Source organism: Scatophagus argus, chromosome 1 (genome assembly GCF_020382885.2).
Source record: "Scatophagus argus isolate fScaArg1 chromosome 1, fScaArg1.pri, whole genome shotgun sequence".
Taxonomy (NCBI): domain Eukaryota; kingdom Metazoa; phylum Chordata; class Actinopteri; family Scatophagidae; genus Scatophagus; species Scatophagus argus.
The window spans coordinates 20,412,983-20,485,071 of record NC_058493.1 but is presented as its reverse complement, the minus strand read 5'-3'; the positions used below and the strand labels follow the sequence as shown (position 1 = coordinate 20,485,071).

The window sequence follows — 72,089 nt, the reverse complement described above, 5'->3', positions numbered from 1 at the left end:
CACACACGAGGACAACACCTATCCAGTCATTCCTAACAAAATAGAAATGCATAAGTCACCCCCATTACCTCCTCTACTCTTCTGATGTACCTGAAAGGGACGGCCTAACTAATATCCATAAGTGGTTGAGCTGTTGGTGGATTTAAACTTTGATCTCAAAGCCAACCATATGTTTCAAAATTGGAATAAGCTAGACAGTCAAGGCAACACATTAATCAAAGAATAAAGTGCAGTATGAGGTGACCTACTTCCCAATGATTGTCTTTTTGTTTTTCACATTTTGGTTCACACTGCATTAAATTCTAAACACTTTGGCTACATATTTTAATGCTGTGTGTATTAATTAGCCATAATAAACAATGGTATTTCATGTTTTTAATACTACTTGCTGAAATCGTATATTGATAAGGCAATCTCAAAATCAACACACTGAAGCTTGTGATACTTTTTTATTCCTTTCATCCTTGTAGCGTGTGCTGTATAGATTGTAAATGGGGCTTTACATATAGATTTCAGAGCCCGTTTTGACATGCCTATGGCAAGCTTCACCACAACTACAACTGTTGGATCCATCTCCCCTTCTCTCTTTCCGTCTGTGTCTCTCTGCCTCTCTCTCTCTCTCTTCCCCTCTCAGCTGCTATTATTTATTCAGTTTGTTTGGCGCGACTCAGTAGCCGCGGCAGCCCCGGCCTGGCAGACCTATCGAACTGTGGCATAATAGATGTAATACATCAATGCGTTTGAGCTGAGAGCCTTTAATTAGGCCTTCCTGCTCGTTTCATCAATTCCCCTCTGCCCTCCTGGGATTTGGGGGAGGGGTGGGGGGTGATACAGAGAGGCCTCCTGCATTGCATGTGAATCACTACACCTCCACCTCCCCAGCCCTTGCCTCTGCCTCCTCAGTAGGCTCTTTGTCCCTGAAAAACGGCAGCCCCTAGCCTCCTGTCCTCTTCCTTACCCTGCCCACTGCCACTCATGTCTGCGAGGTCAGACAGCATCAAATGCTAATCCTCACCTGAAGGTCAATAATTAAAAGCATGTCGCCCTTCAGGATTTGGAAAGAAGTGGCTTTCTTTCAGAATGCAGCATGGATGTCGGATATTGAATGAATGATTCTGAGAATGTGTGTGTGTGTGTGTGAGTGAGTGTTTGTGTTGTGTGTCCAGCCATGACCTTGCTCCCCAGGTGCTGTTGAAACATGTCATGTTAAATAAACGCCAAGCAGGACCCAGTGGTGACCAGCGGCACAACTGCGAACACAGACCAATCTCCTGCTGATTTTGCCATTTTCTGTTTACCATTCCTAGCCGTTCGCATTTCACATGAATCATAGCAACAACATCTGACATTTACCACAAGTTAAAATATGACCACACCAGACCACATAACTGAGTGCCACCAGCACTGGAGGCAGAGGCTGATCTAAGTAAGCATAAAGCAAGGGTGACTGCTTGACCGCCTTCATTGCTGCATGCCAGACCACTGATTGCATTCACACATACTGTATACATCATAGATTACTTTGATCCAGATGAACAAAACTACTGATTGGGAAGCAATCCTGAATTCAAATGTGACTATTTTTCATGACTTTCAAGAACACAGGTTATTCAGACAGACATTACTTCAGGCATTCAGCGGTGTGTGTATATGTGTGTGTGTGTGTGTGAGTGTGTGTGTGTAAATCCTTACATTTATGCAAGGAAAATCTGTATGTAGCACTACGTTCATGCATTTCTTCAGGGTGTATTGAGTTTTTTATCTCAACAAAAACCAACAGGGGGATTAAGTTAAAGCCAAACCAAGGCTAATGCCCCTCAAAATTACCTCCACTTTAACTAAAGATTTAGTTGCTATCCATGTGCTTTAGGTAGCTTTAAAGGGCTGCACCAGCATATGTTTACAGCCAGATATTTTGTCCACAATAAGGTGAACAGAGAAAAAAACTTGCACTGGCTGATGATGGCGAATACCACTCACAGGAATGTGTTAGAAGAACTCGCTAGTACCCTCAGAGATGAAAAGCAAGAAATTGCAAAGAAGCAGTTTTGTATTTTGGTGACCATCCTTGAGCCAGTGGAAATACGCAGTCCAATAGAACAATGCTGTACTGGTTTTCGGCAAACAGTTCCAAACAAACAACCAGCACACAGCTATATATATCACAAAGCACACTTCCTCACTGTAATACAGAATTTGAAAGTAAAAGGTAAAGTGCTGCCTGTTCCCTGAACCAGAGTAATCAATAAGTGTAAGCTTTTATAAAACCATTTTCAAAAGATGTATTGAAAAAGCATCTCATGCAGCAGATCAGTTTAAAAATAAAATGGCATTTCATAAAGTCACTGTTATGCTAGGGAAGTTCTGTATTTATGAAGAACAATCCACTGTAAATACTCATGCACTCTATATTACCAGACTGGGTATGTATATATACTGGATATTTCATGAAAACATATATATTGTGAAGCAACTCATTTTAGTTTATAAAGCTTATTTATTGAATTTAGTTTTGTACTGGAACTGAAGGCCAAATTGTTGTAGTTCTGAAAGGCATATTCAAAAGAGGAGAAGCCTTGGAGGAGGACATCACTGGAACTCATCACATAGTGCTGACCTGGCTGCTTGTTAGATGAAAGGACAAGGCCTCTACTCTGGTATTTATTCTTGCTCCATGGTCATAACGTTTCTAATGTGAAAATAATAACAATGTGATGTGAACTATGAGACAGCATTGAACAACACACTAATGCAACAGTTTAGCCCAGTTCGATGTGAGCTCTTTACAGCATAGTATGCAAGATTTTAGGAAAATTTACTTGGCGTGTGCATCATTTCATTGTCCATCATTTTTGCTTGAATAACATAATACGTACACAAGTATGTATTCATTACTGGTATCAGTTTATAAATATAGTATAAATATTGTATAAAACCATCACTAAATGATAAACTGTCCACAGTCGACTAATTCCACACAAGCTAATCCCTTCAGTCTTTTGCTAATATATCCATTACATGAGTGATGCTCCCATAAGCCAGCCCTAGTCAGTAAATAATTCTGGTTAATTAAAGACAAGACATCCATCTTTGCCTTGGCTTTGTGAGCAGACTCTGCAAAAGGCATGTTCTATTAATAAAACAGTGGTTCTCACCACTGTTGATGTATTTTCAAACCTGTTAATTAGACTGTACTTTTCAAATGGATATTTGGCTAACAGCTCATACAACTAATTATTCATTTCAAAAGGGGAAATGACACTTTATTTCCATGATGGCACACCCATCAGGAGGCACAGCCACAGGGGGTGGCTGTGTACAACTGACACACTGGAGTTAACTATTATTGTTGTTGTTAATGTCAGTATACTGTTTTTGCCAGGGGAACTTGGTAGTTAATGATCAGTTGAACAAAGCCCAAAAGCTAAATTTTAGTAAACACTAAAAAACTTAATTAGCAGCATGTCAGTTTATGCCCTAAAATATTGGTAAGTCTTAAGGTCCTTTTAAATACATATGTGATTGAATTGCTTTTGCACTTTTCCTCCCATTTATTTACCATTTTAAAAGACACAAGACATCTGTTGATATTTGAGACAGGGCTTGTTAGCAGATACTTGACCTTTTCTGATTTCCTATATCTTTGTTCCAAATTTCAATTTAGTTTTTGGAATAATTGAAAATTATACCCAAGAGGAAGCAGCCAGTATTTTGATTGTCTATTAAATATCTAATTAATTTAATATGCAACAAAATGTTGTTACTTCGATCAGCATTAGTTCTGTCCCAGTATACCAGGACCAAATTTAAACTGTCCCCAGGGCATTACTACAAATATGATTATACTGCACTGTTGAAATAATTAATTGAGAAAAAACACATTAAGTCTCTCTGTGTCTCTCAGCAACAAATAAACACATCTATCTATCTATCTATCTATCTATTTAATACATCAGCCTGTTTTCACCTACAATAACAGGAGCATGAGCATTTTTATTTCTGAGCTAACAAAAAGGTTTCCAGAGAATCTGCCTGACACCCTTACCTACCACAGGAGCCACTACATCATGAATATTCAGTTTCAGAACACTCCTTAAATGTCCACAGCAATGTGAAACAAAATGCATTTTATTCTAAAACAATCTCTCTGTGTGACAGCAATCAGCAATCAGCAGTTTGAAAATGCCAATATGTCTAAAAATTAGAAGCCATTTGCTCACACTGACGATACTCTCCACAGGGAACATGGTGCTAATGGAAGCTCGGGAAGGGAACCTTTGCAGTACAGTAGTTATGCAAAAGTCACCTTAGACAAGAAAATTAGTTCTCTTTGCCTTTCAGCCAGCCTGTAAACTAACACTTAAATGTTATCTGCATCCTCTTATTTTCACAGACTTAATTTGAAGAAAAATTGGAGAAAGGCTAGATTTGCAAGCCAACATGTTCTTGCAGGTAGAAAAGCTGATATGTTTTGACTGAAGCTGTGCTGAAATCATAGCTTGGTAAAATGGTTGTAACCATGGAGTCAACAATGGATTAAGTCTGGCACTCCTCCCCCTACTGCACCCCAGTCTAAAGTAATTTAAAAATCACTTATGCTTGAAACGTTTTACTTATTGACCATTTTTAACAATGTCTAGTGGTTTACTGAATTACATTGCTCTTTCTTCTTTATTTTGCTTGCTTCACATAATGACAGAGATTAGGGATAAAGAAAGTACAACCATAACTGATATGATATAAATAGAAAAGTAAGCACTGCTATATAAACCAAGCTCAAATGCTGTGGCCAAGTTTTAGCAATTTACTAATGTACATATTTATTTATTTATTCTGTTTTAGTTTTCACCCAATTAAACTTGGGCAGCAGGAGAACTATTACTCAACATAAACTGCAGATCTTAATCTAACCTCATTTCACCTGCAGCTCTTTTTTTTTGGCCTCTGAACAAACGTGACATGGAAAAGACTGATCAAAATTCAGGTGGTGTATTTCTCAGTCCATTTGTTATACTTCACCATCTCTAGCTATGGCAGTTTTTTGTGAATGTAAGGCACTGAATGGCTGCTATTTGTTAAACAAAGCTGAACTGTAGATATAAACTGATATTTTGTTAAAGAACAGAAAAATGAAGAAAGTTCCCCTCTTGATGTGAATGTGCCACAGTTCCCATATGACTCTTGTCAAATGAATCACAATTATTCTGACTTACAAAGAAGACGAAATAATAAGAAAATATTGTAAACTATTCATGAAAAAGAACTTCTACTCTGAAGTACTTATATCACAGCAGCTACAAATATGGGTCATATTAGTTTGAGTGACAGTTATCAGAATTTGCCAACTCCTTTTATGTGTCCATCATATTCATGTTGGCTAGTTTCAGTTTCTTCCTCTCTGTATTTGCCATTTGGTGGTGAAACTTTTAGATCACCCTTGAATACTTCTGCAAACCTTTTGCAGCAGTTGCTACTATTGTGTTGACGTAGATAATCTAACACCGGTGTTCCCTCACGGCCGACAAACGATGCTAATTGGCATTCAACCTGATATGACACCTTTGTAGGAGAGGTGTTTTCATTATTCGGCCTACCTCTTCACATTATCAAGCAATTAATACTACTGCTGTTTTGTTACACAGCAATCACACGATGTCTGATCACATTTCTGTCATTATTCTACAATACTTGCGCATAGTGAACATTCAGTAACAACAGCAAAAATATTCGGTACACCTTATAATATAATGTGATCAAATACAATAAAATGTTGGCCATAAGAAATGCTGCTTCAGCTCTGAGCACATTTTGAGCTATACTGAAGTAATGTTTATTACGGGACTACTCTTTTGGATTGTGTTGTTTTTTGTGCACCCATTATGTTTCCAACAGCTCACATCCTGAGGATGAGCAGTATACTTCACCATGGCAACAAAAATGTGTCTGTCTATTTAACACAATAAAAAAAAAGGGGGGGACTAAAAGACTTGCAGCCTCTTTCCTAATGAGCCTTGTAAGACCTCACGCTGTTTGATGTCTAGGACTGTTTCATCTAGCTCAGACGCTGTCTCCATTGCCCCCTAACCCTCTATGTCCATGAAGGGGACTGGCAGGCTGGCACCCCTCTCCCCTGCATCTGCCACCCACCAGGCCTGACCATGTTCTCCACTTCATTTACCTTATGCTTCACTCCACTGCCAGACCAAGGCCAGAGGCCAAAACATAGACAGATATGCACCTGCAAGGAGCATCCCTTGGGATTAAAACAGGCAGTTAATTTTGTTTGCGTTTTGACAGGGTGTTTTTAATTTTACCTGCCAGCATAGGTTTGTTCAGGCGCTCTCTCTGGACCTCTGTCTAGTGTGACCTATCATAGCCATATGGTCACAGTTCCCACAGCTCACTACTGATGCATCTGCTGGTACCAAAGGAGTCATTTAATCTGTGTTGGTGTGTACTGAAAATACAATATTGTCTCCCATTCCCAGTGTGCCCCCATTAAATGTGATTTCACATATGTAAGAGATGAAATAGCGATTTTTGCTAACGACTATTGTTTTGTTTTACTTTGGGTGTTTCTGGCATGCTCTCAGAGGTTGCTTCTTTTCATGTATTTGATCACCAAGTTAAATCTGCGGCAATGAAAACTACTGATGGATTTTGTGGTGTAGTTCTAGATCTGAGGACTTTACACATCTTGGAGGCTATTGCAGTCACATCCTACTTCACGTGTTTTTAAATTCATCACAGCTACCAGTTCTCTACCAAGCCGTCTTACTTTTTAATCACATTATCACACATATGTTGTCAGGCAGCAAAGTGACAACACATGAACTGATGTAATCAGTTCGTTGTTACAGGCGTTAACAGGAAATATCTAACGTATTAATAGTATAATGTGAGACTTGAATGTTATGTGGGAGGGATACTGGCCCCGGACACAGAGAAGTCTTGAAACTGGCTTAAATGTATAACCCAACATTATGACTGAAGCTCTGAAGCAGGGGTTACTCTAAATAAATGTGCCAGTTTTAAACTGTAGATAAGGACAATGAGACACAGAGATTTCACCTTGCGTTAATTGTGTAACCAAAGCGTGCGGAAAAAAAAGGCAAATTAGCTTCTCAGTCAGAATGAGGCAAATTTAATTTCAAATGTTTATGAAGGTCACATGCTCAAGACGTCCAAATTAACTATGCGATTATGAGAAGGGTACCAGAAATAACCAGGGTGAAGCTTCCTGCGGGACTGAGGAGGCAGCTGCACTGGGGACGGAGACGGACGTCTTGTGACTAAAACTAAACAGAAAGATTTGGATGATGTCACGAATAAGAGTGAGAGGCGGAGGAAGACAGTGATAAAGACTACGCATGAGTGTGTGTGTGTGTGTGTGTGAGAGAGAGAGAGAGAGAGTGCTAAGTAATCTCTTCTGGAAAGAGTTTAATAATGTTCTGTAGCTGAATAAAACTCTGTATTCATGATATCAGGAGCAATCAGTGCATTTCTTTTTCTCTTCCACAAAGTGCAAGCAGCCAACAATTGTGAGCCCAATAACATTAATGTGTGATAATTAAAACACAAAAGCAAGATCTAAATTATGAACTATCAGTTTCACTTCATCATATGACATTGTACCAGTAAGTGTCCTTGGTATAAGTAGGTTAATACCCTCCAAGTTTGTACCTTCTTTAATTGTAGGGGATGACATGCAACATGAAGCTTGTCTGGTATCATTTTTACTTATTTTCTATACCAGGACACGTTAGAGTGTACAATTGCATTTACAACATGACTTCTTACCACAACTGAAACAACAGGCTGTGTTGAAACTGGTTTAATTGGTATTTTCTGTTTGTATCGGATAAACAGAGGAGACCAACTAGGGAGCAAAGCGAAGCAATTGACCTCGCTAATGTTAAATTAGTAAACACAATAATTAGACTGCAAAATTCCCAGGGCTAACATAAATCATAAGATCTAGTAATGCACTTGTTCTAGCTCTCTGTTTTATCTCTGTTTCTCTGAGAAACCCAAGCATTTCTCACTGCTCCTGATCTGAGCTCCACTAGGGGGAGCCGTTTAAAATAACCAAACATTAAAACTAAAATATCCACTTAATTGGCCTTTAGATGCCTGCCTAACTATAACATATATGTTCAACAGATATTCAACTATTTCCATTAGGTTGTTGCAGGACTGCTCTCACAGATTAATTCTGGTATCATCAGTCGGTGTCCTTATATTTGTAAAGTGATAAAAAAATACCAGTGTAGGACATATTTTCTGCATTCTTAATGCTGCTTCTGAAATTCTTGTAACAAATAAAAAGAGGAAAACAGAAGAGAAGAAGAATTCGGACAGAGCATAATGCTGCCATTGCTTTCCTGCTGTGTTTAAGTTGAAAAGACGGCACATGAAGTTCAGTGCACTTTTCCTTGACTCCTGGGGTGTCAGTTCACTTTACAAAGAAAGTGGATCACAGTGAGAGCAAGGCAACGTCAGTACCCACAAGTAATACCACTAGCTATCCCAACGTTAAACTTTCAGTCTAACTTACAACCCCACTCAGTCGTGGATCAGCGGTTAGGGTGTCGGACCCGTAACCGGTGGATCGCTGGTTCGATTCCCCGTCCCGGTGTCCATGCCTGAGGTACCCTTGAGCAAGGTACCTAACCCCCACTGCTCCCCGGGCGCTGCACGCGGTCGCCCACTGCCCCGGGTTTGCTGTGTGTGTGTGCACGTCACTTGGGTGGGTTAAATGCAGAGAACAAATTTCGTTGGAGTGAGTTCCCTCCAATGACAAAATATGTCACTTTCATCATCTTTCTTTCACTTAAAATTAGTTGGGACACTATGTGAACTCTGAATTAAAACAAATGTTTACAGTGTAAATAAATTTAAAGTTCACACTGACCCTTTCTTGTAAATATATTTTGTAAATATACAATCATTTATAAATTGACTAATTGGTTAATCAATTAATTAACAGGTAAGTAAGGGGCGAGGTTCACTACCTTGTGGAAAACTGCATGGGAAAAACAGCATTTGTTAACACATCTACAATTCATAATATCATCATCAAAAGACACGGAAAAACTGAAGAAAAGTTGTCACTGTAACTATATAGATGATATAACGTATGGCAAAAATCAAATAACAACACCGACAACCACTACAAACTCCTTTGCATCTAAGCTAAATTAACGCAAAATCAAAAGTGTGCTGCTATCAGAGTCGTGTGGGTTTCTCATGAATCGGGGTTGCAAAATGCTAATCCAACTCCTTTTAAAAAAAACACGGTTTCATTTGATCGATACTTTACAGTCATGAATCTGTCTGGCAGGTATTTTATATTTTAAATGAGGGATTGACATGTCTGAGCGCACAAGTCTGTTTTTTTCTGTCCCATTGCAAATTGTGCTCGAGGCATACACAAGCTCCAAGTCTTCAAGAATTAATTTTGTGAGTTTTGATTGTAAATAGGGAGAGCGAGGAAAGACTCCAGGCTATAAAAATACCCTGACAAAGTTAAAGATGTCTTAAAATCATATCACAGTAGCATCTTTAGCAAATACCCTGCAAAATCACCCATGAAATGGTATTCTTCCTCTCACTACGGAAGAGCATCCTCATCTTGGCATAGGGCATAAACTATGCACGACATCAAACACATTTCATTTCGCACTCAGCATAAAAATGGGCTTTCCACCTATCACATCATTACTCTCTGTAAATCTGCACTGACAACTCAAAAACACATAAACATGTGCCCACACACACACACTAGCTTCCCTCTCACCTGCTCACACACAGGAGCATGCCTACTGTACCAAAACCCAGCTCCAGTACACCTCACTGACTTCCCTACTGACTCAGGATGCTCAACAAATCACTCTGTGGTTTCTGTGTTCAGTAACAGTAAGAAGCAATACAAAATACCCTTCAAAATACACAGTATGTTATCTTTAACCTCTGCACATCTAACAATTAAACTGTTTTGAATTATAATATAATGTATCAATCTCATATTTTGCTCCCGATATATCAACCAGCTCCATTAAATGCAGTATTAAATGTGGTTCTGCCATTGTTTTTCCTCAGCATATTGGGCAATTTTATACACAGCCTCTTATCCCACTTCATCAGTGTCATGGATGAATGTTAAGCCCTGTGTGTGTCTGTGTGAGTGAAGTACAATAGCCAGTAAAAATAACATAAAAATAAAAATAAATAAAATTTTCAAAGCTTATTGTCACAGCACAAGTACTGCTGGTAAAATAATTTCCACAAACCCTTCTGGCTGTACCTGCTACTTACAGGCCACTGCACAAGATAAATGTATTGGGTGCCACCAACAGAAAGAGAGTTTTATGCCCTATCTGAAACCAGGTGAACTTGACTCACTTTGTGCAGTCGTTCCACTTGCCCTCTGCAATGCTTCTTGCACTGGCCGCAAATGACGACCTTTGACCTTGATATTACCTTAAAGCACTTACTTACATAACTGCACAGGATTTTTTTGTTCTCCAACAAAGTCTTAATAACAATCATCACTTATGGCCTTGATGCCCTGGCATGTCGCCTTTGTACCCTCAAAATATTGCCCAACTGCACTGCAGGCCAAAACGTCTTGCCCCTAAACTTATTAAATTCCAGGTCTGTGATCAGAAAAGGTGCCACACCAGAAAAACCCTTTGCTACCAGGTCAATAACAGGAACATGAAGTCAAGTGATATACTCCATAAGGAAATTAACATAGGCTGCAGTGAGTGTTCTCCCCCTGTTAGATTCCCATCACTCGTTATTTCTATCACTCAACATAAGTCATAAATTTTCATTTCTTTACTAAAATGCAGCAGGTGTGTGCATGCTCTGTGTTTGTCACAGGAAAAAGAATCACAGTATCACTACTCGCCGCGAAAACTGAAGGGCTCAGTTTGTTTTGGTAAAGATGACTGCAGCAGATAAAGACGACTATTCCTCGCCGCCAGAGCCTCCACAGCCAAATCAAATCACACACATTCTGTGAAGCTAATATTCAGTAGTGTAACTGACTGGGTGTCTTTGTCCCAAGTCATGCACAAGTTTATCGCTTGTGCATCTTTCATGCAATTCAACCGGAATGTGACCCTCTGCTGCAGCTCAACAAGAACATAAAGTCAGGAGAGACACTGAGAGGGAACTTCAAATGTGTATTTATCTACATTTCAATAACCTGAATATCCACATGAAGTTGTGCTTCCCTGTTGCAAATTCTGAAATCTTACAACACTTGAATGAACAAAAAAAGCTTTAATCTGTTGTGCCTCAGTATATCTAGCCTGATAACTTGTTACCTGATTTTTAAAAGCTCAAATATGTAAAAGGTGGATTGGCTCCTGATGACTTAGCACAAGCAGTGACACAGCATGAAAAAAAAATGTAGTTCCAATAAAATCTGAAGCATTGCAAATTGATAAACGGTGACAGTGAGAGTTATATAAGCTGCTGTGGCAGAGCTGAGTCAGCTAATGTGATTCGCAGAGCCTGACCCAGTCGCTTAGAGAACGCACCTTTCTTGACGTGGAATAACAAAAATTTGCATGAAATCCAAGTGGGTGCAGGAGGGAATGAGATTCGTGACAGAGAGGCACACAACAACACCGAGAGACTGTGAGGGATGCTCACTCGCCAGCCTCACACTGGACCTCCGCCAATCATCCAGTATGAATTCACCTATAGCCTAACGTCATTCTTTAGAGCTATAATTTACATTGGTATGTAATGAAGGCTCACTGTTTCCACCTACATTTCTAAAGGTATATTCATCACTTATCATCCTCAGTCTCTCTATGTGTTGCGATGTTAACACTCCAACCAGGTGAGAGGCTGAGGAAATAGTGTGCACGAATTGAAAGCTGTCAAGGGCACCTCTGGCACTGAGTGTTGTGATGGATAAACAACTATACAAACATAAAGTTCTCCCTCCAGGTCACGTATGATTCATAGCCCTCATAGAACCGACAGATGACTTTAAACTAGACATCCTCTGTGGCTTCAGAGAGCTTTAGCTGTGGCACTTTGCTGCCTTTCAAGAGGCAGGATACATAAAGTCAACTGGGCCACTTTGATTTGTGTGTTTGTACTTTTAGCGTTTGCTGTAACCAGGTGAAAAAAATTATAAATATAAAGATATAAACAGTAAAACTTTTGGCAACATTCTCTCACCTGTGCTGTTTACAGTCTGTTTACACCCTTTACACTGAATACTTTGGCCCTTGCTGCAAGAGCAGTGTTGTTTCTGAAAGGTCAGGTCAGTTCACATTTTTTTCTTAACCAGAAAAAGGGGCGCCGACAGTTAATGAATGCTAATTCACATGGGAAAAGAAAAGATCTGTATAGGCCACTGGAGTTCACTGCCCTTAAAATCCGTATTTGTGTTACATTTGTGTTAGGGTTTAGCAGTAGGAGGAGTAATGGTGGTGGAAATCTGGATAATTGATTTCTGGTTTCTTCTCTTTGGTAGAGGTGCGCCTGCTTTATTTTCAGCTTATTTTGAATGTATTTTGATCATGCTGTCAGTCTGTCTTTTTCATAGTTACACTCCACACTTTTAATTGGATCTATTCAAAGTATAATTTTATACAGTGTTTTGAAAGCCATTTATTCCTGTCATCCATTATTTATCTTGTTTTGTTTTTCTTGAAACAAAAAAATAGGGAGAAAAACTAAAGGAGCAATTTTGGCATAAAAGAAGACACCAGAAATATCAATTCCTCTAACTTCACAAATGTATGCAAAACCACCAAAACCTTCAACCAAAAAAGTTTAAACTCAAAATACTCAATTTAAACCTGCAATTAAACTAATTAAAAAGTCTTGCAATGCTTGAACTAATAACAGAGAAGTGAAGTAGCTATCGTCTATATGTAGGACAGCATTGTATCAAATGTACATCACAGAATCCAGACTGACTGCCACTGAGAACGTTACTTTTGTTTTACTGTACAGTGCAACACTGAACAATTAACATGCATGTCACGCTCTATTTCATTGTACAAACTGTGGCTCATAAAAAATTATCCAAGAACCACTTCCCAGTGTCAGCAGAGACTCCTTCATTTCCCTTTCTCTGTTCCTCTCACTGTTTTAGTGTCCTACATGTGTGTGACAGAACTGTAACAGAGACCCTGGGAGCAGTTGAATGGGGCTGTGTGAACATGTGTCAGAGGAATCTCTAATGGGAACACCATGCTCCTAATATAAAGTCCATCTGTAGCCTGCACAATGAATAACAACAGGTCTTTGCAATATTGACTCCTCCCCACTCTACCATTTTAATGATTATACCTTTGTCCTTTGTGGGTGTATGTGGGTGGGGGGGGGCTGCAAAGCACAAGTCTGGCTTCTCCTGTCACATCAGCGCTTTATTATTCATTAGGATCTCTTTCTTTTCTCTGCCTAAAAGGACCTTGATAAGCTATGTTTATTCATACGCTAACCTTTTTAAATATTTCCAAGAGCTCTCCAACAAAGACCTACCTGGCATACCTAATACCTAATCTTTGTTTCATTATTCAGTCCTCATGCCAGCACTTCGTACTTAAGATGCAATTCATGGATTGTGCCTCCACACTTCTTCGTCTTTCTATTTCCCTATCTCTCTATATATCTATGTCCCCGTCCCTCACTTGCACTATGATTTCATTATTTAAGGTTTTGGTGCAGGCATTTTTTCTCTTTTTTATTATACTGTATTAGTTCTTTCTTCTTTCCTTACCCCCACCCTCCAGTCTGTCTACTTTTACATTGGTTTTCTCTCATTCAGGAGTCCTTGCCTTTGCAGACTGATCCCTCGGGGCAGCCTACTGATTAGTGCAGTCATCTTCCCTCCCTCTCTCCACCCCCAGCTCACCTGCCCCCAATTGTATTTTTATTATTATATTTTTTTACGTATTTTAATTATTTATTGTAGTGAGGTTATTGTCACAGTGTATGCTGCTCTATAAAAGAAAACAAGGTAAATAGCATCTATGTAGACCACTGCAATACAGGTAGTGAACCTATGGGAATCTTACTGTTGGATATCATTTGAAAACACTGAAATAATTACTACAGTAATGGTGGTCATTTAAAAGAATAAATTTATGTTTTTGGAAAATAGCTCATTTAACATGTTATGTTTATTCATTTTCTTGACAAGTGGCAGATGAAAAGATAGGAAGGTTTATGTGCCAAACTTGGTGTGGTGCAGTAATTTCCTGGAGTCTGTCATTTGTCTGGCAACCTTACAGTGAAGAGAAAGACTGCAGTAAGTTACTGCACCTGGCCAATAAACAGTGTTTACACCAAGGATTTATGATAAAACACATAACAGATTAAAACACATACAAATTAAACAAACAAGATAAAGTGTAAATACAATGTTCAATATTTCCTTGTAACATCTCAAACTCAATCTCATGGCTATGGAAAATTTAGCAATCCAAGGAATAACACATCTTTCATAGGACACGGACCGAAAATGCAGTTTTAAAAGACAGACACAGAAAATGTTACATGAAAAACAAAATTCTGTGAAAAATAAAATCAATAAAAATAAGAATTATATGTATATTATTCAGACTTTTGCATAGCCTTGACTGTAAAAATAATACATGTTTGCATACATTCCTCAGCAATAAAATCTGAAGAAATTCAGTGTGAGTTTAACATTTAACATCTCATTTAAGCTACCTGTCTAAGTTCCATTGAGCCTTAAACTCCTTTTTCTCCTTTTCTACAGGTTCAGTACTGTTAGCACATAAAATCATGTTCCTGTCCAGCTCCATTTGTCTTGTGTAAGTGGCTTAGCAAACCTTAATCTGTTCCTCTATTATACCTACACCGCTTGGATAGATACAGTAGTTAGCAGTAGCAGACATGTTCCTTTTTCTCTGTGCCCACATCTGCCTGTCTGCCAGCCACCCATGATACTTGGCAAGATTTCACTGGCTACAGTGAGCGCTGAGGCAGCACCAGTGGCGCTGCCGGCACAATGCTAAGATATGGGCCAGCTGTAAGGCCAGATTCTGGTGTATAAACACAGGCGCTCATCCCAGTTAACACAGGTAATTTCCAAGGTTTCTAGAGCAGGAAAGTTGTAGCACAAGTATGGCTCATAGCCAAGAGTAGAAATATACTGTACATAACCAATAAATGCTCAACAATTACTACAAACCTGTGCTTTTTGTTACTGCTGTTACAACTGATTCATGCCTGAAGCACTATAATGTTTTGTGCAATTACAAGTGTTTATGCCCTAAAACCCAAAGAATTCCCTGATGCATTCATGTTATTTGTAACCTGACACCTGCCATAGATACTTTTTAACTGGTTAGCTTCAAACAGACCTTCAGAGCTTCCACAAATAAGAAACTGAAGCAATGGAAGGGAAAAAAAAACCTTGAATGTTTACACCTTTGAAGGTTTAACTGAAGGACAGATTTTTGAATGACTGCTATTTTATTCCTGTTGTCTTTCTTATGAACACCAAGTACACACAAAGTACTGCAAAAAAGCTTTGACCTCATTAGCAGCTTGTTTGATTGAAAAGGATCACAAGCAGCACCACTGCAAAATAGTGGAACATGATTGAGAACAGGCAGAGGCTGAGGCAGAGAAATATCTGTTCTAGCTGACAGCTATTGAGCGCATCAGGAAATGTTTATTAGTGAAATTAATTACTAATTTAGCAGCTGTGCCAGTTTCCAATTACTCTGTCTGAGTTACTTTATTTTCCATTTCTACTTCCCTGTGTACTCTTGCACACTGTCAGCCTCATGGTTCTGTCAATCTCTATATAGATCTGCCTGTTTGTTTTCCCCTCTCGCTCCCATTCTTCCTTCAGATGAACTGTCACATCCCCTCCTCTGAGCATCAATCCACTCTTCGCAATCTGCCCCAAAGTCAGTGATGCCAAATCCATGACGGCCTCACTCAATCCACGTTTTCCACCCAATGGAATTTGAGGACACATAAACCAAATCTTGCTTGGATATGCACATTCCCACTCAGACTCATCAATCAGGCCTCATGGGAGCTGTCGCGCTCCAGATTGGTTTTTAGCTTTCCAGTGAATTGATTGAGAAAAAGAAACTTAAAGTAATGTGTTTGCCAATAAGTCGCCACACTGGCTCGATCTGAAATGGCATTAGGCATCCTGACTGCCGCTACCTACGATTACTAAGGTTTTTTATGCTATTTTGGAGCACTCCCATCCTCTCTATTGGCCACACAAACTATCCAACTATGTTAAAGTACCCTTGGATATTACCTGCTACCTACCGTGAGAAATAGGAGTTTGTGTGAAGCAGGAAAATGAGTGAATGTGAGGGTAAGCAAGAGGGGGGGTGGGAGAATGAGTGGAGAGAGTGAGTGCTCAGCAGCGAGGGTAGAAATCTGAAGGGGAAAGAAGAAGGAGCTGCAATTCAAATGCTGCAATCTGACAGATAATTTATTGAGTTTCTGCAGCTTGGTAAAGAGTTTCTGATAAATGGAGCAAGTCACACTGAACTGTTATCAAAAAATGAGAAGGGGGGTCATACCAACTGAGAAAATATATAGCAAAAATCTGAACTATCCATCCATTCCTATACACCCTTATGCTTGATGGTTGCATGGGGCGGAGCTAAAGCCAATCCCAGCTGTGGGATACAGCCTGGACAGGTCACTAATCATTCAGTCAATTTGTTATGTAATGATGACCAGTTTTGAAGAGGTGGGAGAGCATCGTCTCTTCATCTTGCGTTTGAAACACCTGTAATTGAGGATTTGATGACACTCTTGATTTCACTCTTTAAAATGCTGCATTGTTCTTTTGTACAACTTATAAACCAAAACAAAATACTGAACTGAATGTGAAGAAAAGTAGAGAATGTTCACCATAATCACAAAGTATTTCAGATATTGGATCGGACTGTTTAAAGTTACATGCAGGATAAGCAAACCCCATATATCTGCTGCTGCATTCGCACTAATAAACAGAATATTTAGGTCACTGTGATTGAGAGGAAACTTCAGTCTCTAAAATATTAAACAGAATTAGTTCAGTTGAGAACCTCAAAACATACTTGAATGTTCTACAAACAAGGTTACATCGACTAAAACTTATTTTTAATGACTTAACAATAAAAAGCAAGATGTTCTCAAACTGGAAACACAAAGAGTCTTCTTTCTTTCTTGTGGAACACAGATTGAGACCTCTGAGCCTAAATAAGTAAATTATTAAATAAGTATTTAGAAATTCTAATTGAATGCTGCCTTTTTAATGTCACATACTTAACATATTGCTCGCAAATTTAGCCTGAATACGGAGTCTCATTTTAAGAACATGTAGTGTTTTTACTTTTTGACTAAAGCAGAAATCACTGTAGTGATGTTTACATGTTTCCCCAGTTTACACATATCCTGTCCTGGTCCTCTGTCTGCATGCACACTTACTTTTTTTTTAGTTGTTTGTTTGTAGGCTTATATACCCCCAACTATGATTTTGCACCCTAAAAAACTGACTGTATTGATACAATGTGTTTTACACGATGCAAGTCAAAGCCGATTTCGACAAAAACAGCTTCCATGCGGACTTCCATCTTTGAAATGGTTTAAAGCAGGAAATGCTGGTCTCTATTGACTCAGAGTTTAGGCTTATGAAGAAGAATCAATTGGCAGGTTCAATAAGGAGCTGTCTGTGCTTTGTCTAGTTAATATTTAAATAGGTTTGGTCTGGGAGTTGGCTGATTTGCTATTGAACTACTTCTGCACGCCATTTCATGTCACTGTACAAGTATTTTGGTTTGACACCACTTGCTTCTGAAAAAGACATTTAAGGTTGAGCAATTTTAATATGCATTGATTTCTATTTTCTAATATCCACCTTTAATAAACACTGAAGTATTTTAAAATCCATAAATTAATTTGCCCAGGCTACTGAACATAACAGTGCATCATTTTTTCATGCTAATATCTACTGTCTTCCCGACAGAAATGAAAAACCTGCTAAAACTTTAACCTTCAAGGTCCAAAGCCTAATTAGCTATACCCATGGACGCTCCACTTATTTTTAATTTGCTATTGATGTTTTAAACCACACAGTAATTGACATGGAATACAGCTGAATACAATAATGCGTAAAAGTTCTTTGCACTAGACAGAAAAGCCTAGAAGAACACTGAATCCCTTTATTGAGTCTCCACTGCAGGAACATGACATTTTGAACCTGGTTTCAGCTCAGACAGTTTTTGATTTAGCAAACCACAGATCCTGCACTGCAACAGCAAGATTAGAGCAGAATGTCATCTGCTGTTGGATTCTTCTGTGAATGCCAAATATTAAAAAAAAAAAAATCTACCACGTGGTTCATTATTATCAGATTGCCTGACGGCTCTTTGTCACATTGCGTCCTCTGAGATTCTGTTGCTGACATGCTGGAAATATGTGCATGAAAGACCTGTTTTAAGTACGGCGCTGTTATAGTGCTCCGAACCTTCTGTCTGTCTGCTCGCATCGCCTCTGTGCCTGGTGAATTACAGGTGCAGCATGTGTTAAAGCAAAATAATGAACACAATGAGACAGATCACCCCACCCCCAGCCCAGTGAAAATGCATAATGTGCTGTAAGGTCAATTACTGCATTAGCAAATGGATATTACGCCAGCAGCCTGATGGTTTGATATGGGTGATAGTAAGGTTATATAACAGCAAATAAAACAGTGATTTGCAAAAGTGATTGCTTGCTTCGTAAACACTTTCGATGGCCAAAGCACACAGAGACGAGTTCCCTGATTGCTTATTGATCATGAATGAGTACCTCAGTGAGAGGAGATCCACTCAAGGTTACGAAGGTCAGTCAAACAGCTCGCCAGACCTGCCACAAATCTGTCATTAATGCGTTGACATGTTCATCAGTAACAGGTGAGTTATTGATTCATTGTAACTCATTTTTTACCTCTACCTATGCATTTTTTACTTATTGTATGTAAATATTATTGCTGTTCTTAAATAGTTAAGCTAAAATCAAATGATTAGCTCAGAGGGCTCGCTTGTTGTGGTGAACCCACAGAGAATGGTCTTCCTAATCCGCTTTTCCTCTCACCTCCACACAGAACTTTTGGCATCTTTCAGCTCATTGCTTGTTCATTCGGCAGCCAGGAATGTTACGGTTTTGATACTGATTCGTTGTCAACCCTCTAATCAGTGTCGTTTTCGGGTGGCAGCAGGCAGCTGCTTTAAGTTTGGTGTAATCACTTGCTCGCTGTTCGGTTCAGTTGACATCATTTGAGGACCCAGAACTTGCCTTGTTGAATATTTGTTACTGATTTTTTTTTTTGTGCAGATTTTCATTCATTTAATTTCTATTCACGTATAGTTTATTAAGATCCATTTAACAGAAAATAAGGGAAAGCGGCAATGTGGTAATAAGGTCTTCGAAGTTTTTATTTTAAGATAAATCTGAACATGGTTGAGATACTGAATTAATTAGAAAGATACACACATACGGAGAGAGAATTTGAAAGACACAGCATGTCTTCTGAGTTGGGGTTCAGAATAGACAGACGTGTTCACGTCATGAGGCTTTTCATGAGAATTAGGGGAGACATTTGGCAGTCCTGTGTTATAATCTATAGGTTCTTAGTGGAAAGGGGGATCAGTGGAGGATTGTAAACCATATTTCAAAGGAACTGGGCAAGATAAAAACTCCTCAACATTCCTTTACTCCCTTCTGTTCCCCAGCTGTGAGTATCAATCATGCTCTAATATTCCCAGCATGTCTTCAGGGTCTCTCTGCTCAGGCCCTAGAGCCCAGCTTATGGCATCCTTCAGATCTTTCTCTCTTTCATGTGAACGCACACTCTAACATTTCCGAACAGCATGAAGATTGAGGTTTGTCTTTGGTTTCTTCTGTGCGTGATGAAAATGTTCCACAGTGGTCAGTGGTCAAATGAACTGAAGGGGGCACAAGGCCTTCAGTTTAAGAAATGTATCTAGGATAAAGTGGACCATCTGAACCCACCTTTTCTCTGAAAAGTACAGCGTGGAGAAGCACTTTGAAACCTCAAGAGAACAAATGTATTTCATGATTTGATGGCTTATTTTATCCTGTTCATCAGCCTGCATGGCACCAGGCTTTAAAGACACAGCTTCTCCTTTATATGTATTTTTACAAAGCAACTATGGTATATGATAATACTGTGAGCTAACCATTTGACTGGATTCTCTTCTTTAAGCATCTGCAGTGGGCCTTTTTGTCGATGTCCCAGTATGGTTTTTTTTGTGCTTCAACTTCAAGCAGCACTCGTTTCTTTTCAAATTTTTCAGTGCAACTATACAAAATATTCTCCATTTAAAGTTCTGAGGTGTTGTGATTCTAATTTGACCGTTATCCAGCTCAATCACAGGAAGCTGGTCTTGATAGATGGCAGGTGATCTTGAAAGTGCAGGACTTTGGTACAAAGACATTTTGGATTGCATCCTGAATCCCACTTGTCTGGGGATTTAGGCAACAAAAGCACTTTAGTTGAGGTGAGAAGGAGATTGCTATTTCTGTTAAATAAAGTATTCACAAGCAAGTATGAGTAAACAGTATGCATGAGTAAACACTCGTAATTGAAGTAAACACTTTTAGCTTTTTAACCAAGACTATGATCTTTTCCTTAACTTAAACAACTGTTTGGAGTGCCTAAACATGACCAGGTATTTAATTACACTGCAGTTGCTATGAGTACCTCTCATATTACAAAACTGGATATGTTGTCAGTGAGCACAAGCTGACTTTATCTGTTTTTACCAGCTAGCATTGCTGCGTTGTTATCAAAAATCCTATATCTGCTCAATGTTGCATTATGGGTCACCCTGTAGTGGTATCACGTCTTTTTTTAACCATTATGTGTTTCCTTAATATTTTCTCCAGTATAAGAAAATGTGGAAAAGTAAAGAACTTCAAAGCTTGAAAAATACTAACAAGGAGCTTCTCTGCTTAATGAAGTAATGGCTGTCTTATCATAAGATCAAAAAATGTAGCGCATCTTCAAAGAACAGAACGTAACTGATGTGTGCAGAAAAAAAACAACATTTCAGTGAACCATCAGTTTTATGTTCTCTGAAGATGTGCCACATTTTTTGATCTTTTGACAAAGTGTGCCAGTACTTCATTAAGTTGTGTTTTCTGTATGTGATAGCAAAGAAGCTATATTGTTGGCATACAGTATTTACTTTGAAGGTGTCAAGTTGCCATACTTGAAAACAATGAGAAGAACTCCCACACTGCTGAAATATTTATTTAATTTCAACTTTTCGGTTTGTCTGAACTTCATGAGGTATGTGCCAAATATGCCTAGAGGATTTCCTCTCTTTATTTTTAAGTTGCATATTCCTCTGATGCACCCGCCACACATTCAGTGGTGTAAGGATTTTTTTAAAAGTTGCCATACTTGACATTGCCAATGTTTGGTATTCACTAACAAACTCACTGAAGTGGAAACAGACGACATTCTCCCTTTTAGCTTTACAAGTGGTATTGTTGTTGGTGCTGCTGATCGTTTTCAGTTTTCCTCAGGGAAGCAACTACCAACAAAACAGGACAAAAATGGGAGTTTATTCATTAATTCAGACTTTAATAGAGACACACAAGCAGACAGAAATGTTGCCAGCTGGATCACCTGTCGGCTTTCATTTTTCTGTGAGATTTCGTGCCCTGTGGCGGACGAAATTGCATCATGGAAGCAAAATTTAAAGAGAGACAAACTAAATACAGATGGTGTCATTATTCTATAGTCATTACATTGTGCAATCAACATTTATTTTGTAATAATATATTAAATCAAAAATATATCTATTGCCAGTTTAAATAAATCACACGGATAGACCGATACTGACACCTCTTACGATTAAGGTAATTAATGTTTTATTAAGGTGGATTAGTCTCAGGGGGAAAGTCAGTTGTGGACCAGTAGCCTTGACATACTCAGTGTATGAGCTAGGTAATCAGTGCATACATTTTAAAAATCTTCCTTTTTTTTAACTCGAGTTTGAGGATTTCACCAATAAAGTGTTTCTAAAACCAGTCCCTATGACATGAACATAAACAACATACGGTATTACATTACAACTTCATTGTCTTCCAGGACTCCTATGATCTAAGCTTAGTAGTTTGCTATTTTTAAGTTGTTTTAAAGGTAGGAAACATAAGGACATAAATCTTTCAACACCGCAGGCTAGCAAGCATAAAAAAAAATTAAACAACATTAAGATGTGTGAGCGAAATTTGCTGCATCAGCTCCCTGCCTTTGTTTGTCTGTACGTTTAAATATCAGCTACCTTGCTCAGTTGCATGTTGTGTTCACGCCCCTCACTTTGTTGGAGCTGCATGGCCACCAGAGGAGGTGCAAGTTGACAAATGAGGGAGGAAGACACAGCGTGAGGTCATGGCGAGGTAGCGCGCTACCTCTCGCTGGGTAAATAAATAAGCCATGGTGCTGTCAGCAGAGCAGAATATTCATCACAATAATAGCCACCTTGGGGTTGGTTAAATGTTCCAAGGAAACATCAAGGTCAGTCCACATGCCCTAATAACATAACAAACTTCAGAAAAAGCATGATTTGCATCTCCATGTGCTGAAAAACACTTGAGAAGCAATGGAGACTTAGGGAGAAAACATTTTGGTGAAAAATTACATCACTTGTATAATTAATATCCTTTATCAATAGCATCTCCTTGAACTTTCAATCGCTGTATTAAGTAAGTGTGTGTTCATCTGAACAACAATTTTACACAGCAGGTCAAAGCAATAAATCCACAGCAAAGGTGTCATTAAAATTATTGATCTCATCTACACAACACATTTCCTGGAATTGCATCTTACATAATTACAACAAAGAAGGACTCTCAAGAGAATCTGAAGTCTTGTGGTAACATCTTTCTATCAGAGATTCATATTGCTCTTGCCACACAACCTGCTATGATTCAAAGGAACATGTAAAATGTCTCCCTTGTGCCATGTTTTTTGTGTCCTTGGCTGCCCTACTCTTTGAACAGCCTAGAGAGACACCTCAGGCACAGAGGTGGAGGATACTCACTTAGATTATTTAGGGTACTTTGCACTTGAAACACAGTTATACTACTAATGGGATATTACTCACCCAAAGCACTGCATTGATAATGTTGTGTAACACTGAATAATGGATATTTCTATACATTATGTGATTACATTTCTCTGCAGTTTGTATTCAGTTTGCAGGGAGTGTTCAACATATTCTCATTCCAGCTCATAATAAAGCAGCTCTCTGTCACACACTCGTGCATCACGTCCAGACAGGCAAAGAAGCTGCTGGCATCTGAGGTCGACACCCAAAGCCTTATCACATGCTTAAAATGTAATGCCAGTTTGGTTAAGATGGTTAGGTTTACAAAAAGATTGAACTGTTGGTGTGAACTGTTAATGGTGCAAAACATGTGGGATGTTTCAAAAGTCATGAAACAGAAGCAGTGCAATCAGTGGGGCAAAATCCCTCATCCCTCAAAGAGGTACTCTCTGTTCAAATTCAAAATCTAAAATACCGTGATTCAACATCAAGGTGGTTTGTCCATGTGGAAAAATAATTCAAGCAATTCATCACAGGTAGAATTAAGTTGAATTTTAAAGATGGAAAGGCAATGGAGGCCCCGAGTTACAGCAGCAAGGGCAGTTATTAATACATCAAGAAATTAGCATGGCTCCATAGTGTTGTGAATGAAAGTAATTGCATTGGACCTCTTTCCCACCTTGCCTCTCTGTTAAATTTTATAGAAATGGAAATTCCATCATGACCTTTTAACCTTGTACATTATTCAGGTGAATGGTATACCCGCTATTTCTCTCACAATATAGCCCAGGGCCCGGGTTTTTAGCATGTGTTGAAACTTCTGCAAGGCTCAGGAGAGTCGAGCTGGGGATTTATTACCCTTCACACACCCTTTTGGCTTCTTGAAAAATACCTCCCTTTGGATTAAATGTTAAAGACTAAGGCGCTCACATTTTGTAAGGAAACTAAATTAACCTACGTACCCTAAAGCTCTCTTCCTCTGCCTCACACTAAAAGCCAAAAAGTGCATAAAGCATAATGTTAATGTCAATGATACACATGGCAAGCAGAGGCGCTGTGAAACCACCCACACAAACACACCAGTGCTTTATACATGAGGCTGTGTAACTGTATGCATACACTTTGCATAATAAATGTGTTGTACATTATACTGTATAGCTTTCACTTCTAGAAGTAATGCCATATAACTAGTATTCATGCTGTAGGTACATGTGCATCAATGTAGCACCATTTCCCTTCTCTGATTTTCCTTTTATTGAAGTCCCTGAGCATCTATAATACAATGTCATTGTTATTCAGTTAACCTCTTGCACCTGTATACATGCAACATCTTATACTATGCGACAGCTCGGTCTGATTTTAAAAGTGGCATGCTCTTCAGTGAAGTACCATAGTGCCACTCATAAGGCTTCAGTAATGAATTCTTCTTTAAGTATGAAGTCAAGGAGCTGCTGTTCATTGCCTCTTACAGAATGTCTACCAGGCTCAGTTTTACATAACATGTTTTGTCTGGTTATCGTGTATGCTCCTCTATCAACTGCTAGGCGTTAAAGGTATGTTGTAGAGCTTTCTAGGAAACAAACAAAGGCATGTTTATGTTTTCTCATCAAAAAAATTCTCTTTGTGATAAAATAGCAAGGATTGTTTCAATATTTATAAGCATGAATTGTTTACTTCTATTCGCTAGCTTGCAAAAAAAAAAGAAAAAAAAAGGTGTTTTGTACATTGCTGCTACCAACAGTTCAAAACCAGAGCAGCACAAAACCAACAGGAATGACACACTCTAAAAGACATTGGTACAAGTGGTCAAATACTGAACAGATTATCTTTTTTTTTTTTTTAACTTTTCACTTCTCCTGTATTTAAAGGCAATCTAAGCAGCTACATTATCACTTAATCATCTGATAGATTGATGTTGTTCCTTTTTCCTTCAGTAATGTCTATTTGAAAACAGCATAATTCACACAACAAATAATTATTAGTATTTCACATCCACTAAATGGACAAAAGTATTGAGACATGATTACACCAACAGAAACTTGAAACTGTTTCAAGTCAAGTGAAACTGTCATAGCATTCTAAATACATAGACCTTAATATGGAGTCCACCCCCACCCCCACCCCACCCAATCATTTCCCCCTCATTTGAATTTGCTTTTCAGTCCGGAAAAGCGTAAGTGACCCGAGATCATTACTGAAACACAACAGGGTTCTACATATTTTGGCAACCTGTTTTTCTTTGCTCCTTCTGCAGTCTACTGGATGTCAGTCCACAGTATGTTCATCTGGTATTCTGTGATCTAATTCCAGCAGCACTCATCTGAGACAAATTTCTATTTTGAAGTTTTAAGAATAGCTTAAAAACAAAAGTGACATGCCTATAAATTCCAGCTTGTTATGGGCATTATTGTGCACTTGACACTGAACCTTGCAGGAGCCCGCCCCTGTTGAAATTTGAACAGATTTTGATGCTGTGCATCCAGTTTCTTTTAGCAGCACTGGTGATTTCTGATATTGGCCCAGATATGTTTTTCTCTGCCTTTTCAGTTGTTAGACTGGTTGAACTATTTTGCAGTGTTTTGTTCTCCATCTACAAAACAACTTTTTTGCAAACCCTTTAAAGAAAATGCAGTAACATCTGTTTTTTCGAATAGGACTTTCTACAACCTAAAAAACTGAAAGACCAATCAAAAACTGTGGCACTTCCAACAATAACGTTCCTTTATGTGAAAACATTACACTGATCTCAATAGGTCAGTGCAGGTTTGCCTATACGCTCCAGTGTGCTGATCAATCAATAACACAGACACTGCCAAAGTCTCATTTTTCAGAAATTTCAGGGTGTTTTTTGTGTGATTCACTTCAACAGCATGGCAGCAAATTTGTATGTTTTATTTTGATCAGAAACGGTTTATTTGTGTTCATGTCCAAGTACAAAGTGTTTCTTATTCAGGAAACAAGTGCGATTAATGTAAAACATCAAAGCAAAAGCAGCAAGCAGTTGGAAAATTGGGGGTGAGAAACCTGATAATGTTTGCAACCACAGTGGGGTGTGATTTTAACAACGCTCTGTTCACGGCCACTGAGGCTCATGTCTGGAGTTTTGCCAGGGGTGACTGACGGCTTTAAGGGAAAGATGGAAAGAATAATATGTCACTCATAGCACAGACTACAGCAGTGTAACTTGATGGGCAGATAAAACATTTCTACAGTCTATCAGGCCACCACCAAAATGCAACTTTTTCAAATATTGTACGCTTGTATCCAGCTCTGATGTTCTATCAAAACTACATTGTTGATGGCTTAAATAAATCAATAAAACATCTCACGCATGTTTTCCACTGTGTTTTATTGTGGTTTTCTCTCTTTGGTTACTCAACAAAGGCAGTTTGGGGAGCAGCTATATTTACCATATCTTTCATGTTTTGAAGTTATTGGTACACAAGCCTAGGGACAAACAAAAAGCAATCCCATTTTTCATTCAGACAAGAACTTCTTGCTTGGCTTTGGCTTTATGAAATCCCCTCTGTGCTCCATTGCATTCAGTGTCTTAAACGTCTTAAGTTTACAGAAAGCAGACGGACATCCTGAACCTAATAATTGACTTTAATAATAAGCTAGAAGCCTTGTTTGTTCATTTATTGATGGAGAATATGAATACACTAGAGATATGTTCTGCTCAGACAGGGACCCACGCTTCTGTAAATATTATTATATTGTATTAAATATTGTGCGAAGTGGAAAAAGTCGACTGCTTCCCAGACTGATACCTTTTGGCCCAGTTTGCTGACTTCACTTTTTTTGTCACACTAACCCCATTTCCCTGTCAAAGTAACAGCTCTTTGTTATCTATGCTATCTATTGCTGTCTTGTAAAGTCATTATAAATTTTTGTTTTTCTGAAGTAGGTGTGTGAAGCGAGGGGGATGTCTAGACTAAGGTAGCCTTGTCTTTAACTTTACAGAGTAGATGCTGTGATCCACACCTGTACCGACGCACCCAGGTATGAATTTTCACATAAAGCATTATTTTAATTTGGCTCATTTAACACACTGGCAGTATAACAAAAGCATATTTCACATTTGAGCTTTAAATTCACACATAACTAGACTACACATGCTCCATCACAATCATATAGAGGATGCAGTTCTGACTTGTTATTTTAATAAATAAATATGCAGGTCTGGTCCTGTTTCCAAAGGGGAATGCAACCTATTCATTAATTTATCTGTTAATTAATTTGTTTGTTTGTTGTTTATCTGTCTGGGCCTGTGAAAAAATTGCAGGGCTAAAACAAATATGTGAAGAGTGTTCTGTGGGGAAAATGAGAGTAAATTCACAGATTTAATCGTATCAGTCTGTTCCTTTTAAGTACGTTGTAGAGAGCTTCACATACTGTGAATCTATGCTGCAAAGTTAACACTACATGGAAATGATTAGAAGGCAGTGTATCTAACATGTATATCAAGTATTTCCTGCATTGAAAACGAAAATCAGAAATAAGCAGGTTGGTCCATATGTGTGAATGTGTAACGTAATAATACAACTGTCAAAGATCTAAGAAACATTGGGCTAAACTCTGGCATTATTGCATCTTGTAAATTTTAGCAATTCGGTTAATCCAGTACGAATTGAAAAGGCTGTAACAGAGCTAATGCTGGCTTGGTTGCCTGACATCTGTCTCTCAGGAACAAGAGAGTGAGAGGTGTGGGTGCGATGTTGGTGCAATGAGGAGAATAGGATGAAATTTCCCTGTTGAAAGCAGGTAAAATCTGATCATGGAACACAAAGTGTGTGAGTGATGCTTTTAAATAAATCCCTATGCTGTAAAGCTGTTCCTTGAGTGCTGACTGTGTGTGAGCGCTTAAAACTATTGGATCTGGATTACCATACATGATATAGGATGAGATGTTTTCATCTCAAGTGTAGGAGTGCGCTACTGGCAGTGATACTGTATGTATTACCATGCCAGACAGAATTGCTGGGGGCGAATGGGCCAGGGATGCAGAAATGACAGGAAGTGAGCGATGTCAGGTTGCTGCTTACCTGTTGAATCTCAATGCATGATACGCAATGAGATGATTTGGTCTCAAGTGGGCACACAGCTGCAATCTGCTTTTCAGCTTTTAGCAGAGACATTCAGATCATTACCTTGAAACCAGCAAAGCAGACAACTGAATAATTATCTAATTCATCGGGAGGCAGTGCATTTAACAAGAAAAGCCAAAAATATCTGCATTTTAAGCGCATAAAAGGAAAGAAATGTCTATAGCAAGAGTGACAGCTGCATGAGGCTGCAATGTTTGTTACATACTAAGAGCAGAATTTTTGACTGAATGGGAAGAAATGGAATGATAAAAACTGGTGATCTGCAGTCCTGTGCAGCAAAAATTAGTGCGAGGGTGATATGAGGTGAAGCCACTGATTTCAGAACCAAAATGGTTTATAATTTGTCAGGCTAAACTCAAAATACCAGAATTTAAGCCATACTTTGTCACCTTCAGCAGCACTTAGCCATGCTTTGATCTGAATGCCAACATTGGCAAGCTAACAGACATGCTAGCAACCGCATCTTCATATGAAGCATGTCAGTGTCCTAACAGCGTAATTTTTGACCTCCCTGATGATGGAACAATGAAGGAAAAGGATGTATTGAATGTTTTCCTCAGTGAATAAATCATGCTGTACAGAGGGAATGAAATATCATAAAAAAATAACACGTTTACATGCCCACACTTCAAAGTTAGCATTTTGATTTATTCAGTGAATAAATCATGGCATACAAGAGGAGTGAAATAACGTAATATTAGCAAGTTTACATGCCCACACTTGAAAGTTGGTGTTTTGATGTTTATCGAGTATCATTTAACATGTCAGCACATCAGAAAAGGATTAGCATTTACGGAGGCAGCAAGGCGAGCTTTCACTTTTTTTATTTAAAGAAAGAATTGGGGTGTTTATCATTAACAACAGGCACCTATAGCTCAGTTAAAAGTTAAAACACAAAAACTTAATAATAAATGAAGTACCAAAAATAAACATCAGCAGAAAATCTGAGAAAGAGAAGAAGGTAGGAAGGAGGAAGGTAGTCCTGCCACAAAGAGAAAAAGATTAAATGAACATCTGCATTGCCTTTCTGAGATGAAAAACACTCCACAATGTGAGTGGACTCAGAAGAAATGCAGCTGTGGCTCCTTTTCTTTTAACTCTAAGCTCTGGCACTGTTTAGTCAGCTAAGTCTAGGCAGAAAATCTGTCTGTTTCCATTGAGCCAGTGACAGCATATTACAGTATTACCATTAGATTAAACAAGAGCTACGATATTATTAGATGCTTCTGTTTAGTCTAATGCAGTGTAACATGGTTTAAATCCTTCCGTGTAAAGCTGATAACATTTCAGTTTATATTGACCATGTGTCTCATTAAGATCTCACCAAATGAAGTTGATAAGGGTGATCTAATCAGGACTCTTAGGGCCAATCACCATTTGTAAGAAGTAGCTAGTAGCTGATCACTGATTACATGTGTCTTTGCTTTAATATTATTTCTAGTTGTTACTACTAGAATAATAAAACACCAATAAAATGTTTAGGAAATAAATAATTGTGTTCCTTTTTATTTGCCTCAAAGAAATGAACAAAATGAAAATGTATATATAAACTGTACAAAACAGAAATAAGAAAACATAAATAGGATACAGAATATTGTATTTCAAATTTATTTAAAAAAAAAAAAAAAAATCTGTTCGCTCAGTCTTTTTGTGCAATGAACTCACTACTCCTCCTTTGGTTACTTTCACCCCTGACAGAAGTTTGGTAAATTATACAATGATAGTGTCTGTAGTGTCTGTAACCCCAAACTCAAAGTACTTTTACCTCCAAACTGTACACAGCTGAAGTACTTCATTACTTAGACTGTAAACGTATTGGGCTCTCACATTAAACTGCAGTTCGCTGTTTAATGCTTCATGTTTGTCTGAACAGAAACTCACAGTCCTGTTGTGTGTTTAGCCCAGCTGTAAGCCATTAGCTCTGTTAACTGTTAGCTCCCTCAACCAAGCACACTACTGTTCAGCGGATGCTAACAGCTAACAGCTAACTAGCTCTCCTCCTGATGATTTCAGAACAGATTTGCCTGACCCTCTTGGTTTACCAAACTCTTAAGTATCTGTGTTTTTGTTGTTTTTTTGTGTGTGTGTGTGGTTGCTGAGCCATGTACCTTTCTCCACACTTGGCATTTCCTGACTGGTTTATTAAGTTTGAGGTAAAAATAACATTTTATTTGCTTTTTTTTAAAAATCAGATCACAAATACAATTTAAAGTTACAAAGGCACTGCTTTAAACTTAACCTACCCATGTGCGGGAGATTTTGTATGTGGTACACAATCAGGTATACACACCTATCAAAGACCATAATGATATACAATGCACCTATGATAAAACCATACACCCCAAAAACAAATAAGAAGTAAATAATGTTATTCAAATATGCCAGCATGCAGAGTAGTTTCTTCACTAACTCAGAGACCGTCGGAAATACCACACACACAACTGAACAAACAAAATAAACAAATGAAGACAAATGAATGACCACAGGTCTTGGTGAGGGTTCAATTGAGCAGTAATAACATCTCAATTTGCTCTTTCTATGAGGGTACACAGGTTTCAGTGAAGAGCTTCAATCAGCATGACACGCAGTGCGAGGGTGGAAGGCGGACAATGCTAATTACACAACAAGGAGCAAAAGAAACAATAGGGTTTTTGTTTTGTATTATTATTCTCTAAAAGAAATACTATGAGCAACCAGTTAGAGCAATGTCAATCAGAGACAGGTGGCAGACAGCTATAGAGAACAAATGTAGCATTCACATGTTGTGGCATTCATGTCAGTTCACCCAGATACATTTCACAAAGTAGTTGTGTCTAGCCTCCATGTGTTGCTTTAGGAAGGAAGCGACATAACGATACTGACGTGTAAGTTGTGTTTTTAATTCTATGGTCACCAGGACGTAGTTACGGCAAAGACACATCAAGGCTGAGTTTAACAAAAGTCAGTTTTTTGAAGCTTTACGTAAGAAACAAAAAAATAATTCAGCTTTACATTCAGCTCAAGCTTTAATTGATACTTGAATATGACTGTTCCTTATACTTTAATAAAGGTGAACCTTTAATCTGCGGACAGTCACGTACACAATATATGTAACCTGTGTATATAATTATAATACAAATTGATGATAGTCTGTTAGCATATCTTCATCTAATATGGTTACAGAGCTGGTTTGCAGACAAATTAAATCATTGTGGAGAGTAACTACATCTTAGAAGATAAGTGCTGATTACACCCACACTGATGTTTGACAGGGAGGTTAGAGTTAGAGACAACTCCGCTGGCAGGGTTTTATCACTTCAACTTATTGATATTCAGCAAGAGTACGGTTGTTTTCTTAGTATTGTTGTTTTTCCCGATTCAGAGTTGACAGTGGTTAAACTACAAAGGAAAAAAACAGAAATGTGTTGTATATTAAATGAATCAGAAGATGGCAGGCGGAATAAGATCCATCTTTTAAAATCACATCAAATTCCGGCTATCAAAATTTAAAACGAAAATTATCCTCTAATATTTAACTAATGAGTACCACAGTTTAAGAATCAATTATCCACAAAGATAACAATCATGTCCATTTTAGCTTCTGAGAAACACAGTGAAAGGATAGAGTGAATAAAAAAAAATTAGCATGTCTCTGTTGTGTGGCAGTAGGGAGGGATGTAATATAAGCAGCTGAGTTGATTCATTTTTGAAAGATGACTCTAGGCCCCTCAAGAGGAATGCAGCCAGGGTTTGTAAGTTATATCTGCTCCATGGTTAATTCAGTACGACTTTCCAAGCACAAGGTCACTCATTGTCAGTATCTGACAGAGGCCCATTCAAAAGAATGAGATGAGCTCAGAGAGCTTTCTCATTGTGAGGCCACAACTCTCGACTCATAATTATCTGGATGGCGCAGGCCTGCGTGACATTGTCAAGGAATACAAAGCTATAATCTCTGCCTGGTTCTTCTGTAATGAATTAATGCCAATGGCAGTGAAACAGCAATGCATCACAGGCACAGATAGATTTCATTTTAGAGAGTTATCAGCACTTCTATCATGGGAATGGCTCCAGCAACATTGACTATTTAAAGTGGAATGACCTTTTCACCAGTAAGGTCTGTGTGTCTGGTGAATAGTCAACCTTTCATTCAAACCCGCAGAAGCACTGTCAAATTCTCTCAGACTTGTTTAAAGGGTTTTACATTTGTGGAATTGTGATGAGTCTACTACAGATTTCTACACGCAAAATGAGATGTAAAGCAAACGGCGTTTTCACCTGCAGGTTGTTTGTACATTTATCTCTATTTATTTATTCATTTGTTCATTTATTGTTAATTCATGTATGTGAGCTTACAGTCAAAGAACTATGTAACAACAACAGTACTACTGTAATGGAACACACACAAGCAAAATCCACACCAGCTACAAAACATGCAATTTGTGTTTTAATTATCTCTCATGTCGCTCATCGTTATGATACACAACAGCTGGACAACAGATTCTGTTTTCGATGTGAAAACCAGAGAGCAGGAGATGCATGTATAAAATATCATGTAGTGCATATATATCACATGCAGCTCATCCCTGCCGTACGAACTCAAGGCTATACTGAGCATACTGTGAATAAGAGGAGACATACATAATGCTATCACACCTGTGAGCTTTCTGCCGAAGATTTCCAACCTGGTTTCGTTCTCACGTGTAGAGTAAGGTCAAACAACTGGCCAGCATATGGACTTAGTCTTTTCCTGCAGTGTATCTCTAAGTAAACTTCAAATTATGTAATCATTTTAGTAAGTTTACTGTGAAAAGCACATTAAGCACCGGGTGACCAAAGACAGCAGCAGTGCCGCACAACAACGGCTTTAAACAGAAATGATATGGGAGAGACAGACACTGATGGGAGGCAGAAAATGGCCATGTTAAGAGGTGCTGAGCAGGTGTTTCTGAGCAGAGTAAAGTGATGAGTGAAAAATCTTCAGTATCCCTGCAGGTGCAGACAAATCCAATAGAAGAATAGCTTAAGTGCATGTGATGAAGGACGACAGTGGGCGTCTCTGCAGCGTGTTAGTGGCCCTTGTGATTACTGGATAAAACACAAATCCTTTAGGGATTACTGTTTAGTTATAGCTCATTAAAAGAACACACTGGCTCCAGCTTATTTCCCCACATTACTTTAAACTATTAAATCAGGTCATTTCATTATTAAAACACAACCAAGAGACACTGGGACAGCACTCAGGGAGAGAAAATGCACTCTACACTATGCTCAACTGTTCAATTGACAACTGACTATGATCAGACGGTGACTTTAATGATTTAACGAAAAGAAAGAAAGATTCATAGCAAGTGTTTTCAAAAAACTTTACTCTCTGAATGGTCATACCAAATGGCAAGGCCTACTGTCAGGTGAGATGCATTTGATTGTTCACATGCGGCTGATTGCGTACTTCTCAAAGGTACTCATGGTGTTGCACTCAGTACTTTTGTTAAAGGAGTGTAACACTCCACACAATGATGACTTTGACTTCTTTTATTCTGAGTGGGATTTAAGTTTTTCCCCTTTGTGCAAATTTCTACCAAAGTAATTTTTAGATGTTGACTTCGTAAAATGCAAACTAGGCCTAGACGTTTTCTTCTTTATTCTGTTCATGTACATATATATACGTGTGTATATATATACATATATATATATATATATACATATATATACATATATATATATATATATACATATATATACATATATATACATATATATATATATATATACATATACATATATATATATATATATATATATATATATATATATATATATATATATATATATATATATATATATATATATACATACATATATATACATATATATACATATATATATATATATATATATATATATATATATATATATACATATATATACATATATATATATATTTATTATGGCATGCCATTCAGGAAATTAATATTTGAATATATGGAATGAAACTCTGAATATATGGAATGAAACTCTGAATATATTGAATGAAACCTGACTGATGTCACCATTCCCTAATTTTGTACCATAAACATGGGAATGTGAGCTGGTATGACAATAAAGTTCCTTGAATCCTTGAATCATTGCCACCATCTTGTATCTTTAGCTATGTGCAACAGACAGTAGAAAAGAGTCAGCCAGCACGCAATTTGGTGCTGGCAGAGTCATTCAATATATTCAGAGTTTCATTCAATATTTTCAAGGCTCATTCCATATATTCAGAGTTTCATTCCATATATTCAAGGTTCATTCCATATATTCAGAGTTTCATTCAATATATTCAAGGTTCATTCCATATATTCAGAGTTTCATTCCATATATTCAAATATTAATTTCCTGAACGGCATGACATATCTTACATACTTATTTACTTTCACAATAGACATGTGACGCTTCCTCAAATTGAAGCATTGAACTGGGATACCTTGACCAAACTCCCTCCAGTGCCTCATCTGAAGCCACCTTCCTGATGCATAATTCATATGCGAAGATGTTCAGGGGACACAACTGTGGTAATTAAGTTGTGTAAATGACAAGGTCATTAACAAAGTTTATATGGTAATGTTGTGCCCCAAAAGGAGATGGACAGCAGGACCTGTCGTGTTGTGGATGCTGACCTCAGCAGGCTGCCCAAAGGGGGCTGACGAGGCTTCCAGTGTTGCATTAGTAAGGGAAATGTTAAACAGCAGTACAGCAGTATTTACATAGACACCACCTAGTCATGAAGACTGTAGACTTTGATCTCTAATTTGCGTTGCATATTGAAATAATATTGCATCTTTTATTTTTCTTTGTATGTATCTCATTATTTCAACTTCTTGGAATAGTTAGATAACACCCCCCACCCTCAAGACCACAACCACTCATTTTCTAATATTTTTCATCTCCTTTTAGCATCCTATTAAATCAAACTCAATCAACCAGGAGATAGCATGATAACATAACAACTGCTGGTTAGAAAGACTGCTTTCACCGTACAATTCCAGGCTTCAAATGGAAAAGATTATTTTGTAAACCAGAACTTTCTCAAAGTACAGCAAGAGAGGTGCTATTTCGTGTAATTCTCGGTCAGAAAGACATGAGGGAGCCCACCTGGGGAACAATGGCTTGTTGTACAAATAAAATTCAATAGAAAGAAGGCACTACAGCTGTGCAGCTCAGGGTGAACCAGTGCTCCTGGATATTGATGATTGCTCCCTTAATTCACAGGTCTTGTTCCCTCATCCCTTTCCTTCTCCCTCGCACTGATGGTTTTGCTTTGACAAATCTAAAGCAACAGAGGGGCGACAGAATAGCAGATACTGCGGTTAAGTGGATGTAAGTCAACCTGCCAATGAAGCGTGCCCCTTAATTGCAGCACTTGTGCGACAAATCAACATAAATGGCCCCGGAAATGTGGCCTTGAAAATCAAAGTGGCGTTGTTGAATCACACCTCTAAACACAGGATTAACAAGTGAGGGTTTTGGCTGTGCATTTAGCTCGATGTAATTGTACCACTACTGCTGTGAAACACGCACTAGATTTCATTTGATGCAAAAAATGTGGAGAACTCGGGATGCAGCGCACGTTCTGTAATTCTATAATTCACCTTGCTAATTCCTTCCCTGTGGGCATGCTTCTTTCTATTTTTCATTATTGTACATTTCAAAGAATAAATCGCAATTCTTTTATCAAGCTCAGCACACTTTTATTTCTAACATGGGTAAGTTTGGCGAGTATTAAATTGCATTTGGTGCCAGACGAGCCTGCTAAAATCGAGTTCTATGCATTCCTGCAATTGTTTTCAGTTAATGTAACAAAATGAGACAATAATGAAGACTAATGGCTTACCTCATTTGGTTGAATATGAAATTCATTTTGATTACTCTCCTGCTTTGCAAGGATTTTATAATCCCTCTAAATTATCCATCGCCTGTAACATTCCTAATAATGAAAATATCAGTCAAAGTCCACACCTTTGTTGCATAAATTAGGTTAAGTATGAATTATAACATTTCTTTAAATTCTTTCACATTGTGAAGAAAAAAAAACAAACATCAGAAGTAATCAAAAAGGCTGTGTTTTCCTCTCCTGTATGTGTTGGCTTTCGCATACATTCATTCACCTGTACCACAGTCTTTGATCACTTATACGTTTTCAATCTTTCCTAGTAAATTCTAATTACTGATATTACCTTTGTCAGATTTGATGCTAAAACCTCCTTAATCCCAGTTTCCCCCTCTCACAAGCTCAACACAATTTACAGAAAGAGAGAGAGACTGAGATGTATGTAGGAGGAGACAGAAAAACAAGCAGAAAGTACTGCAGTGGGAAGCGTGTTCGATGGGTCACCTTACTTTGACACCTTTGTGAGCATCCCAAAAAGTACAACCGACATGTGTAAACAGTGACAGACGGAAAGAAAAATGCAAAAAAAAATTAAATGAAATAGTTTATTTATTATGCTACTGTATGTGGCTGTAACACAACTGTAATAGAGGATACCATTCATGAATTTTTATCTCTTTGTGCCTGTCGTCCTTCAGAAAGATTTTATACGTAAATGAAAATGAGGCAATCATATTCCATTCCACACAGTTCAAGGCAGCACAGTATTTTGACCTTCAAGCTTGCATATTTTCAAAGAACATGTTGATTAGATACGGTCCTGATCAAAAGTTTAAGACCAATTGAAAAATGGTTTTAAAAAAAAAAAAGTCATATTTTGCATGGTTGGATCTTAACAAGGTTCCAAGTAGAGCCTCAACATGTAACAAGAAGAAATGGAAGTGAGACAAAACATTTTTTGAGCATGCAATTTATTGAAAAAACACTTAAACTGAAACAGGCTGTTTTACAGCTGATCAAAAGTTTAGGACCATACCTCCAAAAAAAATCAAAATCAAAGTTCCAAACATGAACTCAGTAATGAGCAGCTCCACTGTTATTGTTGATCACTTCAAAAATCCGCTGCGGCACGCTTGATGCAAGCATTTTCATGAGGTGAGTGGGAACATTTGTCTGTTGTCCATTAAACTTTTGTAAACTTCCCTTGCCATCCATCCCCGAAGGTTCTCAATTGTATTTAGATCAGGGGAAAACGCAGGATCCAAAAGAGTGATGTTATTCTCCTGCAAGAAGTCCCTTGTCCTGCAGGCATTGTGTACTGTGGCGTTGTCCTGTTGAAAAACCCAGTCATTACCACACAGACGAGGGCCCTCAGTCATGTGGGATGCTGTCTGCAACATCTGGACATAGCCAGCGGCCGTTTTACACTCCTGCACCTCCTGAACCTCCATTGTTCCACTGAAGGAAAAAGCACCCCCAGACCATTATGGCACCCCCGCCACTGTGGAGAAAACATCTCAGGTGGGATCTGCTTGTCATGCCAGTAATGTTGGAAACCATCAGGACCATCAAGGTTAAATTTTTTTCACATCAGAGAATAAAACTTTCTTCCACCTTTTAATGTCCCATGTCTCTCTTGCAAAGTCCAAACAGTCAGTTCTGTGGCGTTCAAGGAGACGAGGCCTTTGAAGACGTTTGTTCTTGAAGCCCTTCAGTCTCAGATGTCTTCTGATGGTTATGGGGCTGCACTCAGCACCAGTAACGGCCTTAATTTGGGTCGAGGATCGTCCAGTGTCTTGACGGACAGCCAATTGGATCTTCCGGCTCAGTGCTGGTGAATTTTTTTGGGGTCTTTCACTCGACCTTTTTGTTCCATAACCCTCAGGATCACTTAAGAAATTCCAATTGACCATCTTACTGCGTCCCACCTCAGCAGCGATGGTGCACTGCGAGAGACCCTGCTTATGCAGTTCAACAATCTCGACCACGTTCCTGCCATCAGCAGGTCATTACAGTGTGACTACCTGACAGAACATGACAATGAATCCACATTTTTGCACAGATTTGGCCTTTTCAAAAGCATGTGGTCTTAAACTTTTGACCAGCAGTGAAACAGCCTGTTTCAGTTTAGCCGTTGTTTTCAATAAATTGCATGCTCAAACTTTTGATCGGGACTGTATTAATGTTCCAAATGTCCTTGTTAATGTTATTTAAGTCTTCTTTATTAATGGAAAAAGAGTCCGTGTAAGTTCTTATAGCTGCCATCCTGTACATTTTGAACATGTCACGACTGATTGTGACCGTTTGCTAAATAAAAAGATATCCAAACATATATGCTGTGAGCATGTTACCATAAATCAGATGCATTTCTCACTTTTTGCACTGATTACCACAAATGGCATATACAGTTTAATATTGTCAACTTAAATATATTTAAATATGAATATAGCTTTTGAGATTTGGATTTTTTTTTTTTATCCTTGTCATTTGTTTCAGAATAATAATGCCTTGAGTAACTTAACTTAATAACTTAATAAATCTATTACTTTTCATCAGGAGACTAAATGAATCAAATAGCTATATTGTTATTCAAAAATATCAGCCTAATTAGTAAAATGAATCAGTATAGTGAGGTAAATTCATGTCAGATTTAAAGCAATAAGATCCAAATGTAGACATCTGGCAAAAGACTGAGGATGAAGCTTGCAGGCAAAACACTTGACTAGGAAATTACTGTGAGGAAATCCAGGCAAAAGAAGATCCAAAACAACCACAGTGACAGCTAATACAACATTGGATAATGAGACAACTGGTGATAGGTGAGGCAGACACAAGGCCTGATGCAGGCTTGTATAGCAGAGCAACACACTGATTTTGTGTGGTGGTCAATCAGTATTTCACTGTTAAATATATAAAGTACATTTCAGTAATGTGTGTGTGTGTGTGCGCGTAACCAAAAAATGACTCCTGGTACAGGAGACAACGTCCAAAACTCAGATGGCAGAACCATCGGACACAACCTGCTTCCCAAAAAGTATTGTAGCATTATGGCAATATTGTGCCATTATGGCAATATTGTGCCGTATTTGCTTGTGACAGACAACAGTCGTCATCCACATGTTATTCCTGTCGGGGAAACAAAAATATCATGGAGTCTCCCAAGAAACACAACAACATCAGTCGTTTCAGCCAATACCCCAAAATGATATGCAGTATTGAGATATGGACCTGATTCTCTGGAGTGCAACGTCCACAAGTCTGAACATGATCTAGAGTTTCCAGATCATGAGTTTATTAATGTATTGTGTTATTTGCTGTATGTTTATGTATTTGATTGTGTTGTGTGTATCTGCAGCGTGTTTCCTAAATTCTACACATGTGCTTTCAAATCGATGAAGGTGTTTACTTAATTTGCTTGTGTTTTGTTTTCTTTAGTTGCAGCACATTGGGCTCTCTCAGCCACCGTAGAAAGATCAATACCGGTAATGCACAAGTCCATAATTTCTCCTCATGTTTTTCATGTTAACTCAAGTCTCTAAAAGCAAATGGGACCACACACTCAGATGTTGAGATGTTTTCTATTGTTATGGATACATTTAACAAGTACAACAAAAGCATAAATGAGTGGAAAGAAAGCACAAATAATAAGACTTTGTCTTTGTTGTCTCCTGGATTCAGACATGAATCTCTGCAGATGTAAAACAATACCGCAACTGCTAAAAGTTGTTTCCATTAAGCCAGTCTAATCCTGTCTGGATTTGTAATGCATATTTGCTGTGGATTTTCAAAATAGCCAGTCCTTTGGCCTTTGAGGAATGTCCTCTCTGTGACATGGTCACATGAGAGACCGCGAGGGAGAGAGAAGGAGACTTGATGAGTTCTAGTTCAACAGAACAAACCTGTGCAGGAGACATTCTGTCCCCTAGTGGATATCAGGGGTAATTTTTCTCCTTTAGTCAGTGGGACCTACTGCACACTGAAGAGCAATATCAACTCTGCACACACTACATAAAGACACATAATTTATTGCAGGACATGCATATTTACATCTGAGTGTTGTCTGTCTGTACATATACGACATTTTACTTTGCAGTGGAATTTGTCATCTATTCAGTACCTGACATGTATTTATGGTGCATCCTGCACTGTATAAATAAAAACTGAAGGATGAAAGAAGTGAGCTCAGTGAATTTAGAGGTTGAGGAGAGCCGCCATAGTACGTATTCAAATGACAAAGCGTATGGCTGTCGTGGGAGGGAATGAAATCACAGTGTCACTTAGAAAAAGCAAAAACAAAATCATTTACAATTCCAATTTTTGCTTATTCAATAGCATGCATGGCAATGAAGTGAAAAATGCTGTAACCAAAGTGTTTGAGGGCACATTCAACAATAATTTTCACAAATCATATTGCTGTTGAACAGGATTGCACATTATGTACAGAATCTGTTTTGAACTGATTTTATTTTCAGCGATAGGTTAAATTAGGTCCAGTATTGTGCTCATTTTTGGCTGGAAAAACAACTGAACCAATCATAGCTTTATCAGTGGGATAGAAAAAACATATTCCAACCTGTCAGGGTGAGAATCAATTCCAAAATAAAAATAGCATCAAGTGCAAGTAGGAACAACACAGCTGAACAGTTTGTTGTAAGCTGACCTTCAGAAATGATCTGCTGGATGCAGCTGTGATGCATTCCTGTCCCACTGGTGACCCTCTAAATTGCCATCTCCTCTAAATCATGTTTACATACAATTAATTTGCAACAGAAAACACGCTTATAAGGAAAATGTATCTGCTGCTTGGATTAAACTTAATTGACTGAACATTATATTTATGTGCCACACCAGACTCGCGAAGAGTTAGTTAGAGCGTAAGGCAGGTGCAGGACAGCAACAGCAGAAACAATGGTCAAGTTCAGACTGTGTGCGCAAATCGGTGCATGTCTCAAATCTCCCAGTGGATGCAGAACACCTGAAGCTAAACTGTGATGACATTCACCTGCTCCTCCCATCTATGGTGTCTCTGATACCAATGAGAACTCCATTGTCTTTGGCTCTGACTGTAAGGAACCTGGGTGTGACACTGGATGACCAGCTGTCCTTCTCTGTCATTTTCACTGACACAAGCCACTCCACCAGATTCATTCTCCACAACGCAGGGAAGATGCCAGGTTTACCACACGTTTCTGCACTTTATCCACGATGCAGCAGCCCAGCTGGTCTTCAGTCTACCCGAGTTCTCCCACACAAATCTGATTCAGATGCTGGTACCTGCCTACTGAGCTGCGAATGACTCAGGCCCATCCTACATCCAGGATTTGGTTTGTGATTATTTTTAACATTGTGTTTAGTATAATCCTACTATTTAAAGCAAGCACGAAGAAGTCATTAATGTGGCTACTGTAATGTCAATAAACAATAATGTATAGAGTCAGATTTTGTTATGACGATTCTGATGAATATTTTGTTCTAGCCGATGTTCTCATTTGAACTCTATGTCTAATTAGTCTCTCTGAGAGAGCTAATGCAGTACTCGGTCGAGGACTAATTCTGTTTAATCTCTCTCTCAGCTCTTCATAACAAAGTCATCAGTCTACGGAGGTCAAGTTGCATCCACTAGATATTTCTCTGCTCCAAGTGATATTGTTCTAAAAATAAGACGTTGACAACACGCTACTTTTTTATCCACACAGTGGACAATCAGACTTAACTAAGTCATAGCGCTGCTGCGTGTTGGCCATCTGGACAGCCACTCATGTGCAAATAACTGCATATGACACTGACTCGTGTCATATGCAGTCAGAAGAAACGGAAGTTATCTAAAAACATTTCCGGAGTCCAATTTCCTGTTTTCTATCAAAATAGTATGTATAGGAGTATTTTCCAACTGTGTCACTAATGATGGTAAATTTTTAAACACTAAACTAAAAGCAGATATTTTTACTGTAGTTGGATGATTTCTTTAGAAACACACACGTTATTTGGTTTTGTGTTTAACGTCCTTCTTAAGCTTCTAGTTTTGGTCGGAGCTGAGTGTCATGACACAAGTATAGAAGAAGAGGCAGAGTGTGGACTACAGGCAAAACTTAAGTTTTTTTTGTTTTTTTTTTTGAGAAATTAGCCTGTGTAGTAACTTTGAAATATGGGTTGAAATTTTGGTGGTTAATTACAATATTAATCAAGCAACTGTTCAGCTAGCAGGCCACACCCATTTGGTCCCAAAGCTTGCTGCAATGCTGTCCATCAGCAGAGGTTTTCAGTGAAACAAATTTCAACAGAGCAAACGAAAACAGCAGCATCTCATTCACTTTACAGTAACATTGGCCTTGGAATAGTGAAGCCTTCTAATGTAAGAACACAGTCCACTGCACACACAAATAATTGAACTCTAATTGCATAGAAAGGCATAAAAAGACTTATGATTGATAAATTTAACTTTCTGCATCTAGCTGGTACGTAATACTAATAAAAACACTCATCTTTTAATTTAGTATCAAGACATTCACTTAAGCATATGTTTTATGAAAATAAGAGTAACTTATTGTGATCTATCAAATACAGAAGATTTGTAACAGTAAAATATAATCAAACAACCTGTAAGCACAGAAATGTTTTTCCCTGTTGCTTGGTTTTTGGTTTTTCTCTTTCTGGAACATCAAAAACCGACTACTCAGATGGGTCAGAACACCTCTGCAAAATGGCAGATGGATTTAAGTGTTTTCCCCGCAGCAGATTATGGAGAGAAATGAGAAAGACAAATGAGATCTATCTATATACAGAGTCAGCCAAAATAATGTATACACACATCAGGAAAAAAGACCATCTAATGCCATCTGATTGAAAAACATCATGCAACAGTACACAGTGGTATTGTAATTTGATCAAACATTGAAAGAGGAACCTATATGTGTAGAAGTGCTTATACAAATTAAATATTTATGTTTTTCTTTTCCTGATGTGTGTATACATTATTTTGGCTGACTCTGTAGATAGATAGATAGATAGATAGATAGGTAGGTACACTATATTGCCAAAAGTATTCACTCATCTGCCTTTACACGCATATGAACTTAAGTGACATCCCATTCTTAATCCATCAATATGACGCTGGCCCACCCTTTGCAGCTATAACAGCTTCAACTCTTCTGGGAAGGCTTTCCACAAGGTTTACTCTGTGCAGGCCAGTCAAGTTCTTCCACACCAAATTTGTTGGAATTGTCCAAAATCTCTTGGTATGCTGAAGCATTCAGAGTTCCTTTCACTGGAACCAAGGGCCAAGCCCAGCTCCTGAATAACAGCCCCACACCATAATCCCCTCTACACCAAACTTCACGCTTGGCACATCGCAGTCAGACAAGTACCGTTCTCCTGGCAACCGCCAAACCGAGACTCATCCATATGGAGAAGTGTGATTCGTCACTTCAGAGAACGTGTCTCCACTGCTCTAGAGTCCAGTGGTGTTGTGCTTTACACCACTGCATCTGACTCTTTGCATTGCACTTGGTGATGTATGGCTTGGTGCAGCTGCTCAGCCATGGAAACCCATTCCATGAAGCTCTCTGCGCACCATTCTTGAGCTAATCTGAAGGCCACATGAAGTTTGGAGGTCCGAGAGATTGACTCTGCATAAAGTCGACTGAACTTGTTGCACAGGTAGCATCCTATCATAGTACCACGCTGGGATTCACTCAGCTCCTGAGAGTGGCCCATTCTTTCACAAATATTTGTAGAAGCAGTCTTCATGCCTAGGTGCTTGATTTTATACACCTGTGGCCACGGAACACCTGAATTCAATTATTTGGATGGATGAGTGAATACTTTCGGCAATACAGTGTATTTTATAGTTCCTACAGAAGTTCAGGCTGAGCCCAGAACATCCTGAAACCCTTGAAGCGCCCCTGATCTCAGTTATTTGCATGAAAGCACTATGAGCCACTGATCTAACGACTCGCCCAGTTATTACATTTGTGTGTGAGTTTATCCTCGCAACACTTTGTAATTTCAGTCCTTTGTACTTCACTCTAATTTACTCTTCTCACGCTTTGATATCTTTGCAGTTTTTCAAAGATCACAGTATGAGTTTATTGCTTTTTTCAGATGTTTTCAGACTCCATACTGTTTCCCTATGTGGTCTGTTAATGGACATTATGTTAGTTGCCAACTAAAAGAATGAGAAGTCATGTTTTTAAGACAAGGAAAAAACATTTGAAATTGCTCTTTGAACTGTAGTTTTCACTCTTCACACGTAATCTATCACAATGTTCACACAAGCCTCCTTCTCTCTGAAACTACAAAAATCTATCTCACAGGAGCTGTAGTTTTGCAGCTTTGGCCCTTAATTGATTGGGAAAACCTCACTTCCCTTTCCCCTTCCACTGTAATTGAAGGCTTGAATCTTTCTCTACATGCATATTTTTTAAATTGCTTTTTACTCCCATTTCTAAAGACGTGTGCCTACATTAAAAGTGCTTTGTTTATATATTTCTTATAACTTGAATTGAAGGGTATGATTTTCTTTTTTCTTTACTACCAAACTGGCAGCACGTGAGTTTCAAGCCAGTGCAGATAGGTGTCTGGGGTTTGGGTGATTGTGGTTTTTCTCTCTGTTGGCTTGTACAAAGCAGTTTCTCTGGGCAATGCAGTTGCTCACTGCTGCTGCCTTGCAGATAGACAAACATCAAATCTCACTGTGATGCATCATCTATTCTTTTGCACTTACAGTATGAACCGCTTCAAACTTTCCATCAAGCCCCAGAAAGAGAGCTGTATCCCTATACATGCAAAAAAAAGCAGAAATCAAAAGACACGACTCTCAAAGAGCAGAGGAAATGCTAAGAGAGGATGTTACAGTGGTATCTACAGACTATAAAGCCACAAACATACATTAACATCATCTAAAGTAACCTTGCTTCTTCTTTATTTTACTATCAAACATCTATTCGCTGCTTTCAGCTTTTTTTCCACTAATCCCAGTAGTCATGTTCTCTCAATTATGAGCAATCCCATAGTTAGACTCAAAGAAAATAATAAACATAAAAATAATTGCAAAGGAAAAAACATGAACCATTTTGCAATACAGGCCTTTCAGCTCAAATAATGAAATGGAGTCTGAATAACACAAACTCTGCAAGCCCAGGTTTTATACACATCAGGCACCTCCCCAGAGTATAACTGTAGGAGGGGAATTATAAATAATCAGTGGGGCAAGATATTAAAGCAGTGGATTAAGACCAAATTACTTCCTTAAACAACATAGGTGGTTATAACAGCAGCAGGAGGTCTCACCACACACTTAAATGCAACCACACTAAGAAAAGCTGTGTGAGCTTTTCTTAGTGGTTTCACTTACATTATAATCCTGCGCAAAAAAAAAAAAAAAAAAAAAAAAAATCAAGATTTGATTCCCTGAAACAAAAGAAGCCCTAAAAACACTTCATTTTACATATAACAGAAAATGTCCTCACTCACATGTAGCTTAGTACATTACATGTGAAGGGATTTTTGGCATTTTACACTACAGTTTGGCACACGGAAAGCCAAAGAGTGTTCTTCATTTGTTCTTATATATGTTGAATTGCACTTCTGTTTGCCAGAGCATAAACACTCTTGTCTCACTTGAGCATAAGAGACTCTCAAAACTATATCTCTCAACCAACTCCCAGAAGTACAGATGCGTGCCTGCCAGTTGCAAAGCCACTGTGAGCTATAGCAACACTTAAGTGACATTTCATTAGGCAAAGAAAAAAATAATAAGGCTTTCCAGCCTGAAAAAGGTTAGTGTGTTACCGTATTAAACACAAATCAGATGTTATAAACGAGAGAAAGACACGCACTCATTCTTGCTTTTTTCTTCATATCTTGTGGTTTGTTCACTGTGCTGCTCCCTTTGCCACTTCATCAGTCCACAACTTCAGTTCAGACTGATTTATCTTATTTGATGCATTGCAAGGAAATTTTGTACCGACATTCATGGTCCCCAGAGGATGAACTCCAATGACTACTGTTATCCTCTGACTATATATATATCAACTATTACTGATTACCATGAAACATTCATGTTCCTCAAAAAATGGATTCACTTTGGTGTTCCCCTGAGCTTTTATACTAAACAGCAGCTTGTCTTTGTGGCCGTGTTGCCTTAGATGAGAATGTCTCTCTCTCTTTTGTCTCTTTTCATACCTCTGTGAAAGTGTACATCTTCATCATCTCTGGTTATACAATAAAAGAGTGCTCGTAAATAAATATGAAAGCACAGATCATTGATGTTGTGTATTGTCAAAAAGTTGCTGCACTATACGTCGAATTCTTCGGCTGTGGAAAGTCATGGCATGGTACACTGCAATGGCATGTTGGAAGAACAACAATTAAAATGTCCCATTTTTATCTTGCTTACTATTACATGGAGCACAGCACCTGAAATCATGTGTCAAATTAATTTGAAAAACATTTCACTATTTGGTTACCACACACACTATTTGGTTACCACACAACACAATGCTTTAGCCTGCAGAAGAACATCTGACACATAAACTCTTTAAATAACAATAATCACATCCACTTCCAATATACCACAAACATACAAATGCACTTTTTTTGTGAGATAACCAGGAAAAATGTAAATGCTGCAGATACATTTAGGTGCTGCAAAGCAGAACTTATCCTTATCCTAATCACCGACATCCATGATTTAGTATGTCATAATGTTTGTATGTCTGCTTGCATGCTGCAGCCCTGGAGAGAATAGGAACAAGTGTCTCTTATTCACATTCAAATGTGACAGATGAAAACATACATCCAACAAGCGTTGGAGGAAGCAGCTTCTTTCATCCAAACATCCAAGATCTGTTCTGTATTCTCTCCAGGATTTCTCTCCCATGTAGACTGCCTACAACCCTATCAAATAATATAAATAATATATGAGAAGTAAACTCCATCAATTTGTTATTGTCATGAGCGGACTGGTTCCGTTTTGTTTCTGTTTCGCCTCAGGCTGTGGTAAGCACACTCGTCAGTGTACCCTGGGATCTCCTTATATTTATGTGTGTGCACAGTTATGTAGGATTTATTTTCTTTTTGCTTTTCTGCGCACGTGTAACCATGGGTGTGGTGGGCTTACAGTATGCACGGAGATCATCTTTTGAATATACATGTAGAATAAAAATTGAATTTGAGACTCCCACACAACATACACAAAGCAGATCCTTGAGATAAGCTTGAAATTTGCATTATCGTCGTGGTTAAAGGATAATAGCAAGATCGTTGTATACATCAGCCGTAAAACTGCAACATACTTTCACTTGCAGCTCAACACAAGAAGTGGCTGCATTCAACAGAAAGAGATGATGTGGTTCATTCTGGCCGAAAGAGAAATAGCACCACAAAAACAGCAAATATGGTTTCTATTGCTTTTTCATTCTTGGCAAGTGCTCTTACACACTGGCTCTTACACACATCGTGGAATCATTCCTCATTTGCGAGGAGATGGAGAAGGATGTGCAGAGATGCGAAAATAAGCCCAGATTTCCGAATGAGTATTCCACTCACAGCACTCTGACCTTGAGGTGAGCTTATCCCTGACCAGTGTGCAAAGCTGCATGAATTATAATCCACCTATAGGTCCAGAACCCAGCCTGTGCCCTGACCAAACAGCACCGGGCCCCGCACAGCTTCTCCTCGTCTGAGACCAGCTGGACCTTTCTTTTTTTTTCTTTTAAATGCTGCTCATGGAAAGATGAACTCCCAGCCAGTCGAGCCACTTGCTTCACGAATACAAAGCAAGTTAGAGGATTATGGAAGAGCTAATGGTAATCTTTTTTTTTTTTTAAAACATGTTCTTATTTAAAATATTTATTTCTTTATTAAGTCCACTGTCAAGAAGGATTGATGGCGTTAGATTTTTTTTGTTGTACTAAAGAGCTCAAGGGATCCCTACACTTGGTGATGCGTTTAGAAATATTGTCTCTGCCTGTCTTCACCCTGTCGAGATCCGTAACTGTTATGAAAACACAGCAACCACGCAGTATTTATGTTCACATTATTCAACAACAACAACAACAAAAAAAACGCCATGTTAATCCATATCAGTATTCTGTAAATTAAATAAAAAATTAACTGGAGATTGCCTACAAAAAAATCTGTTTTTATTTGGTTTCGGTCTTCTCATTTTGTTTCTTGTTGGTTGACAGTTGGCTGTGCAGAGTGAGCGAGGTCAAGAGAGCAACATGCAACCTGCTTGTCATAGAATGTTTTTCCTTTTAACAGGCACAATGAAAATCTTGACACTTTGCAGTATCTTACTTTTTCTCAATACATTTTATAGTCAGAAATACCCTGTGGTGTACAATGAGTTTTTAGAGCTGTTTCCCTGAAACCAGCTGCCAGAAACACATATGACTGAACCAAAACCTGGCAGACAGCGACTGTGGTGAGCAGGTTAGTCACAACAAGGATTGTGCGATTATTATTAATAATAAAATATTGATTATAGCCACTTTAATTAAACCACAGACATAAGTAAACACAGATTAAAGGTATAAATTCCTGAATGAAATATGACTGAAATATGGTCTCATGGAAACGGATTTAGGACCAGATTTTAGCTTTCTCAACACAATCCTGTTAGGCATCTTTATAAGTTATTATAATATTGTTTACATATTACTGACATTCCCTCATCCTTGTTAATACCACTTTTGTAAATCAATACATCAACTGATCTGTCCGTGCCATCCAATCCAAATCGTGTTGTACTTAATAGTTTGTAAATTTTGGAATGCTGCTTTCTGTCAGTCAGTTAGATGTGAACATCAATACCATTCTCATATTCTGTATGTCTGTTTAATACGGCACCGCGAGCAGCCAGTTAGCTTAGAGATGGAGCTCAATGTTCTCATCTAATTCCAAAATGACTCCTAATCAAAATAGAGCAGCAAAATAGAATATTTCCAGAAATGTCAAATATTCCTTCTCCTGATATATTTTGCCTTTGCACTTCTGCTATCACCATTTATGGTTTAGATTATATCTGTTCACTTAAACATGCTTCATTTTGCAAATCCAGCATCTCATCCAGCCCATCCCACCGCTTGGCTTCACTGCATGTGTTGTATGAGATGCTGCAGTAAATGCGGTTGCCTGTTTTGTTTACATGGCAGGCCTGCTTTCTATGACGTCTGTTTGTTTTATTTAATGGTTTGCAATTTGTCCCCCCCCTACTTACATTGAGAATATATTCTGACACTTACCAAGTGTTTGGAAAATAAATTTAATTTTCTTTGTTACAAAAGAGAAGACTAGGAAAGAGAAAAGTTTTATGAAAGACAGAGAAGAGGGGCAGCGAGAAAAAAAAATGTGATGGATGTCATATAAATTATGCTGCAGTGGGCAATCATGGCCATTTCTGTGCTATTATGCAATATCTCTCTCAGTCTCTCTCTCTCTCTCTCTGTCCCTCTCCATCTGCCTCTTTCTCTCCACTCAGTCCATCTGTCTTTCCTCCTCTCCTTCCCTCCTGCTTCCCTGTAAACTCTCCTTGTGCCCCACAACGCGCGCACACACACACACACACACACACACACACACACTCCCTCTCTGCCTTATCTATGTACCCAGACAAGGCTCCCTGTTTGAGCTGTCATTATAACCACTTTGAATAGCCAAGCTTCATGGCGAAGGAGGAGAGACATGCTGTGCCCAATCACACAACACTTTCCTCCTGTCCAATAGATGCATGTCATATTTCATTCTGGGAAAGGTAATACGTATTGAAGGATTTGACTCCAAAATCCTGGAGTGACTGAACATAGCTTTTTTTTTTAATATATGATAAATGCTCCCAGATGGGGCTGGTGTTCAACTTTCAGGGATGCCGAGAAGAAGCATTCCTCCACCCAAAAGGCTCAAGTATTTCTCTCTACAAAGGCAATCGGGCCTGTAGCTTTGTCAGATACTTCAGAGACACTGGTTTGTTCCAGGATACTTCACAGTAATTTCTATGAGGAGGCGTTACATGAATCATGGGCCACATGATGAGCACTTGCCGTCACTTGAACCAGCAACAGGCAGTGTGACAGAAATATGTACAAAGCCATATTCAGAAGGAAACAAATAAGAGTGAAAGCTTTATGTTGGTATGCCAACCCAGTCATGCATTTTGAAATACCCAAAGAAAATTACAAAACCAAGTATGAATACTGTGAAAAAGTATCCTTCAAATACAATAATTAACCCTTTAAAGTCAGCGCTGCTTAAATAATGTTAAATAATTTTCAATTAAATATTTAATTTTTAATGTTGTCAGTTCCACCTGCATTTATCCCACCACAAAAGTCAAGTCAAGCCTCAAATTTTCAGGTTCTACAGTCCAAAAAATGCTAGTGAAAGTAAAAACTTGAAGCTCTGCTGCAGTGACTGGAGTCTGTTAATACCTGGCATCAACATTCACCTTGGAGAGAACTTCCCTAAGTGCATCTCCACATGTGTCTCAAGTGACTACTTATGATCTCCATTCTATGTTATATAATAAACCACTGCAAGAAGTAGGACACAATGGGGTTTATTTTGTTTGTTTTTTTACACAGAGAAAATAACATGTATATTGCTGTAATTCAGTGTTGAAAGCAGGTAAGAGAACCCCGAACATTAAACCATTATCAGAGAGTGTGTTTCAATTGTACAAGAATGCATTTTGCCTGTTTGCCTTCTTGTTGTTTTGCAGAGGACATCAGTTGAGTAGGTGGTCCTCCAGTGTGGCCTGGGACATATTTGCATAGACACTGTTAAAAGACCGTGGCCACATGAGGCCAAGACAGGCTCCGAATGTGGTCTGAGTGATGGGATTTCAAATGTGACAGCAACACATCTTGGGTGCATTCATACCTGTACTTTTACCTGTCCTTTTGTGGTACTAACTAGCAAGACTCAAGTTAATGCCAGGTGTAAACAGGGCCTCATGCTGATTTTCTTGTCCATGATGTTGCAGATTTCCACTGTAAGCTATCAGTCTGGGCTACTCACTCATTCAAGACACTTAGCAGGCGCGGTCAATACTCGTCTAATCGCATGTTTGAATGTAAATTAAGGTTGGTGCTTGTTCAGAGGTGTACTTGCCTGTAAATTAGTTTGCTCTGCAGAGGCAGCGCACCTTATCTAATTGCAAGCGTTAATGCTAATTAAGTTGAAATGAAGTTCACTCCTGATGGTGTGTATTTTTAAGTCAAGTTTTGAGAACACACATGCAATCAGCATGATTGAACATGAACACATTTAAATGTATTCATTCGACAGACACTTTTGTTAAAAGTACAAATCAGGCACAACCCAACCCACACTCAATCAAAGAGAGGTCTTTTTTTTTTTTTTTTAAGAATAATTCAGAATTAAGAATCACTTATTGGCAGTATATACATATTTTTACATACACACACTGAATTTGTCCTCTGCATTTGACCCATCCTTAGTTGAACACACATGCACACACAATGCAAATTACATGCAGTGAAACACACACAGGAGCAGTGGGCTGCATCAAGCGCCCGGTGAGCAAATAAGGGGGTTAAGTGCCTTGCTCAAGGGCACATCAGCCAGCTAATGGAGGTGGGAGCATTTTTTTGCATTAATCACTCCACCACACCCAAATTTTTCCTGCCCATGCGGTGGGGGAATCGAACCAGCAACCCTCCAATCACAAGCCGCTTCTACAACCTCTAGGCGCCAAGAATCAGGGGAGAGCACGAACGCAGTCTCCCACTACCAGAAATCATGCAGTCGAGATTCCCACATCTGAGGAATTCACAGGGGTCACCACAAGCGGAGTGCAATGGCCGAGTCTCGCCCTGGGTAAACCATCTTCTTGGTCATGGTATCTCCCCTGCCAGGTGAGTATTTTAAGCTAAGTGCCCCTGTTCCACATTCCACCAGACACCACCAGCGTTGCCAACTTCACAGGTGCATGAAGAAACATCAGCGCCCAGTAAATGACTACTTTGGAAAAGGTAAGTCTTTCTTATAAACGACTGAAATGAGTTTGGTAACTCATTCAACCACATGGGTACAACACGGGAAGAGCCTGAACGGAGAATTCATGCATCTCACCAGTTACAGTGGGACTAGGTCATTTGCAGACTGTAGTGAACGGGCATATTCACAGGCCTGAATGAGGGAATTCAGGCAGGTGGCTGCTGTGCTAGTGGCTGCTCTGTTAGAAGGCATTAGTGACTTCAATTTAATGTGAGCATCAACAGGGAACCACTGGAGAAGAATGAAAGAGGTGGGATATAAGCCGTTTTTGGTTGGTTGAAGGCCAGACGTGCTACTAAATTTTTCACAATTTGAAGAGGTCAAATAAATGCCACTGATTTATAATAAGCAGTCTGTAATATTCATGTTTATGCAAATGATTTTGTCATCATGATAACCGAGATGCAGATACATCTAGAGATACAGTGGATAAGACAATGTTTTTTCTTCTTCTTTCATCTCTAGTCTTAACTTGCAGTTAATTTGCAGCATAACAGTCCTAAAATTGCAAACAGTTATTTGTTCCTGAGCTCTTTGCGGCATCAAAGCACATAAATATAAAGATTAGAAGCCTTTAAGTGATGCCGTCAGTCACCTCAGTTTGAACTGCCCAATCAATGCGTAACATGTCAGACTGTATATCTTCAAGTCTAGAGTTCAGTGTGAACCAGACCTGAACTACAAAGCTACACATGTATCATTTGGTCTGGAAAATATGGACATGTTTCATGTCATGTTTGTCATGTTTCATGATGGTTGTATTTTCTAAAATATTACATTTTTGCTGGTGTTTTCTGAAATGTTTTTTTGTGTTTTTTCATTTTTGTTGTGTATATGTTTTGTGCCTCAGGGCAACCATACATACATTCCAATGAAAAAGAAAGAATCTTGTTTTTTGGCAAATAAATAATACACTTGTCCTCCAGACCATCTATTAAGAAAAGAGTTTGAGATCGTTTAGACAATTTTAGATTGTACTCTCCTCAGCATAGGTCAAGTATATTAATGTATGTTAAGACTGATAATGACTGTTGTTAAGTGTGACCATATTCTGGGATACATAATCTCATACATCTCTGTTCACACCCACAGTCACCAAGTCACTCTACTTCCATCAGACTGGTGCTGCTTTCCGTCATGATTGCCAGCTGATGAATTAAAAGCTTGGTTACTTCCTGACTGCAACAATCTGCTCTCCTGACACCACTCACCCAGTTTTACAGAACAGACTCTCTGTTGAGGTGTGTCTGTATATCAGAGGAACGCACAAAGAGAAGCCAGACATTAATGATAAACTATGGGAGGCTTTATGAATGTGATTTGTTTCTAACTAAAATGCTCTAAGAGTGAGAAAGAGAAGTTGAAGAAGACAACAGACAACAAAGTATATATCCTGAACGCATAGTTTGATCATTAACTTGTCTCCAAGTTCCATAGACCTGCGACAATCCCAGGCTTATTTACTCTAGTACTTCAACAGGCCACAAATATGTTGACTTCAGTCCTGACAAAATCTAAAGCAACTCGCAGCTTGACATTGTCTGAATGCCAAGATCTCTCCAAGCTCAAAGATTACAAACTGGGGTTCCCAGGCAGCAAACAAACATGGAGTGTTTAGCTGTGCATTAGAGTGAGCACAGGGGTTCACAGGCAGAAGTGGATTATGCTGAGAGAGAGAGTCTGATTTTATGGACATTTTGTCCAAAGTTTGAGTACATGACGTGAATTCAGTTCTCTCAAGGAGTACTCCGCCATTTTTGAGCCGCCACCTTTTTAGCCCACAGGAGATGAGTCTGTAATACTAAACAGATAGGTTGGAGTATTTTTTAAAGGTAACTAAAGGCTTGGCACCTTTGTTAACATAAAACAATAAGTCTGCCATGTATTTTTACTGATAGTTTCCTACAAAATATATCAGCCAGTGCAAATTAATTGCTTATGAATATAACAAGACAAAGATGAGCTTGGGTGGAAGTAAAACTGTTGTTATCAAAATGTATTTGTATTCACTTATGATAGTTTAAATGTATTAAAAGTAGATGGCATGAAGGACAAATTCACGTTAAAAAAAAAAAAAAAAAAAAAAAAAAAAACTTAGACCCCAAAATTCATCAATATTATTACTTTGCAGGTTTGTGTGTAAAAACATGATTCGTATTAATCTGAAGAAGAGTTGGAAAGAAAGACGGTTCCTGTTAATTGTTTTTGGATCTTCTCTGAAGTTGAGCTGCAACAACAAGGTTGGAAATAAATGCAATAGTTGCATCTTGATCTGATTTTAACTTTGTTAACAAATCATTCTGAGTGCCAGCTTATTACCATTTAATGAAACAATTAAATTTTAATTGAATTCGATTGTTAGTGAAGGCTCATTGTTATTACATTTATGCCTGCTGTTTCTGTTCAACCTTATTTGATGTCTACAATATTTCTCTAATTAATATACTCTGTATTATTTGGCACCATAGACTCTTTTTTCTTTTGAGAGGGAGAGAGCGAGAGACAGTGTAGACTGTTATCAATACCTCACTGACGCTTATTGCGTGCATGCGCGAGAGGAACCCAATCGCCACAATTAATGTTAGCATAGCACATTTCTGGAAAGCGTGGATATTACATTAAAGTTACACGTTAGTTAACAGACATGTTGAAACTACATTTTCTTAATGTTCAGTGCACTTTTTGTTGTAGCAATGCTGCAATTAAGGACTGGTTAGGTTTCCATAAGAAAACCATTCAGTAAAGAGAAACTAGCATGTTTAGGCTTAAAATAGGCCTGGCTGGGTTTTTTGCTGCAGTCGTTTGCCACAGCTGGAAAAATACCAAACATGGTACCTGCCTCCCCTCTGCGTCATGCCACCGTAATGAAACATATGTGAGTTATATGTGAAGCACGTCGCATCAGAAGTGTTGATGCATATGAAACATACAAATGTAACATGGCCATGGTGAAACATGGTTTGCAGAAACGTGCAATGTCAGCAATTTATTCTGACGACAGCACCGCATGGAAGCCAAACGTTGTGACTAACTGAGTAGGTTGAAGGCAGGTGTATCTGGGTGACACTCATGGTTCACTCCAGGCACACCGGAGTAGCTGTATGATTAAGAGTATCAGCCCAAGCCACAGATATCTCCCTTTGATTTTAACATATTTTATAATGAAACAATAAATTAAGCCTTTTCTGTGATTTGGTCTTTTGCTTGAACTGGCTGGTCGCTGAGAAGTACTGCAGTACAACAGACAAATTCAAAGAAATACACAGGCAGAGATAGTGCAGACAGGTCCTACAGTGTGTGCAGGTATCAGAGCCAGACGGTGGGTGGTAATGATTGACAACTCGTGTTCTGTCTGAGATTGTTTGGCCGTTTTGTTTTTTCCTGTATTAAGCAGCGGAACAAAAACAAAGCTGTAAAGACCAAGCACATTTTGAAAACAAGCCCAGAAAAACAAACCCTGTGGCTGCCAATATTTCCAAGCAACATTCAGTTTTTAAAAAAAGAAAAAAAAAAAAAAACAACAAGCCTAAATGTCGCATTGGCAGCAATGCTGTGAACACAGCAGGTGTATTTAATACACATAGCATCCATTCAAACTCATTGGTAATTTCAACAAGACTTGTATGTCTGTGCCAATGATGCACACAGCACGTAACTTAAAACTATTTGACTCACACTGTGTAGGCAACCTCAAGGCGCTGACGCAGTCTGTTACTACACCATTTGAGTGACACCGTGCTAATTATATGGAATAAAGACGTCAGAAGTATATTAATCACATCATCTGTTGCTATGAAGTGAAAGCCTGAAGTTTCAGCATTGTATTCATAGAAAATGATGAAGTTTTGGTGTAAAACAAAATGTCTTGTCTTTTCTTGCAGGCATTAGACTGCAGTTGCTATAAAATCATTATTACAGGGATTTTGTTGTTGAACCTTTGGTATTGATTTTGTACTTGGGTTGTTTTGTTATCTTGTGCCCCTGAATGCAAGTGAAGTTTCCCATCTGGAATAGTAAAGTGACTGAACTGTGGCAAGAAGGGACGCAAAAGATTTATTTTGAGTGTCTAATCACCATAGTTACAATAAAAGAGTCCTGTAGCTTCATTTGCTCTGTTCAAGCCACTGCCACAACAAAATGTCCTAATGGACTGCGAGCTGGAAAGTCTAGTCTAGTCTATTTCACTTATCACTTCTGACAAAGTAAATGATAAGAACCATTTAATGATTTTGGAAACATTTATTCAGGTCTCCAATTTTCTAAATAATTTCCTGGGACATTTTCCAAAAAACACTATCATTAAGTCAGTGCGTGTAAGGCCTGCTAAACCTGCAAAGATGAAAGTTTTAAAAATAAATGAATAATAATTTAAAAGCATAGATAAGAAAAATAAAAGTAGGTATTAATTTAATTAAAATGATGATTTTAAGGAATTTGCTATGTTCCTTGTAATTCGTAACAACCGATTATTTACAGGAAAACTGAGAAATTCTTAAAAAGTTCTGAGATAAAGATTTACTTGTACTCCTCCTATTTAGAATTCATAACCAGTGCTGTGAATAAACGTGTAATAAATTGTAACACACAGTAGTTGTAGGCACACGTAAGCATTTATTACGCTTCTGTGATCGGGGGTGGAGGTTGATGTATAATTAGAATAATTTAAAAAAACAATAGTGTAAAATGTCGTCATAATAATGCAAACTATGTATTCATAGGAAAAGTTATCCATCTTGAAAGTACATTAATCAAAGTGTTCTTTTAGCTAAAATTATTAAGTGTTAAACCGCTCCTAAGGTTGCTCAATAGGTGGAAAGTAAAGTTATCCTTATAAATGAACACAGCACACTAAAAACAAAATTGAAAATACAAGATTAAAAATTATTAAGTTCATTTAAAAATGTTGAAAAGAACAAAACCTCTTCACACATACAAACATCAGATGGAATTGAGTAAAAATGCTCCTACTTCAGTGATGTTATCGTTTTAAGGCCGTTACTGGGGTCAGATACAAGGTCAACGCAGAGATGGACCACATAACCATCAAACACAAGCATATAAAGTAACCTTTGATCGTTGCCCTAGATGCTTGATTTTCCTAATGGGTCATTCATCAGTCGTAATTTGCTAAGATAATCTTGCCATTTAGTTCTGTGAGATGGGGAAAAAAAATTAACCTAACCAATTCACACTGATGAATGAACCCATTATCAACATAATGTGTAAATTGAGAGGTCAAATTATGGTTGCACCTTGGGGAAGCAGGACCTTCTCATAAAGGAAAAGTGTCAACACTTAGAGCACAAGCTCTCATCTCCATCAGCAGTTATTTATAAGACCAGAATTTATTAATAAAGGTCACGCAGAACATTGTTTCACAGAAGAAAGTGTTGCATATCTAAAGCTGAATTAATATTCCAGGAGGAAGTAGAACATATTTGCAGTATTCCTCGGTGGCAGCCTGATGGCATTTCAGCTACTGTGACATTACAGACAGTGGTTTGTAATAGATAAAGATATGCAGCACAACAACCCAAGAGCTACAGCGCAAAATACAAGGTGTCCAAGAGACCTAAAATCATGGGAGAACAAGAGACTGCAGGAAAAATATGGAGATATTTGCATCTGACAGGGGGGAAAAAAGAAAGAATAAAAATCCCCACACAGTCTGGATATACAGACTGGATGAAAGACCCTGCAGACCCACACAGGTGCTCTAGAGATATTTGGCTAATTAGACTTCTGGTTAAAATTGGCTCTCTTATTGCATGCTCCAAATTACCTAAGGTGACCAAAGCCTTTGAACTAATAAGTACCTAGATGGAACAGTGAAATTCATTTGCATGTCCAAGTGAAAGGGGTGGTTCTGGAGCTTTTTATTACAGTAAGCAATAACAATTATAATAATAAAAATAATGTTTAGATAGGACCTAACAAATTACAAAACCCTTTACAGGGGAAAAGAATAAATACACATATAGCTGTTTTGTCTGACTAAATTGAACATCTTTGGGTTTTATAATGGACACATCTTGCTATAGCCAAAACAATCAAGACAATGATCAAAGGATTAACTGATAAGTAAAAATTTGTTGCAGCCCAACAAATGTACAAACATGTTGCACAGAACAAGTATACACAGTATAGTGAATAGTGGCCACATGGCAAATTTGATACCAAGTGTTGCTCCTCATTTAACAGAGCACGATTTTAGAACTGGAAGGCACAGCAAAGCTAAGAGATCACCTTAAATCTGCACTGTCATGTTCCTGCAATTCCAGCGAATGTCAGCACTGTCGTGATGATTTTGAAATTTCACATGTCAAAATTTGAAAGGTGAAGCACAGCACAAAATTACCCCACACCCACAAGCAAAACATCCGATTGTGGCGATTGCACTGAAATGAACTGATTATGGTCCAAACTTTCTTAGTCATAAATGTTGGTGTGCTGAGAATGATAATGTTGCCATGTGCTAACAGGTTCAACAAAACAGGACAGTGTGGGAAATGTCAGAAAAGCACAGTCTGTATACTCCTACGCAGTCCTGAGAAGACATGTAAACAGACAAGATAAGTAAAAACACCTGTTGAGACGTACTACGGGGCCTTAAAGTTACTGATCAGCACGTCTAATATTAAAATCACCAGTTCTCTGGCATAAAAGCCTTTTCTGAATCTGACTTGCCAATGCCACTGGCATTCACAATATTTTTTTCCTCTAGCTTTAAAGGAAAATATTCTTTATGTTTACATTTATATGGGTCATATTTTTCCCCATACTGACTTCTACCGGCTCCCTGTAACAGAACTGAATTTAAAATCCTTTTTCTCCCCTCACATGCAAAGCCCTCAATGATCAGGTACTATTGTATCGTACCCTTTTATCTGACTAACTTCGCTTCCAGGTTGCAGGGCTACTTGTGGAGTATCCAAAAGTAGAACGGGAGCCAGAGACTCCCTCTCTATGTTCAAGAATCAGCTTAAAACTTTCCTTATTGATAAAGCTCGTAGTTAGGGCTGTACCCAGGCCAGCCCTTAGTTATGCTGCCACAGACTAGTCTGTTGGGACGCTTCCCATGAGATACTGAACCTCTCGCTGCTTCTACACACATTCATTTCCTGTTAACTAACTTGGCCTCTTGTGTGTGTATGTGTGTGTGTGTATGTATATATGTGAACTGAATTGTTTGTAATATTTTTGCACTTGAGCCATAAGCTTAAGAACATCTGACAACTGCATGAGCAGTGTACAGAGTAAGCCCAGTCTTATCCCAGCTAAAGCCAGTGAGTGACTGTAGATAAGCAATAAAATTGGGCATACTTTGCCACATGCACAGTGAAAAATAGGCTGTAGGCTTCACGCATCATGAACCTCAGCTTATATATCATCTCTGTGTGATCACATAGCAGTCTACTTTTTAGTTGCTGTGTTATTTTAACATGTCCCAAGTACAAATTCCATTAAAAGAGGATTACAAAAAAGACTTTCTTCTTGTCTGAATGACTTAAAATAGAACAGCATAGTCTTACCTTGTTTAACCCAGAGTATTTGCGTGCTGTTGAAAGTCTGACGGAATTACTGGTACATATTGGTACTTTTTCGAATTCTGCACCTGCAAAAAGCAAACAGTTGCATCAGTATGGATTTCAAAATGGCATTCTTAAAATAAGGTCATTGGGTTTTCGGAAGTGTCATGTTGCTCTTCCTCCCAGGGCTGCCATTTTCGGCACCTAGCAAGAGTAAACACTCAGAGTCAGTGAACCTTCGTCATTGACCTGAATCCATCCCAGTGTAGCAAAAGACACTAGCATTGCTTGCTTGTTCAGATGGGGATATTGATCCTGACAACCCATACAGTGTCTGTTGCAGCCATTCAAAATAACTCTACTCTTGTTTCAGCTCTGCGTTACCTCGATCAAACAGATGCCTCCTTTGTGCTGCGACAAACACTCAGCGGAGTTTACCTACGATGAGCGGGGCCATAACAACTCACTAAGTGTTTGTTTAAGCCGAGGGTAGGGAGAAGTGTGGGAGGGGAGGGAGGGAGGCAGTTATGATAAATCACCAACGAGGACTATCTGACTCTGACAGCATTACATCCTTGGACTGTTCCTCAGTAGGCAAGGTTAGGCTGTCTATCGGTGGGCTGCGGCTCCCTCTGAGCCTGCAGGAAAGGCAAAATTAGGCAATTACAGGCAAATAAATCTTGTATCCCTTGACAGCAGCTTTCAGAGTCTGAGTGTAAAATGGTGTTAGGATTCAGATGGAGTGCCTCTGTGCACCAGGACTTAGGCTTGCATGAAGTACTCTGCACACTATGAAGAAAGGTCCTACTCCTGCTACCAGGAGGCAGTGCTGCCAATTCTCCATGCTGCAGAGCAATAAAAACATAACATATTTTGACTTTGGGAAACATATGGCAGCTAAACATAATTCATGGGCACAGATCAGTTCATCCCATGGTATGATGTTGTGACTGCTGGGTGTACACATGGAGATAAAACTCCGCTGTTTGTTTTCACCTGGCACAACAGATTGTAGCTCTGAGGGTGTTGTGCATATGATGAATTCACAATCATATCATCAATAGCTGAACTCAAAGTGGGTGGAGGACTAGACGGGCCTGTAAGGCAAGTGTTACATACAGGCGTTACCAAGACATCGGTAGGCTAGATTTTAAGTTCCTAATTTCGACTTCTACTCATACAAGTACAGTATGGGTAAGTGTATAACATAACTGTCTTTGAGGACTTACTCTCAACAACAAAAGGAAAAACAGTCTACATTCCTCCAAATATGACAACATCCAAACATTACCTCAAGTCGCTTTAAAGGATCCTTTCAAAATAAGGTGCTTTACATTCTGTGTCACAGCTGTATTTATACTGAACTTTCCTTTAAATTCTCTTTTTTTTTGGATCTGGATGAAGATCAGATAATGAAGTGGACACAGCTCAATGCCATTATTACAATAATTAGATAACAAGTTTGACTTTCATAAATCAGCCCCTGTTCAGCATGTCCCTTGAGACACACACAGCCAGATTAACAGCTCACACATCTAACAGTGATCAGTCAGTTTCTAATGGCTACATGCGTATTTCTGCAGTTTTACTCCAGGAGAATTGAACGTGAGACATTCATTGTTTTGGTTTTTTTTCCTGCTTGTACTGCATTCAATAATAGACAAGGACACGCAAGCATTCAACCAATATGGCTGCGTAGCAGTTGATATTCACTGCATGAAATCAGACCTCTGAGCTCCTGACTTTAGCAGCAGACGAGGATGAGGCTGGAAATAGTAAAGATACATTTAACGATAGTGAAACAGAGGTATAGTTAGTATTCAAGAAGAGACACGCCATCCCAACGCCGGTTCTGCCGCAGAGGGACATGGCTGGCCAAACACAGCAGCTTGAGGTAAATGCACAGAGGTAGTTTATAATGTTTGGGAGCTATAAACATTCTGCCCTTGGCTCTTCCCTAGCAGACGGACCATGGAGAATTTTACTACTGCCATAAAGCATGTTCATCTTTCGCCTCTCCTCTTGCTTCCCGTCAGTTATAACACACACATGCACATACACAAACACTCACAAACGCCCATCCCTGTCATATTTCAGAAACACCTTACGCCTTAAAATGAAGTGAATGGGTATGCTTTCTGTAAACAGAACAGTCTAAGGTTCCCCTCACTAATGCTCTGCTTTGTCTGCTCAGTACCCCATCTGAAATCTCAGGAATGGTCTGCCTATCATCTGGGTTATTTCAAGCATGAAATGTGAGTCAGTATTATAGTATAAGCGAATTCAGGGGTGGACTCAATAATACCTTTTATGCTATTGAATACAATAGCTTGGCAATAAAGTATTAAGTTTCTGAGGCCTGTAATGAAATTCTGTCAAACAAGCGGTTGATTAAATTCTTTGTCGACCCACATTTATGCTTTAACAGTTTTAACAGTATCTCCCGTGACAGCCTAACTGGTGGTCACACAAAACACATCGAAGTGAAGTGCATTATGCTGACAGAGTATATACTTTCAGTAGGGATTAGATCAGATAATTTAAGAACTTGATTCGATCAGTCAAATGTGGGCATCATGTAGTCAGCAGTATTGTGGAACAAGAGGAAATAACACTGTAAAATGAAATCCAGAAATAATACACTAATTATGATCATTAGCACACACACAGCTTTACTGCTCATTTCTTTAAGATTTCATGGATCTGAGATTATCTACTATATGTACAATGTTCTGTTTATATGCTGTTTTTGTTGGTCTTTAATTAGGATTCTCTGTAGATATGAAGTTTTATTTGTGATCACCCCCCACCCTGTGTGACATGCTGTTTTGTAAAACACCTACAGAAGAGGTGAAATGTAACTATGGTGATTGTGCACTTATGAAAGCACTTGTAAAAATCCATCTTCTCCATTTGTAACTCTGCAATAATGATGTCGTTTCAGTTCTGCGCTCCTCAGTGAGGCTTATGCAAAAGACAGCACATAATGTACAGACACAAGACCTTGCATTTTTGATGTTTCTTTTTAAGAAGATCTACTTTTTATACTTGATTTAGTATAGCAAATGTTACTTATAGATTTATCGCACCTATTGCAAATCACTACGGACCAAGACATTTGGCAAATGAATACAGCATAATTGATTTAAGAATTTGTACGGTTAAATTAAAGCTTTAATGATAACTTTAATTAAGTTTCTATTTTTAAAAAAAAAAAAAAAAAAAATGTTTTTCAGAGGTAAGCGAAAACTTGCAGGAACCAGAAAGATGCGATGACAAATCTCCTTTATGTGCAACTCATTAGATGCTCTGGGGCCTGGTTCAGCTTAACTCATAACCAGTTCTTGATTGAAGTTCTCTAAGGGTCAATATAACTGATTGAAAATAATACAGAAAAATATCCCTGAATCCCTTACTTTCAGTACAACTTGGAAATAAACTGTCATCTGCAGTTCTACACATCTTTGACTTTGATTCTCAGTCAGGACTGAGAATCAAGGACTACTTGCTATGTAGACTCAACATCCATGTCACATCCATACTAGCAGAACTGATCCCGCCAATCCTTCCAGGAGGTGGTGAGAAACTATCAAAACAAAAGTATTGGGACACTTGACCATTACACCAATGGGGGACTTTGGTGACATTGCATTGTCCAAAATGTCTTAGTATGCTGAAGCATTAAGATTTACCTTCACTGGAGGGGCAAAACCCAACCCCTGAAAAACAGCCCCATGAAGAGGTGTGTCTGGATACTTTTGCCTGTGTAGTGTATTTCACAGGATAGGAGAAAACTGTGACCTGCTGGTGGTGGTGGAGGCAAACTCAGGGGAAGACCAAAAGCAGATTGATTTATCCCTTAGGAACCATGGATACATGTACAAAATTTATCATTCCAATTGACATGTATCAAGATATTCAGTCTAGAGGAAAGTGGTGGACCAACAGACTGATACTAAAAACCCCAACACCATGCCCCTAGCATGGTTAAAGATTAAACTTACTGACAGAAAGTCAGCCATGAGACAGACCGTAAAGAGCAATGTTTTTTTAAAAATATAAAACAGGGAAAGCAGCCACTGCCAATCCATTTTCAGGTCTGTAGGTCAAACAGAAATCTGCTCTACCTTGACTAAGCATCCCTCCCCTGAAACATTTTCCAGCTGTTTCGGGGGGGGGGGGGGGGGATCCCAAGGCACTCCCAGGTCAGTAGGGATATGTAATCCCTGCAGCAATTATTGGGTTTACGTCAGAATCTCCTCCAAAGTGGAAGGCAGTACATAATCTGCAATATAAAAACCAGTAAATAAGAAAATTTAGGAATTTTGCTTGCAATGTTGCTTACATTTAAAAAAAAAAATAAATAGACGTGGTCATACTCTCAAGATGCCAACTGGGTCAAATATTTTATTTATTTATTTTGCATTAAAATGCAGGATGCAGTCAACCACAACTGACTAATTCCCAATTAAATACTGTTCCAACATCAAAAGGTGCAGAGAGATAGATTTTAACATCTCCATAAAATCAAAGCAATGTATTTCCTATTAATTGAAGATGTGACCAAAAATCAGCATTTATACAAAGCAGAAGCAGGTCAAATATAGATCCACATGGGACACTACATTTAACCCGAGAATACTCCAGTACTGATCGGCTCTACACATTATGCAGAGTTCTGTCAGACAGAACTAGTACCATGCCCTTGAGAGAAACAGTTCTCAAGAAGATAGAAGGGGACCTTGTGGTCCTCAGTGTCAAATACAGGACAGATGTTAGATGAGAACCCACAGCTATTAACAAATCATTTACTACCCCTGTGAGTGTATTTCAGTAGAGTGTTTACATCTGAACTCAGACTGAAATTGCTCAAAAATAGTGAACAGATGCTCTGTGAGGTGCCCAACAACCACTTTTATCAACAGTGCAGACACGAAAGGATGATTAGAAATGGGTCTAAAATTGCTTTCTGTAGGTGGAGCAAGATGGGGGAAAAATAACAGGATTTAGTAACCTGATGATGTTAGGTGGACCTTACAGTGCATGAACAGTCTTTTACAGCTAAAATGCGGTATAAGATCATTTCAATCCCCCCCAATATAACTATCAGCATTATCAGTAACAAATGCTAATTGGTCAACAAAATATTAACCAACATCATTTGTGTATTTTTTTGTGACCTGCTTTTAAATATAACAATTATTTCCTTAGCTTACTGAGGTGCAAAGTCTGGTTGGACTCAGACAGACAGTTACAGCATAAAAGTCTGGTTCAGCATTTGTAACTATATTTGTAAATTAACTCTGAAATGAGAGTGACCCTGAATGATCACTCAATTTCAGATGCCTTTTCTGAAGTGAATGTATTAATGCAGCGTGTTCGAAAAGAGAGGAGGCGGCATCTGACAATTAGAAGATGTCCGACACTGTCTGACAGGGGGATGATGATAGCCTGCTAGAATATCATCATAAAGTGTGTCTGTAAGGATTTCAGAAAGTGCCTGTGTACATCTAATTAATCATCAGTCAATCAAAGAACAAAATTAAAAAAAAAAAAAAAAATACCCAAATTCCCATCTGCAGTCTGCATGTTGTCTCCTGCAGTGGTGGTGCAGTGGACAGGAATACTGCATAACAAGGTTAACAGAGGATATCAACATATCTAACCTCCTAAAAGGTCCTCTTTCAATACATTTTTTATGATCAGTTTACAATGGGAAGTAAAAATCACAGAATGTTCACCAACTGCTTTTGGTGTCATGCTGTACATACCGACAACACAATGCTGCTGGAAAGCTGCCTCTAATAACATAAATAGCTTTTTAGTTAGTGTACAAGCACAGCTACAGTTTTGATCATTTATAGCAGAAAGTAGCCTTTGCCTCCGATGTGATACAACAGTAGATTATGTCCCTCTAGATGTCTGCAGTGGAATCCTAAGCAGCTACATTTTTCAAGTCAAACAAGATGATGACACTTGTGTATAGCAACATATGGCAGTAGTGCATTCTAATCTTCAACTACTCGAATTATATGATTTGCTTGTTTATTAAAAAGAAAACTCGTTCAGCATAATTTATTATTGCCTAAACTTTTTTGGCTTGTGTAATTTTCTTTGTTTTGATGTCACATTGTTTAAAACACTCACATGTACAAACATGATTACTGTGGTTGAAGAGTAACTTACCAGCCACTGAACATCTTGTTTTTGTTGACCTGCAGTGGTGATGGTCTTTTCTGACTTCCACAAAGTGGCACAACTGTTTGGCCACAGTGAGCAGAGTCCAAATTCATGACTGGATACAGACATCAGTGAAACTCAAAGACTTAAATCAAGTTCAGTACACATGTGGGCAGGCACAAGGAATTGCTGAAAAGAACAACACAATACAACAGAACATTACAAACTGGCACAATGGAGTGACAGGTCAGGGCTTAAATAGGGGAAGGGACAAGACACAGGTGAAACCAATCAGGGCAGAGCAAGCAATCAAAATTGGAGGGAAAAGAACAAAGACAGGAAGTGAGACACAGATAAACCAACACAACAGGGGATTCGCAAAAATAAAACAGGAAGCACAAAAGCACAATAAGACACAGGAGATGTACCACAGAGCTTAAAAAGACACTGAAATATTAGCTAAATCAGAGATGTGGTGTAATATAGTCTGAACCAGTCTATTGCCTAATGATTTTCAGAACTGTCTGATATCAATTTTCTTTTCTGGTGAAAGGGTGTAGTCACAGGTGCAACAGAGTTTTAATGTTGCTTTTCATCCTGGTATTAAGCTACTTCTTAAGGTTCACAATTCACCATTTCTGCAGGTGATGTTATTTTGTTCTTTTTATTCTCCAGTGGAAAAAAAATATAAAGAATGTGCAATTGTCTGTGTTCTTAAGATAAGATAAGATGGGCCTTCATTATTCCCACAGTGGGGAAATTCTTATTCTTAAATTACAGAATAATGTCATTTATTTTGTGGCCAAAGCAGCAGACAAACTGACTGACTGGTGTGTCCTCACTGCTCTCAAATAAGCCCTTTTTGAATTCTAATTTTTAAGACTGCACCTTCATCCAACATTACAACCTTCATTTTGCCCAAAACAAATGATCCTGTCCTATCACACATTCACAATCCGTCGAAAGGCACACTGTGGCTGGTGGCCATGGGTGTCCCTTTGTAGCTGCTTCTGAAGCTCAAATCGTTGCTTTGTAGAGACGTCCCAGTCTTTGAAGCCCTCTCACTCTGCCAATGTTTTGTCCGTGATGGTGAGTTGGCTGTGAAGCCAGCACAGTTAGACTTGAGCAGAAAGGTGCAGCCCAGTTCAACTGCCCAACCATGAATGAAGTTCAGTGCTTTTAGAGTTCTGTTTGTTGTGCTTGGTAGACCTATGCATTAAAGACAGATGACTGACTAGATGAAGTTTCAGGGGTCGCTGTTACTGAAACAAAGAAATATCGAGGTTTGGTATTTTAAAACATGATGGCAATGGTTGCGAAAAAAATTAAACGAAATATTTATCTAAATCTGAATTTTTAGCTCATGAACTCAATAAAATTTACATTTCAAGCTAGCTTTCCATGCAAAAATCACAACTTCAGCGACCGTGGGTAAATGTTTTTTATCAGCACCAAAACTGTTATGATTAGATGTGTGGCATTTAGCATGTGTGGGAAGGCCTGCAGTATTTGGGCTGTAAAAAGCATCGACTCATCGGTTGGAAAGCTGAGGGAAGCAGCAGGTGTGTGACTGTTGCTAAGCAGCACAGGAAAATTTCAAAGGCACAGCTGAGAACAAGGCTCAAATAACATTTCAAAATACCACTAAAAGAATTATCATTTTTAAAGGAGAAACATACATGCAAAGTGGCTAAAACAAGGCAGCTGCAGCTCAGGGGGCAGAGTGGCTGGGCTGATAATCATAAGGTTGTATTAAAGAGCAAACAGTTACAGTTATAAGAGTTGAACCATGAAAATATTGCAGTTTGACCTTTCTGACTCTAATTCTGTCCCAGCAAAGTCATTTAAAAGCAAGTAACATTTCATTCCAGAAATCTAAAAGGAAAGAATTCATCCAAAACGAAGGTTACTTTTAACTTATCGTCTTTTCACTGAAAGAAATTTGCTTTTTTAAACCCACTTAAATTCAGTGATGATTTTTAACAAGGATAAAGCGACTCTAATTCACACCAAAGTCACTCCAGATTTTGTTTTAATGGCATCAATGGTGTTCAGAAGTGGTAGCCGTAGTTTTTTTTAGCATTAACATGCCTGAGTTGTCATACAGAAAACAAAAATTTTGGCCTGGCAAAATTGTCTAAAAAAGTTCAGTCCTGATATTAGCCTACATAAACTGTGCAAGAATAAAATTCTATAGTAAGATAATAATAAGGAATTTGACATCTTAAGCAATTATAGCTGAAAACTGGGTATTTTTCTTAACATTACAACACAATCCCTTCCACTTCAAACCAGCGAGAAGAACACAGACAGAAAATAAATACAGAAATCCAAAACTGTTCCAAATTTGGCTGAAGGTTCATTTAGGACACTTAATAGTTTTTTGAGAGAAGATTCTTGTTGAATTATGTTTTTACTGATTTAGCCTTTTCCCTATTAGGCAGTTGTAATGCATCATTTGTGTGTGTGTGCGTGTGTGCTGAAAAGCAGCAGATCAGCTGAGGGGTCTGAAAACCTGTGCAGCAGCGTGGATACATTTTGAATGCAATCAATCATAACAACGGAAAGATTTGGGAAACTAAGATACAGGCTGGAAATAACTAATGCAAGGTAATGCATGTAGGCCACAGGTATGTTCAGGAAACAACAGGAAAATATAACAGTATGTAACAGTTTGATTGACATCTCTGAGCGAGCCAGAGAAGCTGCACTGTGATCTCATTTCCAAGATAATGTGAGATTCATGGTTACAATACATTAAAAGGATATAATTTTCTAACATGTCGCTACAACACGTGATACCGATATTATAATGTTATTATTTCCTGAAGAAAAGCATACACCTGCTTCCATATGCATATAACGTGCTTCAGTATGTCAAAGGCTGCCAGTTGAATGCTTACATGACTGAGTTCAGATGCCATTACAACAGTATGGACATACCGTACTGAAATAAAATCAAATATACTCACACACACACACACACACACACACACACACATGCCAGCAGAGATACACTTAGTGCAAGTGAACAACAGATGATTATCAAGGTCACATCGTACAATCCTTTCAGTCCTGCTGTGGTCTTCCTCCCGCCAATACACTGAACTTTAAGGAATATTGCTTTTCTGATATGTCACGAAGTGTGACCTTCCTCACAAACATAATCACTCCACCACTCCAAACCACAAAAGAGACACACACACAAACAGATGAATACAGATGTCTCCCTGTCATGTCAGATAACCTGCCTGTCCTCAATGAGCTTTGGGTCTAAATCAAAAATCCATTATTAGTTTCATTTTGTCATCGGTCATTATAATCCCAAATCAGATATCAATGCGTCATGGTGAATTAATAAATGACTAGCACAATAAAAATTGGCTTATGGATTTGAGTGTGATTATGTGTTATTCTCACTCAACAACGATAGTTCTTATGACACAGACTCAGTTTCCATTCTTTGAAAAGAAACTGCTGAGAATGAAAGCACTTAAGTTGAGGAAAGCTACATGGGTAGCAAAGAGATGGACCCCACTTTAAGTAACAAGACAGGTTTTACCCTCTTTAAAATTATTCTTTTGTTCTGTCACTCATGATAACATCAGTGTAATACTTGCCAAAAAAAATAAAAAAGAGCAGAGAACGGAAATGGTGGTTTGTCACACTGTAATTAGGCCTTTATTTGGTCAGTTCCAGCCATCATCTTGCTACGCCATCATGTAGCCCCTTTTAGGTGAGGGGACTCGGAGTGCAGACATCAGAACAAATTGAGCTCTTAACTGATCCGTCTTCCTTGTCATCATGTCATAATACAAAGAGCTGTCTCTGTGTCAGTTTATCATTCTGTCTGCCTCCGCACAAAATGTGCAATAACTCCAGTCATTCACAGAGGGTCAAGGAGGAGATGACAGAGGAGATTACAAAGTGGAAGAACTGGCTCTCAATAGTCAAATGTTTTCACCAAGAGGCCTGATTACAACAAGCACTGGTCAGAGTTTCAGGCAGAATATATTTTAACACTTCCATGTAATGTAATTGTATATTACTATATTAGCATATTGCTATGCTAGCCCTGTGCTTAATGATGCCTTGTGTATCATTATTTGTAACCAGTAATTATATTACTCAAACTGTTCTGTCACAGCAGCATTGCACTAACATAGTGCATGTGCTCTGAAAATTTTCATTTAAAAACTGTAGGCCTTTAGGGTCTGTAGTGTTCCCAAAACATATACTGATGGTGTATTTTGAAGCATTAATTTGCATTTTATTACACCCTGAACAAATCGAATCAAAGAAGATTCTTTTTCAAATCTAACAGAGACATGAAAAAGCTTTGGGCGAACCTTAAACTCTCATCCTCCAATAGAGATGGGTGATATCTTCCCCTTTATAGATGACCTATAAACACAGTCATGGCACACTCACAGGGTTAATCATGGCGGCTTAAGCTCTGCTTTTGAATGTTCTACACAAGCCCTGCGTTCTACATGAGAAACCGTGTGTCTGTGTTAACAGGTCATGTTTCTTCCCCAGTTTCCTGTAGCTACAGAAAGCAGACAGGAAGAGCTTTTCTGTCTTGGGCTGACGGAGTGCTGGAGTCTGTAGGAGACTACACAAAAACAGGAGGTCAGTGAGGTTGAAAGATGAGGCGCACAGCACACCTCTCATTCTAAAAGTGATTGTTAGTTTTCTGGGTTGGATCCTTTGATGCTGAATGGCTGTTCAGCAGTGTCCGCTTTGTTCTACACCTCCTTTTTTTTTCCTCCTCAGGTTTTTCTGTGGAGATTCAGTCCAAGGCCGAATTGAGAGTGACAACAAGGCTGATGGGTCCTGTGATGTGAGCACTAGCCACCTGAGATTTCCTGAATGCACCAAATACCTTCATTTCTTGTGTATGAACTGCAGAAATGGAGCACTCTCACCATTAGTGCAGAGTTTACTTTATTTTATGGAACTGGGACACACTTCCTCCTTCAGATAAATATCATTTAGCAGATGTATTCAGTGAAAGCTTCTGGGTCCTTTGGAATTACTGTCTATGCCTGTAGCCTCAACAAAGAACAAAGCAAAATAGTTGTCTAATCATAGTGCTTTGTATAAATGTGAGGAATAAACACCTAACGCTTAGTGTAACGCTTGTTCATGAAACTCCATTTGCAGATGTGTCTTTTGTTTTGGTAGTTTACTGGAGGTTGGCTGGGCATAACTGTGACATTATTGTTTTGGTGTGAGCACCATATTTGGACCAACATGCACTACTTCAGCTCTTCCTTTTGTCTATGAAGAAGAACCAAAGAGAGATAGGACAAAATATGCATCCGACTGAAAAAATTTTTTTTTTGGTATGTGTAAGATCCTTGCTTATTTACTTCCACTTTAGTAAGTTTTTAACAACCTGTCTATAACTATGTATTTTCTGCTGATGTCTCCTGTACATCTTCAAACCACAATCCTTAAGTACTGATGCCAGAAAGTGCAAAGTTTATATCTGTAGATCAGATAGATGGTTACTAACCAAAACATAAACTTAGCCTAACGGTTACGCTAACTGATGAACCAAACATGACATATCATCTAAAAAAGAGATTTTTATGACATAAAGATGCAGATAATCTGTATAAATACACATCCTGCCTTGAAATGGTAGCATCTTTTAGTCCAGTAAAACGCTGGTGCTCAGAAGTTCAGGAGACATTTGTTAAGTCTCCAAGACACAAGTTATATTTTATATGATATATTTTATATCTTACACTATATTTTAGTATTTTTGTAATTGTTGTACTATTACCATTATTTAAATAACCTCTTGCACCCTGAACACCAGCAGCTCTTCCTCTTGAGGAGACTGAAAAAAGTCTGTCTGTTTCCTCAGATTCTGCTTCTTCACCATTCTGCTTCTTACCAACTGCATCATTGTATGGTTTAGCAACTGCTCTGTCTCAAACCGAAAAGCACTGCAAGGGGTGGCGTAAGCTGGCCAGTGCATCATCCATATGTATCTTAATTTATTAATCAGATGAGAAATACTTTCATATACTTTTTGCAGTCCTTCTGTTGCCAAAACCTGACCTGACATTGGAGCCAGGATGCAAATCCTGGTTTCAAGCACTGCTCTTTGTATGGCAACCATTTAAAGCAGTACAAAAACGTAGCATTTAGGAAATTAGATAAAGGTGTACTAAACTGAAAGGGTAATTTCTAAGAACATCCTTTCAATATGTGGTGCCATTACTTATTTATCTTACACCAGAGAAGACCAGAAAACACTGCAAGAATACAAAAACTTTCAAATATTTAAACA

At 38.5% G+C, this 72,089-nt stretch overlaps 1 long non-coding RNA gene and 1 other non-coding gene across 2 annotated transcripts; both read right to left on the bottom strand.

Moving 5' to 3' along the window:
* Positions 1-26,002: 26,002 nt before the first annotated feature.
* On the bottom strand, positions 26,003-66,065 carry LOC124060202. Its single transcript, XR_006843534.1, has 4 exons — positions 65,789-66,065; positions 59,606-59,688; positions 28,139-28,243; positions 26,003-26,216 (listed from the first exon to the last, which is right to left on the bottom strand). It is a non-coding gene; the product is annotated as an uncharacterized LOC124060202 (long non-coding RNA).
* On the bottom strand, positions 51,776-51,939 carry LOC124064579. The gene has a single exon (XR_006844292.1). It is a non-coding gene; the product is annotated as a U1 spliceosomal RNA (small nuclear RNA).
* Positions 66,066-72,089: the final 6,024 nt, after the last annotated feature.